The 56,505-nt window shown below is 45.0% G+C and overlaps 2 protein-coding genes across 5 annotated transcripts; one reads left to right on the top strand and one right to left on the bottom strand.

Annotated features, from left to right (window-relative positions):
• Positions 1-12,974: 12,974 nt before the first annotated feature.
• Positions 12,975-24,886, bottom strand: CT55 (cancer/testis antigen 55). Of its 3 annotated transcripts, XM_035288697.3 has the most exons (8): positions 24,772-24,886; positions 24,215-24,437; positions 22,746-22,930; positions 17,175-17,310; positions 14,951-15,063; positions 14,081-14,268; positions 13,692-13,789; positions 12,979-13,388 (listed from the first exon to the last, which is right to left on the bottom strand). In XM_035288697.3, exons 2-7 carry the CDS (start codon positions 24,306-24,308, stop codon positions 13,723-13,725), a joined length of 783 nt encoding a protein of 260 aa, XP_035144588.1. In that variant the 5' UTR covers positions 24,309-24,437; positions 24,772-24,886; the 3' UTR covers positions 12,979-13,388; positions 13,692-13,722. The 3 variants fall into 3 exon arrangements, with proteins under 3 accessions (XP_035144589.1, XP_035144588.1, XP_078218372.1); XM_035288698.3 differs by lacking the exon at positions 24,772-24,886 and having other exon boundaries at positions 12,975-13,388; positions 17,229-17,310; positions 24,215-24,538; XM_078362246.1 differs by lacking the exon at positions 24,772-24,886 and having other exon boundaries at positions 24,215-24,538.
• A 128-nt stretch (positions 24,887-25,014) lies between these two features.
• LOC144580970 (cancer/testis antigen 55-like) lies at positions 25,015-36,074 on the top strand. Of its 2 annotated transcripts, none has more exons than XM_078362247.1 (6): positions 25,015-25,338; positions 26,623-26,807; positions 32,243-32,378; positions 34,490-34,602; positions 35,285-35,472; positions 35,764-36,074. In XM_078362247.1, exons 1-6 carry the CDS (start codon positions 25,245-25,247, stop codon positions 35,828-35,830), a joined length of 783 nt encoding a protein of 260 aa, XP_078218373.1. In that variant the 5' UTR covers positions 25,015-25,244; the 3' UTR covers positions 35,831-36,074. The 2 variants fall into 2 exon arrangements, with proteins under 2 accessions (XP_078218373.1, XP_078218374.1); XM_078362248.1 differs by having other exon boundaries at positions 32,243-32,324.
• Positions 36,075-56,505: the final 20,431 nt, after the last annotated feature.

A 56,505-nucleotide genomic window follows, 5' to 3' on the forward strand; every position in this document is an offset into this window, starting at 1 on the left:
TAGCTTTGAATTTTAAGGAAGTTGGAGTTTGTTTACCCAACCAAAACACCGGGTGCTGCTAAAGGTAACCAGAATCCACTTCGTCAAAGAGCAGCCGAGTACGTCGTGTGACCGTCCCAGATTGCATTCAGGAGGCAAGGAAGAAATCGCCTTATGAACAAGATTTAAGAGCCATATGGGAGGAATAAGGAGGGGTTGTTGTTATTGTTTCAGCTTTCTGCCTTGCAAGGTTTTCTGTTTGCAAATTTGAAAGCTAGTTCTCTCGACGTGTGATTAGGTCTGAATGTATCATGCACATTAAAAACCCTATGAATTTCATACTATTTCTGTTCACATTTACAAATTGTTGATACGACATTTAGTAAATGCCCTCAATGTATGAGCTGTTCTATTGGGATGGGGATACAGTGACAAAGACGGACCTAAAGATGAGACTCAGAAACGGTCAAGGCTGGCCCACCGTCACACAGCCAGTGAGTTACAAAGCCTTGGCCATGCCCTGCCCGTCCCTGGCTTGTCCCTTGGTTCTGGTCTCTGCTCCAGTATCCCCCCCAGAGATGCCTTTCCTGACAACCCTAATATCAACCCCATTCCCTGGGCTCACTGCACACCATTACCTTGCTCGTTGTTTCTCAATGTACTTATTCCTGTTGAAATTTCACATTCTTACAGATTTCACTGGTTATTGTCAGCGTCCCCCCACCCAGAATGTAAGCTGTGATGCTCTGGGGACTTTGTCTTGGTCACTGATCTAACCCTAGCCCCCAGCAGCAGGGCTTAGCATAGGAGTGGCATTTACTGGAAGGATGGGTCCTTTGAATCTCAGCATAGACTATGGTTCCCACTGACCCAGTTCCTGGTCTCAGTTTGGCCTCGATTTTTCTGGGCTCCCATATCAATCAGTACTACTTCCGTCCTAATGTTAGTTCTACTCCCTTGTGTCTATTTGCTCATGTGTCTGGCCCACTAAACGGTAAGGAGCCCACATCTGTCTCATGTATCCAGTATGGCCCTGCATGCAGCACGGGCCCGGGAACACGGTATAAGTATAGAAAATAGGTATTGGATTAAGTGGCTGAAATAGAATGAACTTGGAGATGATTGCCAAAAATGCTAACGATGGTCAGAGCCCCCAGCAAGGCATCATCTTTTTGCTGGAGGAAGGGCTGGTCTCAATGTGGATGGCTGCTGGTTGACCAGCATGGTGGTTGCTGGAGGGTGGGGTGGCTTTGAAAATTCCTTAAGAGAAGACAACGATGACGTTTGTCACATTCACTGACTCTTCCTTTCGTGAAAGTTGTCTCTGTAGCATGCGATGCCGTTCGACAGCATTTTATCCAGAGTAAAGCTTGCTTTAATATTGGAGTCAATCCTCTCAACACCCCCATACACACCCCTGCTTTGTCAACTACATTATTGTCATATTTTAAATTCTACGTTGCCATTTTAACAACGCTCACATCTCCAGCACCAGGAGTCAATTCCATCTGAAGAGGACACTTTCTTTACTCATCCATAAGAAACAACTCATCCATTCAAGTTTTATCATGACGTTGCAGCAACTCGCTCACATCTTCAGGCTCTACTTCTAATTCCGATTCGCTTTTTATTTCCAATATATCTGCAGTAACGCCTTCGAACCAAGTCTTTAACCATCAGCGTCAGCCAGGGGGGTTGGAATCAACATCTTCCACACTCTAGTTGACATTCATATTTTGACCTCCTCCCGTGAAACATGAATGTTCCTAACAGAATCTAGAACGGTGAATCATTCCCAGAAGATTTTCAATTTACTTAGTTCATCTCCACGAGAGGAATCACACCCTGTGGCAGCTGTGGCCTTATCAAATGTATTTCTTAAATAAGAATTGGCAGTCAAAAGTACTGCTTGATCGATGGGCCGCAGAATGGATGTTGTGTTAGCAGGCGTGGACACATTCATCTTCTTGGACATTTCTGTCAGAGCTCCTGGGTGACCACCGTATTGTCGATGAGCAATCGTATTTTGAAGGGAATCTTTATTTTTTTTTCTTTCCTGAGCAGTCAGTCTCAACAGTGGGCCTAAAATACTCAGTAAACCATGTTGTAAATGGGTGCGCTGTCATCCAGGCTTTGCTGTGCCATCTACAGAGCATGGGTAGAGTTGATCTAGCCTAATGCTTCAGGGCCCTAGGATATTTGGAATGATAAATGAGTATTGGCTTCAACTGAACATCATTAGGTGAATTAGCCCCTAACACGAGAGTCAGCCTGTCCTCTGAAGGTTTGAAAGCAGGCAATTGACTTCCCCACCTTAGCTATGAAAGTCCTATAGCATCATCTTCCAGCAGAAGACAGTCTAATTCACAGTGACAACCTGTTGGTCAGTGTAGCCACCCTCATCCACTATTTTCGCTAGATCTTCTGTATAACTCACTGCAGTCTCAACTTCTGCATTTGATGCTTCACCTTGCACTTTGAAAAGATTTTCTTTTTTTCCTTTTTGAGACGGAGTTTCACTCCTGTTGCCCAGGCTAGAGTGCAATGGCTCGATCTCAGCTCACTGCAACCTCTGCTCCCCAGGTTCAAGCGATTCTCCTGTCTCAGCCTCCCAAGTAGCTGGGATTACAGGTACATGCCACCACGCCCAGCTACATTTTTGTATTTTAGCAGAGACCGGGTTTCACCAAATTGCTTGGGCTGTACTCGAACTCCTTAGCTCCAGCAATCCACCCACCCACCTCAGTCTCCCAAAGTGCCAGGATTACAGGCGTGAGCCACCACGCCCGGCGTCTTTTCTATTTTTTAGAGGCAACGTCTTGCTCTGTCACCCAGGCCGGAGTACAGTGGCATGATCGCAGCTCACTGCAGCCTCGAACTCCTGGACTCAAGCCATCCCCCACCCACCATAGCCTCCTGAGTATCTGAGACTACAGGTGTGCACCACCACCCACCCTCAGCTCACTTTTAATTTTTGGTAGCGGCAGGGTCTCACTATGTTGCCCAGGCTGGCCTCAAACTCCTGGCCTCATGTGATCTTCCCAAGTTGGCCTTACAGAATGTTGGTGGCCTGAGCCACCCTGCCTGGCTGCATATTGCACTTTTATCTTGTGGCAACGGTTGAATCTGCTGGCTTACTTCGGCAGTTTCTTTACCTCTTGCGGCCTTCGTAAAACTGAAGAGAGTCCGGCCTTGCTTGGGATTAGGCCTCGGGTCAACGGAATGTCGTGGCTGGGCTGTCCTTCTATCTGGACCACTAAAACTCCTCACACTGCTATCAGGGTGTTTTTCACTTTCTTATCAGTGGTGTCCTCACTGGAGTAGCACTTCTGGTTTCCCTCAGGAACGTTTCCCCTTTGCATTCACAACTTGGGTGACTGGTGCAAGGAACCTAGCTTTCAGCCTGGCTTGGCTTTTGACATGCCTTCTTCACTAAGCTTAATCATTTCTAGCTTTTAATTTAAAGTGAGATACTTGTGAGTCTTCCTGTCGCTTGAACACTTAGAGGCTACTGTGGGGTTATTACTCGGTCTAGTTACTATATTGTTGTGTCTCAGGGAGTAAGATATCCTGAGGACAGGGAGAGAGATGGGGAACGGCTTGTCGGTGGAGTCATCAGAACACACACAGCATTCGTTCCATTCGCTGCTGTCTTACATGGGTGTGGTTCATGGTGCGCCAAACCCAATGACGATAGTAACATCAAGGACCACCGATCACAGATCACTCCGTAACAGTTATAAGAGGAATGAAAAGGTTGGAAATAATAATTACCAAAATGTGCCACAGGAAGACAAAGTGAGCACATGCTGTTGGATAAATGGCACCAATAGACTTGCTCGAAACAGGGTTTCCACAAACCTTCAGTTTCTACGAAACACAGTAACTGCAAAGTGCAAAGAAGTGAAGCGCAGTAAGATGAGGTACGCCTGCAGGTAGAAGCCGTCAATGGCACCGTCACTCATTTTCCCTGGTAGGAGAATTCTCCCCACTGAGTCTAAAATCTAAAACCATTGAGGGAGGGGCCACACGTCTGTAATCATGACAGATTCCATGCTCGTATCTAAGTACAAGCTCCCAGAGCAGTGTTTTGTGGGCTGTGGAGGAGAGGTAAGGATGCCATGTTTCTGGGTTTCTGGCATAAAGTGTGTTACACATGCATTGGCTCAGCACTCTAACAGAAAACTTGTAGCCACTAACTTGACACTAGAATGGAGTCTACAACAGACCTTTCCAGAATTCTGTAGGACAGGCTGTGTCTGACTGATGGGGAGGCTGAGAAAGTCATAGCAATTCCCTAGACACAGCTCACTACTGCTCTTGGCCTAGCAGATCTGAAGCAGTACAGCAGGTCTGCATACGCATAAGAAGATGTGAGGGGAGCTCAGAACACCAACCCAAATCCACAACATGAGAAGACCAGCGCAGATGGCAGTCAGTCTTCCTCATTTTGTGATATCATAGTAAGCACAATGGGCTGAGAAGGCAAATGCCAATCCACAGGAACATAGGGGAGAGGACCAAAATCACACATGTGTATGTGTGTGTGTGTTCATTCTCCGGACACATTTTGAGAGTCTCACCTATTAAAATGCCTCCAGCACAGAATCTGGTCCGTCCTTGGTGCCGACTACTCTTTCAGGTTCTGTGTATCAAAAGGGCATAACTCCCCGTGAAGAAATAGTTTTGAAAAAAAGCGTTAAGAAGGGGAGAGGTGGGAGCAGATTACTCGTCGTTTCTGCTTGTGCTTCCAGGTCCCTTTTGCACAAGATCCACCTGACGGAGTTGTCTGAAAATACATCGCTTCGCCCAGGACTGGGGAATATGCGGTTGTGGGCGGCAATCGGTGACATGACATCATGGTGAGATGTTCCCAACGATTCTGTGCCCACCTCCAAGCTCAAGTTCCGAGACCAGTCTCTTCTGGACTACGGAGAAGTACAGATGTTAACTTTCTGGCGTCAATCCACGCGATGTTAATGAAAAGGAGAAGGGAGCGTGGTCTCTCTCTAGAACACCACTGCTGCACGTTGGCAAGAAGCCCCTCTTGAGGCTTGTCGTGATCTCCATAACGTGCCTCGACATGCTGCACAAACACCCTCACGCACTGCCGCATACTGCCTGCTGTGGTTGTTTGTGTCCCAGCCTGAATGCCCTGGAGAGATTTCCTCCCCTGTGAGGATGAATACCTGTTTTAATTTAGGATCTTTAAGGTGAAGATCACCCCTCCAAAGATTAGAAGGGACACAAGATGGAAATGGATATTTTATCACTTGCAGATCCTGGAGGGTACATGGCACACCTGGAGGGCACACATGTGGGGCAGGGAGCCCAGGCAGGGAGAGAGAAAGGGACCCGTGGGCCAACAATCTTATGCGCGCCCTAGGAGTTATCCAAACGGGTTGTCCGTGGGGAGTTTTAATTGGTGGGCTTAAAGCAGGCAGACGCACGTTTCAGGAGGTCACACTATGACTGAGCATTAGTCACTGTGGCCTATCTGCACAGACTGTGCAGGGTATCGGGGCCGGTGTGGCTGGCCAAGTAGGATGTATGTACATCTTCACACGTACAGACGTGAAACATCTCGTGATGTTTCTTAAAAGGAGGAGGTGGCTTACAAGGAACACAGCTGATCATAGGTTGATAATGAAGACACATAATGTGCATGTATGTATGTATGTGTGTATATGCATACATGCACATAGTAACATATATGTATGATCACACACACACACACATCAATTCTCCTGCTTCATTTATGTTTCCGGGATAAGCTCTTAGGAGTGGAATTTTCCATTCCAAGGTTTCTGATGAAGACTCAGTCCACTGAGTTATGAATCACTTTTCACATTTCTCATTTGAATACCCTAGTTCGTAGCCCATACCACTTCACAGTCAGTGAATCATCCATTCCAATCATCCATTCCAATCTCGTGGTATTTCCTCCGTATTTCCTTCCACTGAGGTCTTGTGCACCAAGCTCTTGTGTCTCTCTATAGCACTACTTGTGTCGCTCTCCTAGTGGGTGATCCATAAGATACCCTGGCCTCTCTGCTGCCCAACTCCACCCATCCTCACAGTGAAACCTCAGGCTTCCCCTCAAGTTTCGTTTCTCACCCCCAACCCTCCCTTCTCTGCTTCATCTCCCTTGCAAGCACCATCACTTGTCAAACTTCATTCGCTTTGTCATTCTCTGCTGGGAAAACCAGAGTCTAGTGAGGCCCAGCTATCCGACTATTCTCCTCCCAAACCCGAGCGGGGGAACTCTGCTGCATAAATTTTAACACCAAGTGTAGCTGTCTAGACCCATACCAAGATAGGGACACACATTTCACCCGGGCCACTCAATCCTACCTAATAATCCTACCGTATTACCCCCCAGTTAAATATGATTTCCCACAACTCGAGGTTATCTATGCCTCAAAATGTAACGCAGCTGTGTTAATTTCCCAGGGAGGCCACAACACATTCCCACACCTGGGTGACTGAAAACAACAGAAATTTATTCTCCGGCATTTCTGCAGGCTACGAGTCTGAAATCAAGGTGTCAGCGAGGTTGGCTCCTTCTGGAGAGCTCTGAGGGAGAGTCTATTCCAAGTTTCTAGCGGTTGCCAGTAGTCGTGGGTTGGCTTTCCTTGGGTCGTAGATGCACCACCCCAATCTCCTTCTCCGTCATCCCATGGTGCTCTTCTCCGTGTGCCTGTGTGTCCAATATCCCCCTTCTGATAGGGGCACCACTCACTGGAACAGGAGTGTATGACTAATCTTAATGCTTTAGGACCTCATCCTAACTTGATTTTTTTGTTGTTTCGTTTGCAAAGACCCTATTTCCAAATATATAAGGTCACATTCACAGGTACTGGGGCTCAGAACTTGAGCATATCTCTTTATGGGCAAAATTCCATCCACGCGAACTGCTCTTGCACATTTTGATGACTCCGATATTCCACGATTGTCAGTGAAAAGTTAGGACACACACATAAGCAGGCATTCCCTCTTATTTCTCTGAGAAAACAATGGCGATGAGACAGGAGCTCCTCTGTGAACCTCCTGGCACCCATCCCGGCTTTCTCTCCTGTAACAACGCAAGGACATCTCAGCCCCTGCCCAGGACTGACCCTCCGCTGAGCACATGGAACCCTTCTCTTGACACACTTCCTCTGAGGATGTTGCTTCTATTGCTATTGCCTCTCTTCCTCCTGCGCCAACAATCTTTTTTCTTTTGCTTTTTTGCCTCTCATGGAATAACATACAAGCATACTCAAGAATCACCCATCTTAAAAACTCGACAGAAAAATAACTCCCATCTTGAAAATGTGCATTGATAAATAAGCTTCCTTGACCTCATTTCCCCTTCAGTCCCATTCCTCTGCATCCTGCCCCCCCATAGCAAATGCTATTTGAAGAATCACCTCAGCTCACTTCCTGAGCTCCCATTCCCTCCTTATTCCTCTGGCATCAGGCTTTTATCCCCGTCGTGCCCCACACCTGACCTTAAGATGACAGGAAACCTTCAGGCCACCAAATCCAGTGGTCAGTATGCTAGGCTCTCATCCCTCAACATCTTAGTGTTTGGTCCAGTTGAGGACTCCCCATTTCATGACATCAGTTCTTCGGTCTTCTGTGTGACCACCCTCTCCCAGAAAGGCTTCTTCTCAGCCTCTTTTGTGAGATCTTCCTCCTATCAGGATCCCACAAGAGTGCTCCAAGGCCCAGGCCCTGAATGGCTTCTCTATCCACACGTCAGCCTCATGGCATCGAAACACAGGTAACTCACAATCCCATATATATACTGAGTTACACACATGGTTGTCCCATAGACATCTCAAGGGTAAGGTGCCCCGAATTTCACATGCCCGGAACTTCCCACAACCCCCCGCACCTCCCATCTCGAGGGTAAGGTGCCCCGAATTTCACATGTCCGGAACTTCCCCCAATCCCCGCACCTCCCATCTCAAGGGTAAGGTGCCCCGAATTTCACATGTCCGGAACTTCCACCACCCCCCGGCCATAACCCTTAGTTCTCTCCATTGTCCTTACACACTCCATCCCATCCATTTGTTAGAGGTGGTGAGACTACAGGTATATTTTCAAGGGATTGATAATTTTTCCTTTCAGTCCCTTGAAAACATACCTGTAGTCTCACCACCTCTAACAAATGACTGAAGAAACAAAAATCACTGGGTCAAATTTGTTAGTTTCCATCACGGCACAGAAGAAAGCAGAAAGAACCAAAGAGATGGCAGCCACTCAGACGCATGAAAACATGCTCAAAACCCTTCCGTGTGTCCCTGCTGGCACAAACAGAGCTAATAATGAGAGATTGCTGCTAAGAAATAGCCAAGAAATAGCCGTCTCTGGCACACTTCGCTAAGTAAGACCCAGCCTCCTCCGCAGGGGTCAAACTCTACTGGCAGAGAAGCGACACGTAGATTCCAGCACCAGGAAAGCAGGTCCCTGCTGAGAGAACACTGCAGAACAAGGGAGGGGCTCTTCTCCACCACACCCCCGAAGACATCGTGAATGAGCTCTTGTGGCAGGAGGTGCCTTCAGAGGCCAGGAACACATCAGATAAGAAATGGCTGCTGGACCTGAATGTCGGGGGATGAATTCCGCTGAGCCACAGATCAGCCGTGCGCCTTCTCTTTCCCGTTTGTGTCCCTGACTTGGCTGTAGAATGGACAGGGCGCTACTGGGGCTTCTTTCATAGGATTCTTTGTGAGCATTAAATGACGTGTGTGTCCCAAGGCCCTTAGCCCAGTGCTTGGCATATACAAGTGCTCGACACAAAGTAGGTTACCAGCAGTTCTGCACAGGGATGCCATGCGACCCGTTAATCCTTCTCACGTTTCAACTGCCTCCCATGAACAAAATGCACACATTCACAAGTATCCACGAAGCAACCAGTCAGTGCCAGACTCCAGCAAAGATACAAACACGTGATTCGCCTCCTTTGCTTCAAGTGACCTGCCTGTTTCACCCTCACTCAAGTCAGGGAGACTGACTCCGACTGAAAATATTGAAAACAATCTGTCCGTGGTCACTGCCATCAAAACCTTCCTATCACAAGCATCTGCTTACTTTTCTCTATGTCACTAACTGCTAGACGGAAATTCTTACGTATTGATGTGCTTATCAGAGTGTTGTCTGTCTCTTCCCACTTGTATGTCAGCTTCATGACTGCAGAGCTTTCGTTCGTTGTTGTTTTCTTCTGTCTGCTGGGCCCTCAGCGTCTAGAACAGTGCTGGGCACGTGGTGGGTTCTCAATAAGTACCACAGCAATTAATTGAATCAGAAAAGGGTGACATCCTGAACAGTTCCAGGCAACCCGTGAGAGGATCTGGTTTTAAGGCAGGTCACACCAAATCTGAATGTTTTGCTTTCCTACGCGCATCCGTCTAAACAGTATTTGGCCTCATTCATGATAATGCTACAGCTGACTGTAAACGTAGGAGTTGTCGGTCGGAAGACAGTAGATCCCGGCTCAACTCAGCTTCTTCCTGGCTTTACAACCTGTCCTCAGGAGTCTGACAACAGCAACAACCCGTAAGTAAAATCGGCCCATAAATTGGGTTTTCTTGCATGTCAGTGACTCAGCCTCCCTTGTGCCTGTGAGCTGCATCGTGGAGTGAAATGTTACTCTTTCAATTACAAAAGCTGCACTGGAAATCGGTATCAGACTGGCGGTCAGAAAAACATTTCTGTAAGAGTAGAGTGACAAGGCTTTAGATGGCATGTACCAAGAAGTATATTATTCATTATGATATAATGGATGGGGAAAATTCCCATCCAAGGCAATTTTGGTGTTCTCATGGGATGGGAGTTTTCCCAATCCATATCTCTGTTTTTCAAAACTCGGTGAGGGTATGGATTGCTTTTATTTGTCACAGAATGTCAATGTCAGCTCTCTGTTGTCTTAGCTTGGTCGGCTGTAGCAAAATGCCACGGACATTTATATCACACAGTTCTGGAGGCGGGCAGGCCAATAATCAGGTGCTGACTGATTCGGTTCTGGGCGAGGGCCCCCTTTCTGGCTGGAAGATGGTCACCCCCTGGCTGTTTCCTCCCGTGGAGGAGTGAGAGCAAATGCTGGCTCCACTTCTTCTTCTTCTAAGGATACTAATCCCATTATGGGGCTCCACTCTCATGACCCCCTCTAAGCCTATAGCCTCTCAAAGGCCCCACCTCCATATACGATCATATTGGGGATTAGGGCTTCAACAAATGAGTTTAAGGGAACACAGATGTCCAGTCCCCCTAACCACTGTGAGGCATGTTCTTTATGCTGTCCAAATACCTTGCACCTTTTGTTTCCTTTTTAGTTGTTGTTGAGATGGAGCCTCCCTCTGTCGCCTAGGCTGGATTGCAGTGGCGCCATCCTGGCTCACTGCAACCTCCGCCTCCTGGGTTCAAGCAAGTCTCCTGCCTCAGCCTCCCCGGGTGGCTGGGACTACAGGCGCACGCCACCAGGTCCAGCTAATTTTTTCTTTCTGTTTCTAGTAGAGACAAGGTTTCACCATGTTGGCCAGGCTGGTCTCCAACTCTTGACCTCAGGTGGTCTGCCTGCCTTGGCCTCTCAAAGTGCTGAGATTATGGGCGTGAGCCACCGCGTCCGGCCACCTTTAGTCTCCATTCAATAACACTTCAAAGATAAGATTATGCTTTCCACCCTTTGTATATACAGTAGTCCTTCAACTACCCAGAGGATCTGGGGAATGAAGTTTCTAGTCCACATCATTTAGGGTTAACTGGGACAATGCTCTCAGGAAGCGAAACCGCTGTAGGATGAGGTTGCCCCAGCAGGGTGAACTCTCTTCCTCCCCCTTATGAAACCAACATGAGTGCTAACTGATCGGAGTCCTCAGTTGTGGAAGTTTAGACCAATAGCCCTTAACCAGCCCCAACACTTCCCTCTTCTGGCCAGGCCGGCAGCTCTGGAAAGAAACTCACGAAGCACTCGACCCAGCCTGTCTTGGGCGACTATTACAATGAAGTGGCAGAGAAAAGTTAGTTCTGTGAGGAGTTCCAAAGGCAACAGAGAACCTTTTTCTCTAGCTCTCCCTTCCCTGGAGAGCAGGGCACCCAAGCTTAGGAAGGCAGACAGGGAGCCCGCCAAACAAATGGTTCCAAGGAGGCCTCCTGCAAGCCCGGGTCCGTGAGAAGAGGGAGTTAGAGTACAGATGGGAGGCTGCCCACAGTGGGAGAGCACATACGGCAGGATTGTGCAAATAAGTAAATACAGAGAGGATAATGGAAGGTAGGGTTCTCCAAAGCTGAGAAAGAAACAACACACGTGGAAAGGTGGAAACAGAGGAAAACATAGACTAAACTCCATATTCCTGGGCTGGTACTGGAGGTATACGTGCAACCTCAAGTTTACCAATAGATATAAGAGCTTCAATTCGAAACACTGTATTCTCCTCCAACACCGAGGGAACAGAGATCCTTGTACATACGGCTGATTAGGTAGAACTTGGAATTTTGACAAAACAGAGAACCGCACACTAAGCATAACGAAGAGGAGTCGGTTACATTCACGGAGCATATCCCTTTGGCAGCTGTACAGTTAAAGCTTTATGCAACCCACTAGACGAGTGAAATGACGACCAGAACCCATGAAAGCTATGAGTGGTTAGAGGATGAAGCCACGGTCACAATGAGAGACCTCAGGGTGCCTCTTTTATTAACAGTAGGCATAATCACGGTGGCAGGAAGACTAGGACCAATATATCGGGCCCTGATTAGGCTCCGGGTACCTAAATAGAACTTTCCGTTTGGAGAACCATTGCAGGCATCAGGCCAGAAGTGGCACGAGGGCCATAGTTGGCCAAACCCAGGTAAAAATCATGATCTTATTTCATTTTCTTCATAGCATGTATCCCTGAAAGAGCTGAGAGGCATCTGATATCAGCACATCTGCAACGCTTTCACAGCGTGCCAGCTGGAAGCTCCATGGCAGAACACTGGAACCCCAGAAGCTCGTGGTGACAGGTCCCTGTATTTTCCAGCTAATTCTTTCCCATGGGGAAAAAGCACATTTCCGACCGAGACCACTATTCCCGGCTCCCTGAGTCCTTCTGTCCTTGTGCCGTGAGGTCACCCATTTAAGAGACACAGGTGCGACGAGGGTGAGGTGATCGAGGACCATTCATTCTGCATTGTGGGAAAGAGCCTTGGAGTTAATAAATCCCTGAGGCAAAATATTCAAAGTGTACTGCCACTTGGTCTGCCTTACGAAAGCAAAGTGGTTCTGGGCTTTGCTATTTGAAAGAAGATAAAGGAAATTTATCTAATCCCCGCCCCCCTACCCTGCTGAACCACTGCCTCCCAGGTGATCCTCAGTCCAGTGAGGAAGTTTGCGAAACAGCAGCTGTGACTGAATCACCACCTGACTGGGCTTATCATAACGCCCTATAACTGCCAAAGAAGATTCTTCCACATCAGCCATACTGGAGAATTAAATGGCGAGGTAGTGGAAGTCATGGCCTCTCAAGTCCAACGTGGGCTGCTCTGTAATTCCACGGGGTCTGGGGCTGCTTTTGAATGACGACATTCACAGGGACCTGGTGCTGCCACAGCCCCCGCTTGCCCCTTTCTATCATAGGAGCTCTGCTGCATGGGTCGGGAAGCTGAGGACGGTGGGGGATGTGGGGGCATTAAAAGAACACGAGTTCCATTAGGGCCTGGAATTTTGTCCTTTGGGCTAAGGCTATAACTGTAGGGCCTCAACAGTGCCTGGCACGTCAAAGAGAATCAGTAGGATTTCGTGGAGTGAACCAATGAGTGAAAATGGGAACTCCACAAGATCTTCACTCTTCTTATCAAGCAGGAAACAAACCCCTGGATGATTGGGAGGTCTCACAGATCTGTAATGGAAAGTGAAAACACAACTCTGTTTATTCAAGGACCGGGGGTAATGGTGGAATTACGAATCACAGGACTCGGTGCAAGTTCACAGCCACATTCGAGCTATGCCCAAAGATCTGAATGTCTCCCTAGGTCACAGCTACCTGGCTAAATGTTCTGCTAGACGAAAGCAAGAAGTTTCATGGGGTGTACTTGTGGGATTTTATATAACCCTTCCCAGTGGGTAAGCAGCTTGTCTGCCCTTCAAGGGGCTCTGTGTTTGTATCTTTCTTCATGTCTGCGCATGAGCTGCACCCCTGCGACAAAGTGGCTCGCGGAGGCTCCTGTACGGCAGAGTCGGCTTTTCATGGTTGTCGGTGTTGTTAAAAAAAAAATCAACAGAGGACTTACTGCGTTGCTCAACAGTTTTATTCCTAAAGAACCAGTGATGAACGAACCACAGCTAAACATCGTTGTCGGTCCAATCATTCAGTCACTGAACTTAATAACATTTTATCTGCACCTTGAGTCTGCCAAGCACTCTTCTCAGTGCTTTGTGATGCCTTTAAAAAAAAAAAAAAAATCAAAAACCAAAAACCAAACCAAACAAAAATAAATAAATAAATAGATAGATAGATGGATAGATAGACAAATAAATAAATGACAGCCAAAAAAAAGCAGACCAAAAAGCATCCTGCCATTGTGGAGTTTACATTCTAGCGTGGGGAAGAAGGAACATAGGGAACAATAAACATCGCAAACGAAGTAGGTGATAGAAGACGAAAGAGGCTATGGCACGATACAGGTTAAACAGACAGCATAGGGGTGACTCAAAACTGAAGTCAAATTGTAACTTTAAATCATGCCTTTAACACGCTGTCCCTGCTGCCTTTTCAGTTAAAGGATTTGACTCTGCCATTTCCTTTCAAGCCGTCCCGGGCCTCCGTCATCAGGGGATCCGGGGCTGGTAATAGAAAACACGGAATTCAAATTTAGAGGGAGTGTTCATGTTAATTAAGAACTCCTTTCCTCCAGTGACTAGCAAGCTAATTTAGCATGCTTCTTAATTGATAAGGCACTTCCCTGAGCTGGGTTCGTGGTCCCATTGAACTAGCCAGTATCTCAACTAGATTTGCCAGAAAAGTCATCTGTAAAATCCTGTTTAGGCTTACTAAACTAAACTTTTCGGTTAAACCAGCACCTTTACTGCTCATAGGAGGAAACATAAACAGAGAATAAAAATGTTTGTCATTACGATTTTTGCGCTGGAGTGATGGAAACCGCTCTCCAGATATAGCAGAAGTGACTGCTCTCCACCATGACCACGTCGACAGTATCAAATACTTGAGGCTGGTATCCAGGAGGAAGTTTCACAGAATCCAAGGTGAAAAAGATATTATTATGTATCACCCCATTTCTTGCACGGAAGCTAGTAATGCAGACCTGCGAGTATACATAACAGAAATGATTATGAAAAAGCCCGATAATCACCGTAACCAGCTGTGCACCTCCTCACTGTGGGTCCTGCATGAGTGCAGGTCACTTCGATGCAAATCGGTGATTCCCAACCTCGGCGGCCCATTGCTAACACCAGGGGTGCTTTGTAGGAATACCCATGCCCACGCTCCACCGCAGACTAATGAAATCAGGCTCTCCCGGGATGAGGCCTGGGTCTCTAACGAGAAATCCTGCTCTACATATGACCAAAATAGGTCCATTACCCTCTATTGCCCTGAATTCAGGCTCCAATACCCAAATCATTCTCAGCATTTACTGGTAAGCTCAAGTCCCACAACACACTCCATTCATTCTTTCCCTACAGTTTTCTGGCACAAAGATTCTTTTTCTTCCACCGGTTGTTGGAAGATTCTAATAACGTTTGGGTGTCAGGTAAAATGCACAATTTATAACTTAATCATGTGTTTGCTCTACATGATTTTCTGATTATTTCCTTTGGGAAGTCCTGCCTTTTCAATAAGAAAAGTGGCTCCTCTGTTGGCAAAGAATGTATTTCTTCCTATTTTCTGGAATTCCCGTTACACCCAACAGAATCCTGGGCACGAAAATTATCACCAAAGGAAGGGTTAGCAGAAACTGATGACGGGAGCAACAGGAAAGAAATTACCTCTTCCGCGTGATCCCAACGGGTGTGCTTTGCAGAGATTGCCTTGATGTTTGAGATGCCTGGCTCATCGGAATATTCAATGTCTAACCAGTCGCCCTGATAAGGCACAAAATCTAAAACAGCCACGGAGAAATGTGAGTGTCATGATCTCTTAACTAAGTCATGTTGTAGTTCACACGTTACTTTGATCGTGTAATACTTTAAGTCAGTTCTGCTAGATTTATCTAAAGTCCATTTTGCGCATGTTTAAACAGACACAATGTAAATCTCCAAGTCCGAAAAGAAGTTTATAATCCTTAGGCATTGATTCTCCTCTACCGATAAAACAAAGTCAAGTGGAGGAAAGTGTGAACCATGCACCACAGCCAATCTAAGGGTGTGGCACGGGATCTACTGCACAACTGTTGGCGTTCACATCTCCTTCGTGAGAGGCAGTCAAACGTGTAGGTAAGAGCACAGGTTTGAACCTGGCTATGTGTGTCTGAATCTTGACGCTGCCACTCACACAGTTTGCAACCTTGGCCAAGGTGCTTAATCTCTCTGTGCCTCGTTTTCTTCAACTATAAAATGAGAAGCACGATAAATAGCCTTCATGATGCAGAGTTGAATTAATTGTGAGTGAGAATTAATCGCTACGTGTGACACACACAGAATCATCGCTGGTGCATAGTAACCACGAAATAACTGTTGAATTGTAGTAGTGGTAGCAGTACCACTAAGAAATGTTGTTACTTTCAGAATGGATCAATTGCCCTGGTGCTCTGTTCAGCTGATCAACTCTTAAGTATGTGCCTTCCATGTTACAGTTAAGACCATGGAGTTTCAAACTGAAGTTTACAGTAAGTTAAAAGTGAGTCACAGGATAACAAATGTAAATGCAAGTGAGACAGTAAATTGCCACAATGACCCCAGAAAACTAGCAGTATCAACAAAGTGAAACATTTCTTCACCTTAGGACTCATACGCAAGACACAATGTTAGAAGAGAAAGATACAGTCTCTCTCTCTCTCTCTCTCTCTCTCTCTCTCTCTCTCTCTCTCTCTCTATACATCACCTTTGTGTGGGTTTACCGTATATCTATGTTCTGATAACTACAAAATGTATATGCCTCCAGCTCTAACCAACCTCAGGTTCAGTTATCCATATGCTTACACGCATCTAACGTGTGTAAAGCTGAGTTGTTGGTATTCTCTGTATTCATCACCTCTTGTTTGCCTCAGTCGTCTACATCACAAACTGGCAACTCCACCCTCACCACTGCTCAAACCAAAAACTTGGGAGGTGCCCTGGACTCATCTTTCTTCCACACCAAAGAGCTAATCCATTACCTCCTGCGTTCTTCTCTAACTTCAAAATATATCCAGAGTCCCCTCAATCCTCAGGTCCTCCACTTCTATACTTTCATTCACATCTCCAACATCTTTCACCAGGAACGTTACAACGTTTTCCTGACCAATTTCCTGGCTCCATCCTTCCCCTCATAGTCTCGTCTCGATAGAGTCAACATCCTAAAACAAAATTCAGGCCAGAGTCCTGTTTTGCACCCAAGAAAACAAACTAGCAAGCTGCCTGGGGAAGCAGAGCTAATCACCCCTTTTATACCCAAGCTGTACGACAGCTGCAATAGACAAAAATAGAAAAATAAAGAGTATCTTTTGGTATAAGCTAAATATTAGAACATATCTGCTGATTACAAAGAAAGTTCGAACTCCACCCCACTCCCCACCACACACACACACAAACACACACACACACACACACACACACACACACAGAGCCACAAGGCGCTATCTCCAGTTCTACGTTTGAAGCGTTTGAAGTGTATTCTTTTAAAATTTGGTACTCTACCCTGTCACAGAAACTTCCCGAGTAACCAACCACAGAAATGATCCCTGCAAGTGTAGTCTTGCAAGGGTATTAAAAATAGTGTCTCTGTGTACTTGTAGGATTGTGTTCTTGATTAGAAATTAAATTCTTATGTGAATAAAAAAATATATCCAGACATACTGAGGGCCTTGAACAAACGAACACACAATAGACGGCAGCAGATAGTTTATAATCCTGTCTGTTTGCCCGGTATTGTACATAATTTCAATTGGAAGGGTCTACCTCTAATATTGAAGAGCCATTGACTGAAGCCAAGTACACTGTAAAAGTTGTTCTAGGACTAAAATCCTCTAAAAAATTAAGAATTGCATCATATATCTCAAAACGTAAACCATACCTTCAGAAACAATGTCTAGGGAGAAATAAATGTCGTCACTAATATAAACAGTACCCTCACTTATAGAAGTGATACATCCAACTAAAAGTTTGGTTCCTGCGTCTGAGGGTCCAGCACCGTGAGGCACAATGTCCACCTGTAAGATTTAGGAAAGAGTTACTTCAAAAATAATACAAATTTAAACAGGGGAACTTACATGATTAAAACACTGGTATCCAAAAATACTTTCGACAACCATCCTGAACAACACTGATGAGTATATTTCACGTGGTAAATGGACCATAGACTTGAGATGGTGGTAAAAATCATGTGTGTGCTTCATGAATTGTGAAATGTACCCCAAAACATTAATAGCATACCCAAGTTTAATGCCCCTGTACCATGAGAACACAAGATTAGAAACATACCATCCTTCGCCTGTAGGAATTCACAGTGAAATGGCGGTAAAGTGGAACGATATCTAGTCATAAGCAGGTTGCAGTGAAGGATGTAAAACTAGTTCCAAGATGGGTTTGTGAATTATCTAGAGGGAGAACATTTCAGACAGGGAGGAAGTAGGGACATTGCTTAGGGAAAGTCAGATGTGTGCTGGGTTGTGAAGGAAGACAGAGGTGTAACCTGGTAAATGGGTAGAGGAGCCGGGAGACAGACAGGAAAAGCGACACAAGTTAGGAGCCTAGGGAGCAAAACCTTAACTTCAAGTTCCAGGCCCAGGAGACAGAAGCACGAAATAAAGTTGGAACAATAACCTCAACTGGGAAAGGTTCAAAAATCCAAGACAAATTAGGATTTCAATTTATCTACAATAGAGAGGCATACAACCTTTTTCCTTATTGAAAGTGTATAAGGATCATTTTATAATCCTTAAAACTTAAAAATAATGCAAGTTCATTATACTAAAAGTAGAAAAAAAAACAGATAAGCAGACAGCAAAAGGCAACTACCCCACAATCCATATTCCATTACCAAGAGACTACCAGGAACTATATTTTGGGAGTAACATCGATCGTGATGTTTTTGTCTGTGCACGGATATATATATATATGTGTGTGTGTGTGTGTGTGTGTGTGTGGTGTGTATGTGTGCACATATATGTGCACACATACACACCACACACACACACACACACACACACACACACACATATATATATATGCCTGTTTTAAAAGCAAATTAACATTGCATTCAGTATTAAAGGATCACACTAAATGAACACAAAAGTTTTTAAGTAACAAGGGAGGACAGAAAGAGTCATAGGGAATCCCAATTAATGGATGTGCCATAATTTCCTAACCCAATTCCATGTAATTAGACATTTCTCTTGTGTTCTAACATTTGGACTACTTGCCTGACTTAACTATAGGATAAACTCCTAGGGTTGAAATCTGTTGTTGAAAGACTTCTGATGGAAACTTGAGCCACTAAGTTGTAAATAATTTTTCATGGTTCTAAAAACAGCCTAGTTTGTTGCTATTCCCATTTCTTAACCGGTGTCTTTCCAGCTGTCAATACCAATCTGATGTTTATTTTCCCCATCTTCTGCTCACTTGCTGTCATGAAGGAATGAGGCACCAGCCTCCTGTCCACGTATCAACCACCACTTCTGTCAGTATCCAAGTGGATGATCCACAGCACCCTCGGACCTCTCTGTTCCTTGACTCTATCCACACCAACTCACGGACATGCTGCAGCTAAAGCTTTGTCCAAGTTTTATGGATTCCCAACTCTGTTTCTTATGCCTTGCAAATATCACCAACACAACAGCAGGCACAGATAGATTCAAATGTGTGCGATAATGCGTTGTGTGACAGAAGTGGCATTTCAATGCAATAGGGGCAAAGTGGATTATCCAATTAATGTGGAGGGACAACTGAGTTGCCAGTAACTCGTGAAACAAGGCGTGGAGCCTTCTCTGAGTCCCGCACCCAGAAAGCAAACGCAGGCTGACGTTTGGATGTAGATAAATGAATGGCTTTCAGAAGAAAAACTAAGCTAATACTTGTGTAAATTACGTATTACAATTAGCCTACGGATACTTCCTGAACCCAGAAGCCATATGGACAAAATGGACATATTTATAGTATGTAAAAATTAGACAGATGGAGGGGCGGGGGGAGCAAGATGGAGAAACGGGACTCTCCAGAGATCGTCCTCTTGCAGAAACATCAATGTGAAAAACTATCCTTGTATGAAAACACCTTCACTCGAGAGAAGGAAACCACGTGAGAGACCACGGTACCCAGTGATAGCATGATACTAAGAAAAGATGCATTGAAGAGGGCAGTAGGGAAAGTTTTACATTACCCCTCTCACCCCTTCCCCAACCTTCAACAGCACAGCATGGAGAGAGATACCATCCACCCGGAGAAGACAGAGAGTAGCAGGCATAGGACATCGCCTAGGAACCCAATATCGGGCCTGTCACATTCAGTATTAAAGGTCACCTGACACCACACGCCGTCAATTGGCAGATGTCCATGGCCCCTGACTCCGCGCTGGTACTTGTGGACCAAGTCTCTAGACCCACCCTGGCACCAGACAGGAAGCCACAGCCACAGCAAAACAAACTCAATACCTGGCCCACATCTCTGCCGAGTGACTCCAGTGGCCTTATGCTCAGAACGGTCTACAGCAACAGGGAGTCCTCAGTGAATAGAGGCTTGGATTCCAGTCTCGCAAGGCACCAGCCTCAACAGCTAAGGGAGTGCACGCCATTGCAGCATCTGTCACTGTGTCCCTGGGATTAGGAAGCCCCCTAGTGCTTCAATAGCTGCAGTGTTCACAAGCATAAGGACCAAAAGAGATCTATATAGAGTTTTTGGATAGGCTTAGTGCTAAAGGAGGTCCCCAAAAAGCTAGACTGCAAAGACTGAAATACATACCTCCTTCTTCAATACGCAGATATAAACACATGACCGCAAAGATCAAGAACAATCGGGAAACCATGTCATCACCAAACTGACAATACAAGGCGCCAGTAACTGACCCTAGAGAGATAGGAGTGTATGAGTTGTTTAACAAATAATTCAAAATATCTATTTTCAGCATGCTCCGTGAACCTCGAAAATAATTACAGAGAAATGATTCAGAATTTAGCAGAGTAATTTGAGAGAAAGGATCGAAAGAATTTTAAAAAGCAAACAAATTCTGAGGTTGAAAAATGCAGTGAAGGAAGTACACGATAGAGAACATCAACAGGACAATTGACTGACTGAGCAAAATAAAGAATCTTGTAAACTTGGAGACAGGTTCATTGAAAATATACAGTCAGAGGAGACAAAAGTAAAAGGAAGGACATGGAATGAAAAAAGAAACGTACTGGATTTCTGGGACAATATCCAAAGAGCAATAGTATGAGTCATTCACATTCAAGAGGAAGGAGAGACTGATAAAGAGGTAGAAAGATTATTTAAAAGGCAATAATGGAGAGCCATCCAAACCCAGAGAAAGTTACACACATCTAGGTACCGGAAGACCAACGTTCTGCATCCAGATGCAATCCAAATAAGATTACCCCATGACATACTGGGGCCGGGTGTGGTGGCTCACGCCTGTAATCCCAGAACTTTGGGAGGCCGAGGTGAGCGGGTCACCTGAGGCCAGGGGTTCGAGACCAGCCTGACCAATATGGAGAAACCCCGTCTCTACTAAAAGTACAAAATTAGCCGGACGTGGTGGCACATGTTTGTAATCCCAGCTACTCGGGAGGCTGAGGCAGGAGACTCGCTTAAACCCGGGAGGCGGAGACTGCGGTGAGCCGAGATCGCGCCATTGCACTCCAGCCTGGGCAACAGGAGCAAAACTCCATCTTAAAACGAAACAAAACAAACAAACAAACAAAAGACCTATTGTAATCAAACTGTCAAAGACGAAAGAGAAAGAAAGAACCCCGAGAGCAGCAAGAGAAAAGGAGCGAATCACATATAAGGCAGTTCCAATATGCCTACCAGAAGGCTTCTCAGCAGAAGCGTAACAGGCCAGGAGAGAGTGGGATGACATATTCAAAGAGCCGAGGGGGGGAAAAAAAGTCTCTAACCAAGAATAATGTACCCGGAAGTGAAGGGGCGATAAAGACTTCTACAGAGAAATCACAGCTGAGAAACTTCCTCACCACCACAACTGTCTTACAAGAAATGCTAAGGAGAGTTCTTCTAGCTGACATAAGGGATGCTGATGAGTAATGCAAAAGCATCTGAAGGTGAAAAACTCACTAGTAAAAGTAACTACACAAATTCAGAATACTCTGATAAGGTAACGGTGGTGTCCAGATCACTTACATCTTTCATGTAACAGTTAAAGAACTGAACTGGTAAAAATAAAATAAGTACAATAATTTGTTAAGGGATGTAAAATATGAAAAAGTTGTAAAGTGTAAAATAGAAAACTCAAAATCCGGGGGTGGAGTTAAATGGTAGAGTGTTTGTGTTTTGTGACCAAAGTTATGCTATCAGTAAAATAAACTGTCGTGATTATGTTTTTGTAAGCCTCACGCTAACCACAAAGGAAAAAACCCTGTAATGGACACATGTAAAAAATCAAGAAAACAACACACACTAACAGAGAAAAATCTCTTATCCGTCAAGGAAGACAGTAAAAGAGGAAGAAAGGAAGAAATTACCGGCAAACTAAGTAGAAAACAATGATCTAAATGACAACATTCCCAACGAAAATATGCAGAGTAGCTAAATGGATTAAACAACAACAACAAAACTATGAGACCCACTTCTCCCTAAAAGACCTTGTAAACTGAAAGCGAAGGCATGAAAAAAGTTATTCTTCCATGTAAAGGGAAACCAAAAGAGAGCAGGAGCAGCTCAACTGATTTCAAATAAATAGACTTTAAACCACAACCTGTAAAAAGAGACCAAGAAGATCATTATATAATGATGAAGGGGTCGATTCATCAAGGGGATATAATGATTTCCATAAATATGCACCCAACATAGCAGCACCTAAGTATATGAAGCAAATATGAAGATCTAATTCTAATTAGGTCTAATCTAATTTGTAGATTTTTTAATAGGAAAGTTTGTTTATGGAAGCCCTTGTGGTATTTCCTCTGATACCATCTTTTTTCTTTGCTTTATGTCTTTCGTTCTTTTACAGCCTTATTGAGATGTAAGTCACATAATCTGGAAAATGTTATTGAATTGTACCCTTAAGAGAGTTTTGTGGTTTGCGAATTATACCTGCACGAAGCTCTTTTTAAAATGTTTACAAGGCACATGGTTTGACACAGCAATTCCATCGCTATGAATGCACACTACAGAAAATGCTTTTTGTCCCTGGTAAAGGAAGTTGCAGGATTATATAGAGTTCAATGATTGTTATTGTTACCCATATTGTTTAAAGACTAGAAGAATAGACAAGCAATTTTTATGTTTGAAAGCAGAAATCACTACAAATATCAGAACAGAAGATCCTACAGCTTCAGAGGAGTGGGGCTTAAATTGCCATCTACATCCACTCTACGGGTCACAGTAGAGATGTTGGATTAATACAAGGAAAGAAAGATGGAGAAAGAAAGCCCATTGGGACAAGACACATTTCCCAAACTCATGCACGTCTCACCTCGACTGCCTTCAATCCATAAAGTGCTGTATCTTCTTCCACAACCGCATTAACTCTCTGTCCAACTTTTAGAGGTTCATTGCCAGTCACAACATCACAACTGAAGTAGATCGACTCATCAATCACGCCATAATCACCACAGAAACTCGTGACAACTCCCTGCACAGTTTTCAACTTGGGCTGCCCTACAAGATAAAGAAACAAAGGTCACATTATTAGCCTCAAAGGCAAACACCTACTACAAGTAAGACTTATGCCCACCATCGGCATAAGCCTGGGCAGAGAAGGTTTTTAAACGTCTCTGACCTTGTTTTCATCTGCCAATCCACAACAATCACAATTTCACCTAATAGAGTTGTTGTAGGTTTTCTCTATGTTTTAAAAAAAATTTTTTTTTAATTTTTTAAAAGTTTAAAATTTTAATTAATTTTTAATTTTTTGAGCAGAGTCTGACTCTATCGTCCAGGCTGGAGTTCAGTGGCGCAATCTCGGCTCACGGCAACCTCTGCCTCCCGGGTTCAAGCGGATCTCATATCTCAGCCTCCCGAGTAGCTGGGAGTAACAGGTGCATGCTGCCGCGCCCAGCTAATTTTTGTACTTTCAGTAGAGACGGGGTTTCGCCATGTTGACCAAGCTGGTCTCGAACTCCTGGCCTCAAGTGATCCACCCGCCTGGGACTCCCGAAGAGCTGGGATTACAGGCGTGAGCCACCGCACCCGGCTTGTGAATATTAACTGACACATGCACATCAACTGTCGAGAGCTGTGAGTGCTTCGCACAAGACAGTGTAAATGTTACCTGAGAGTTATATGAGAGTCTGTAGGCTTCTGCTCCTATTATACCCCTTCATCGTTGTCACCAACAGGAGTAGCACCTCCTATAGATACTTAACCATCTCAGCAGACAAAGCACTAAAAGATATCTGGAGATTGAAGGCTAGTCCCAAACGGCATCCGAATGGTCTTCTTCTCCTTCTCCTTCTTTAATTAATTCTACACAAGCCTAGCTGATAAGCAATATTTAGGGATCTGACTTCTGCAGCCCGCCCACACAATGGGTTCTCTGCCCTCCAACGGGATCAGATAGGCATGAGGCGTCCACTTGGCTTCGAATTACACTCCCGTTTGGGATAGAAGCCTAGATTCACTCGCGGATTAGGGAGTTTCTCGCCTACTGGAAATATAAATAAGCATGCGCTACACGACCACGTGGGGGAAAAGCACAGGCGGTACAGCCCCCCAAGGTCTTCTCTGTCAACACCTTCCCGCTTTAGATGGACAGGAGAGTTTGGGGGCTGGTTCTCAGGGGCTTGTTGGGGACTCGGGACACCTCCCCATACACGCACAGAAGATGGAGTCGCCATCACTTGCTGTCCCCGCCCGAGTCACCACAGCCTTATTCCAGGGGTGAGGAGAACCCCTATTGGGAGGGTTCTGGGGTGGGAGACAGGGGGACACACAGAGGAATACCTTGTGGGAGACCCTGCTGCTGTGGACCCTGCCGCTCTGCGGGCTCTACCCTTCTCTGGAAGAGGGCCAAAACAAATCTCAGAAGCCTGAGCATCGTCCTCGTTGTCACCACCGGCCTGAGCACCACTTGTGACAGATGAAGCACGAGGCCTCCTCAGTGAGGGAAGCTCTCAGGGCACAGCGTCTCCTCAGGGACCCGCCTCCTGCTTCTCCTCCTCAGCCTCTGTGGGATGCGACCCAGCCGTTAGTGAGCCCCGCTCAGGAGAGACAGGAACGCCGCAGCCACCCAAGGAGCCAGCAAGTGCCCCTGTGGCTCCTGCCTCTGAGCAGGCGTTTGTCAGGGCCCGCCTCAACCACTCTCCAGCCAATGGGTGTGAAGTGGGTTGGCGGGCAGGTTTCCTGTGGCCACTAAGAGGTGGTGGGCGGGGACATCGTGGTTCCTCCCATCAAGCCTCACGCGCCACTAGGATGGCTTGGGGTTACAGGGCTCTTCCGTGGGATTCCCTGAGAGGATGGTGTTGAAACACCAGCTGTGCAACCAAAAATCCTGCTCTTACCCTTGTATTCCTGGTGCTTATCATAAGGACTGACCACTCAGTGGGTATCCCCTGAGTACACCCAGAACCCAAGCTCCCAAGCCGTTTTCCTCAGGCCATCCTAGTGGCGCGTGAGGCTTGATGGGAGGAACCACGATGTCCCCGCCCACCACCTCTTAGTGGCCACAGGAAACCTGCCCGCCAACCCACTTCACACCCATTGGCTGGAGAGTGGTTGAGGCGGGCCCTGACAAACGCCTGCTCAGAGGCAGGAGCCACAGGGGCACTTGCTGGCTCCTTGGGTGGCTGCGGCGTTCCTGTCTCTCCTGAGCGGGGCTCACTAACGGCTGGGTCGCATCCCACAGAGGCTGAGGAGGAGAAGCAGGAGGCGGGTCCCTGAGGAGACGCTGTGCCCTGAGAGCTTCCCTCACTGAGGAGGCCTCGTGCTTCATCTGTCACAAGTGGTGCTCAGGCCGGTGGTGACAACGAGGACGATGCTCAGGCTTCTGAGATTTGTTTTGGCCCTCTTCCAGAGAAGGGTAGAGCCCGCAGAGCGGCAGGGTCCACAGCAGCAGGGTCTCCCACAAGGTATTCCTCTGTGTGTCCCCCTGTCTCCCACCCCAGAACCCTCCCAATAGGGGTTCTCCTCACCCCTGGAATAAGGCTGTGGTGACTCGGGCGGGGACAGCAAGTGATGGCGACTCCATCTTCTGTGCGTGTATGGGGAGGTGTCCCGAGTCCCCAACAAGCCCCTGAGAACCAGCCCCCAAACTCTCCTGTCCATCTAAAGCGGGAAGGTGTTGACAGAGAAGACCTTGGGGGGCTGTACCGCCTGTGCTTTTCCCCCACGTGGTCGTGTAGCGCATGCTTATTTATATTTCCAGTAGGCGAGAAACTCCCTAATCCGCGAGTGAATCTAGGCTTCTATCCCAAACGGGAGTGTAATTCGAAGCCAAGTGGACGCCTCATGCCTATCTGATCCCGTTGGAGGGCAGAGAACCCATTGTGTGGGCGGGCTGCAGAAGTCAGATCCCTAAATATTGCTTATCAGCTAGGCTTGTGTAGAATTAATTAAAGAAGGAGAAGGAGAAGAAGACCATTCGGATGCCGTTTGGGACTAGCCTTCAATCTCCAGATATCTTTTAGTGCTTTGTCTGCTGAGATGGTTAAGTATCTATAGGAGGTGCTACTCCTGTTGGTGACAACGATGAAGGGGTATAATAGGAGCAGAAGCCTACAGACTCTCATATAACTCTCAGGTAACATTTACACTGTCTTGTGCGAAGCACTCACAGCTCTCGACAGTTGATGTGCATGTGTCAGTTAATATTCACAAGCCGGGTGCGGTGGCTCACGCCTGTAATCCCAGCTCTTCGGGAGTCCCAGGCGGGTGGATCACTTGAGGCCAGGAGTTCGAGACCAGCTTGGTCAACATGGCGAAACCCCGTCTCTACTGAAAGTACAAAAATTAGCTGGGCGCGGCAGCATGCACCTGTTACTCCCAGCTACTCGGGAGGCTGAGATATGAGATCCGCTTGAACCCGGGAGGCAGAGGTTGCCGTGAGCCGAGATTGCGCCACTGAACTCCAGCCTGGACGATAGAGTCAGACTCTGCTCAAAAAATTAAAAATTAATTAAAATTTTAAACTTTTAAAAAATTAAAAAAAAATTTTTTTTAAAACATAGAGAAAACCTACAACAACTCTATTAGGTGAAATTGTGATTGTTGTGGATTGGCAGATGAAAACAAGGTCAGAGACGTTTAAAAACCTTCTCTGCCCAGGCTTATGCCGATGGTGGGCATAAGTCTTACTTGTAGTAGGTGTTTGCCTTTGAGGCTAATAATGTGACCTTTGTTTCTTTATCTTGTAGGGCAGCCCAAGTTGAAAACTGTGCAGGGAGTTGTCACGAGTTTCTGTGGTGATTATGGCGTGATTGATGAGTCGATCTACTTCAGTTGTGATGTTGTGACTGGCAATGAACCTCTAAAAGTTGGACAGAGAGTTAATGCGGTTGTGGAAGAAGATACAGCACTTTATGGATTGAAGGCAGTCGAGGTGAGACGTGCATGAGTTTGGGAAATGTGTCTTGTCCCAATGGGCTTTCTTTCTCCATCTTTCTTTCCTTGTATTAATCCAACATCTCTACTGTGACCCGTAGAGTGGATGTAGATGGCAATTTAAGCCCCACTCCTCTGAAGCTGTAGGATCTTCTGTTCTGATATTTGTAGTGATTTCTGCTTTCAAACATAAAAATTGCTTGTCTATTCTTCTAGTCTTTAAACAATATGGGTAACAATAACAATCATTGAACTCTATATAATCCTGCAACTTCCTTTACCAGGGACAAAAAGCATTTTCTGTAGTGTGCATTCATAGCGATGGAATTGCTGTGTCAAACCATGTGCCTTGTAAACATTTTAAAAAGAGCTTCGTGCAGGTATAATTCGCAAACCACAAAACTCTCTTAAGGGTACAATTCAATAACATTTTCCAGATTATGTGACTTACATCTCAATAAGGCTGTAAAAGAACGAAAGACATAAAGCAAAGAAAAAAGATGGTATCAGAGGAAATACCACAAGGGCTTCCATAAACAAACTTTCCTATTAAAAAATCTACAAATTAGATTAGACCTAATTAGAATTAGATCTTCATATTTGCTTCATATACTTAGGTGCTGCTATGTTGGGTGCATATTTATGGAAATCATTATATCCCCTTGATGAATCGACCCCTTCATCATTATATAATGATCTTCTTGGTCTCTTTTTACAGGTTGTGGTTTAAAGTCTATTTATTTGAAATCAGTTGAGCTGCTCCTGCTCTCTTTTGGTTTCCCTTTACATGGAAGAATAACTTTTTTCATGCCTTCGCTTTCAGTTTACAAGGTCTTTTAGGGAGAAGTGGGTCTCATAGTTTTGTTGTTGTTGTTTAATCCATTTAGCTACTCTGCATATTTTCGTTGGGAATGTTGTCATTTAGATCATTGTTTTCTACTTAGTTTGCCGGTAATTTCTTCCTTTCTTCCTCTTTTACTGTCTTCCTTGACGGATAAGAGATTTTTCTCTGTTAGTGTGTGTTGTTTTCTTGATTTTTTACATGTGTCCATTACAGGGTTTTTTCCTTTGTGGTTAGCGTGAGGCTTACAAAAACATAATCACGACAGTTTATTTTACTGATAGCATAACTTTGGTCACAAAACACAAACACTCTACCATTTAACTCCACCCCCGGATTTTGAGTTTTCTATTTTACACTTTACAACTTTTTCATATTTTACATCCCTTAACAAATTATTGTACTTATTTTATTTTTACCAGTTCAGTTCTTTAACTGTTACATGAAAGATGTAAGTGATCTGGACACCACCGTTACCTTATCAGAGTATTCTGAATTTGTGTAGTTACTTTTACTAGTGAGTTTTTCACCTTCAGATGCTTTTGCATTACTCATCAGCATCCCTTATGTCAGCTAGAAGAACTCTCCTTAGCATTTCTTGTAAGACAGTTGTGGTGGTGAGGAAGTTTCTCAGCTGTGATTTCTCTGTAGAAGTCTTTATCGCCCCTTCACTTCCGGGTACATTATTCTTGGTTAGAGACTTTTTTTCCCCCCCTCGGCTCTTTGAATATGTCATCCCACTCTCTCCTGGCCTGTTACGCTTCTGCTGAGAAGCCTTCTGGTAGGCATATTGGAACTGCCTTATATGTGATTCGCTCCTTTTCTCTTGCTGCTCTCGGGGTTCTTTCTTTCTCTTTCGTCTTTGACAGTTTGATTACAATAGGTCTTTTGTTTGTTTGTTTGTTTTGTTTCGTTTTAAGATGGAGTTTTGCTCCTGTTGCCCAGGCTGGAGTGCAATGGCGCGATCTCGGCTCACCGCAGTCTCCGCCTCCCGGGTTTAAGCGAGTCTCCTGCCTCAGCCTCCCGAGTAGCTGGGATTACAAACATGTGCCACCACGTCCGGCTAATTTTGTACTTTTAGTAGAGACGGGGTTTCTCCATATTGGTCAGGCTGGTCTCGAACCCCTGGCCTCAGGTGACCCGCTCACCTCGGCCTCCCAAAGTTCTGGGATTACAGGCGTGAGCCACCACACCCGGCCCCAGTATGTCATGGGGTAATCTTATTTGGATTGCATCTGGATGCAGAACGTTGGTCTTCCGGTACCTAGATGTGTGTAACTTTCTCTGGGTTTGGATGGCTCTCCATTATTGCCTTTTAAATAATCTTTCTACCTCTTTATCAGTCTCTCCTTCCTCTTGAATGTGAATGACTCATACTATTGCTCTTTGGATATTGTCCCAGAAATCCAGTACGTTTCTTTTTTCATTCCATGTCCTTCCTTTTACTTTTGTCTCCTCTGACTGTATATTTTCAATGAACCTGTCTCCAAGTTTACAAGATTCTTTATTTTGCTCAGTCAGTCAATTGTCCTGTTGATGTTCTCTATCGTGTACTTCCTTCACTGCATTTTTCAACCTCAGAATTTGTTTGCTTTTTAAAATTCTTTCGATCCTTTCTCTCAAATTACTCTGCTAAATTCTGAATCATTTCTCTGTAATTATTTTCGAGGTTCACGGAGCATGCTGAAAATAGATATTTTGAATTATTTGTTAAACAACTCATACACTCCTATCTCTCTAGGGTCAGTTACTGGCGCCTTGTATTGTCAGTTTGGTGATGACATGGTTTCCCGATTGTTCTTGATCTTTGCGGTCATGTGTTTATATCTGCGTATTGAAGAAGGAGGTATGTATTTCAGTCTTTGCAGTCTAGCTTTTTGGGGACCTCCTTTAGCACTAAGCCTATCCAAAAACTCTATATAGATCTCTTTTGGTCCTTATGCTTGTGAACACTGCAGCTATTGAAGCACTAGGGGGCTTCCTAATCCCAGGGACACAGTGACAGATGCTGCAATGGCGTGCACTCCCTTAGCTGTTGAGGCTGGTGCCTTGCGAGACTGGAATCCAAGCCTCTATTCACTGAGGACTCCCTGTTGCTGTAGACCGTTCTGAGCATAAGGCCACTGGAGTCACTCGGCAGAGATGTGGGCCAGGTATTGAGTTTGTTTTGCTGTGGCTGTGGCTTCCTGTCTGGTGCCAGGGTGGGTCTAGAGACTTGGTCCACAAGTACCAGCGCGGAGTCAGGGGCCATGGACATCTGCCAATTGACGGCGTGTGGTGTCAGGTGACCTTTAATACTGAATGTGACAGGCCCGATATTGGGTTCCTAGGCGATGTCCTATGCCTGCTACTCTCTGTCTTCTCCGGGTGGATGGTATCTCTCTCCATGCTGTGCTGTTGAAGGTTGGGGAAGGGGTGAGAGGGGTAATGTAAAACTTTCCCTACTGCCCTCTTCAATGCATCTTTTCTTAGTATCATGCTATCACTGGGTACCGTGGTCTCTCACGTGGTTTCCTTCTCTCGAGTGAAGGTGTTTTCATACAAGGATAGTTTTTCACATTGATGTTTCTGCAAGAGGACGATCTCTGGAGAGTCCCGTTTCTCCATCTTGCTCCCCCCGCCCCTCCATCTGTCTAATTTTTACATACTATAAATATGTCCATTTTGTCCATATGGCTTCTGGGTTCAGGAAGTATCCGTAGGCTAATTGTAATACGTAATTTACACAAGTATTAGCTTAGTTTTTCTTCTGAAAGCCATTCATTTATCTACATCCAAACGTCAGCCTGCGTTTGCTTTCTGGGTGCGGGACTCAGAGAAGGCTCCACGCCTTGTTTCACGAGTTACTGGCAACTCAGTTGTCCCTCCACATTAATTGGATAATCCACTTTGCCCCTATTGCATTGAAATGCCACTTCTGTCACACAACGCATTATCGCACACATTTGAATCTATCTGTGCCTGCTGTTGTGTTGGTGATATTTGCAAGGCATAAGAAACAGAGTTGGGAATCCATAAAACTTGGACAAAGCTTTAGCTGCAGCATGTCCGTGAGTTGGTGTGGATAGAGTCAAGGAACAGAGAGGTCCGAGGGTGCTGTGGATCATCCACTTGGATACTGACAGAAGTGGTGGTTGATACGTGGACAGGAGGCTGGTGCCTCATTCCTTCATGACAGCAAGTGAGCAGAAGATGGGGAAAATAAACATCAGATTGGTATTGACAGCTGGAAAGACACCGGTTAAGAAATGGGAATAGCAACAAACTAGGCTGTTTTTAGAACCATGAAAAATTATTTACAACTTAGTGGCTCAAGTTTCCATCAGAAGTCTTTCAACAACAGATTTCAACCCTAGGAGTTTATCCTATAGTTAAGTCAGGCAAGTAGTCCAAATGTTAGAACACAAGAGAAATGTCTAATTACATGGAATTGGGTTAGGAAATTATGGCACATCCATTAATTGGGATTCCCTATGACTCTTTCTGTCCTCCCTTGTTACTTAAAAACTTTTGTGTTCATTTAGTGTGATCCTTTAATACTGAATGCAATGTTAATTTGCTTTTAAAACAGGCATATATATATATGTGTGTGTGTGTGTGTGTGTGTGTGTGTGTGTGGTGTGTATGTGTGCACATATATGTGCACACATACACACCACACACACACACACACACACACACACATATATATATATATCCGTGCACAGACAAAAACATCACGATCGATGTTACTCCCAAAATATAGTTCCTGGTAGTCTCTTGGTAATGGAATATGGATTGTGGGGTAGTTGCCTTTTGCTGTCTGCTTATCTGTTTTTTTTTCTACTTTTAGTATAATGAACTTGCATTATTTTTAAGTTTTAAGGATTATAAAATGATCCTTATACACTTTCAATAAGGAAAAAGGTTGTATGCCTCTCTATTGTAGATAAATTGAAATCCTAATTTGTCTTGGATTTTTGAACCTTTCCCAGTTGAGGTTATTGTTCCAACTTTATTTCGTGCTTCTGTCTCCTGGGCCTGGAACTTGAAGTTAAGGTTTTGCTCCCTAGGCTCCTAACTTGTGTCGCTTTTCCTGTCTGTCTCCCGGCTCCTCTACCCATTTACCAGGTTACACCTCTGTCTTCCTTCACAACCCAGCACACATCTGACTTTCCCTAAGCAATGTCCCTACTTCCTCCCTGTCTGAAATGTTCTCCCTCTAGATAATTCACAAACCCATCTTGGAACTAGTTTTACATCCTTCACTGCAACCTGCTTATGACTAGATATCGTTCCACTTTACCGCCATTTCACTGTGAATTCCTACAGGCGAAGGATGGTATGTTTCTAATCTTGTGTTCTCATGGTACAGGGGCATTAAACTTGGGTATGCTATTAATGTTTTGGGGTACATTTCACAATTCATGAAGCACACACATGATTTTTACCACCATCTCAAGTCTATGGTCCATTTACCACGTGAAATATACTCATCAGTGTTGTTCAGGATGGTTGTCGAAAGTATTTTTGGATACCAGTGTTTTAATCATGTAAGTTCCCCTGTTTAAATTTGTATTATTTTTGAAGTAACTCTTTCCTAAATCTTACAGGTGGACATTGTGCCTCACGGTGCTGGACCCTCAGACGCAGGAACCAAACTTTTAGTTGGATGTATCACTTCTATAAGTGAGGGTACTGTTTATATTAGTGACGACATTTATTTCTCCCTAGACATTGTTTCTGAAGGTATGGTTTACGTTTTGAGATATATGATGCAATTCTTAATTTTTTAGAGGATTTTAGTCCTAGAACAACTTTTACAGTGTACTTGGCTTCAGTCAATGGCTCTTCAATATTAGAGGTAGACCCTTCCAATTGAAATTATGTACAATACCGGGCAAACAGACAGGATTATAAACTATCTGCTGCCGTCTATTGTGTGTTCGTTTGTTCAAGGCCCTCAGTATGTCTGGATATATTTTTTTATTCACATAAGAATTTAATTTCTAATCAAGAACACAATCCTACAAGTACACAGAGACACTATTTTTAATACCCTTGCAAGACTACACTTGCAGGGATCATTTCTGTGGTTGGTTACTCGGGAAGTTTCTGTGACAGGGTAGAGTACCAAATTTTAAAAGAATACACTTCAAACGCTTCAAACGTAGAACTGGAGATAGCGCCTTGTGGCTCTGTGTGTGTGTGTGTGTGTGTGTGTGTGTGTGTTTGTGTGTGTGTGTGGTGGGGAGTGGGGTGGAGTTCGAACTTTCTTTGTAATCAGCAGATATGTTCTAATATTTAGCTTATACCAAAAGATACTCTTTATTTTTCTATTTTTGTCTATTGCAGCTGTCGTACAGCTTGGGTATAAAAGGGGTGATTAGCTCTGCTTCCCCAGGCAGCTTGCTAGTTTGTTTTCTTGGGTGCAAAACAGGACTCTGGCCTGAATTTTGTTTTAGGATGTTGACTCTATCGAGACGAGACTATGAGGGGAAGGATGGAGCCAGGAAATTGGTCAGGAAAACGTTGTAACGTTCCTGGTGAAAGATGTTGGAGATGTGAATGAAAGTATAGAAGTGGAGGACCTGAGGATTGAGGGGACTCTGGATATATTTTGAAGTTAGAGAAGAACGCAGGAGGTAATGGATTAGCTCTTTGGTGTGGAAGAAAGATGAGTCCAGGGCACCTCCCAAGTTTTTGGTTTGAGCAGTGGTGAGGGTGGAGTTGCCAGTTTGTGATGTAGACGACTGAGGCAAACAAGAGGTGATGAATACAGAGAATACCAACAACTCAGCTTTACACACGTTAGATGCGTGTAAGCATATGGATAACTGAACCTGAGGTTGGTTAGAGCTGGAGGCATATACATTTTGTAGTTATCAGAACATAGATATACGGTAAACCCACACAAAGGTGATGTATAGAGAGAGAGAGAGAGAGAGAGAGAGAGAGAGAGAGAGAGAGAGAGAGACTGTATCTTTCTCTTCTAACATTGTGTCTTGCGTATGAGTCCTAAGGTGAAGAAATGTTTCACTTTGTTGATACTGCTAGTTTTCTGGGGTCATTGTGGCAATTTACTGTCTCACTTGCATTTACATTTGTTATCCTGTGACTCACTTTTAACTTACTGTAAACTTCAGTTTGAAACTCCATGGTCTTAACTGTAACATGGAAGGCACATACTTAAGAGTTGATCAGCTGAACAGAGCACCAGGGCAATTGATCCATTCTGAAAGTAACAACATTTCTTAGTGGTACTGCTACCACTACTACAATTCAACAGTTATTTCGTGGTTACTATGCACCAGCGATGATTCTGTGTGTGTCACACGTAGCGATTAATTCTCACTCACAATTAATTCAACTCTGCATCATGAAGGCTATTTATCGTGCTTCTCATTTTATAGTTGAAGAAAACGAGGCACAGAGAGATTAAGCACCTTGGCCAAGGTTGCAAACTGTGTGAGTGGCAGCGTCAAGATTCAGACACACATAGCCAGGTTCAAACCTGTGCTCTTACCTACACGTTTGACTGCCTCTCACGAAGGAGATGTGAACGCCAACAGTTGTGCAGTAGATCCCGTGCCACACCCTTAGATTGGCTGTGGTGCATGGTTCACACTTTCCTCCACTTGACTTTGTTTTATCGGTAGAGGAGAATCAATGCCTAAGGATTATAAACTTCTTTTCGGACTTGGAGATTTACATTGTGTCTGTTTAAACATGCGCAAAATGGACTTTAGATAAATCTAGCAGAACTGACTTAAAGTATTACACGATCAAAGTAACGTGTGAACTACAACATGACTTAGTTAAGAGATCATGACACTCACATTTCTCCGTGGCTGTTTTAGATTTTGTGCCTTATCAGGGCGACTGGTTAGACATTGAATATTCCGATGAGCCAGGCATCTCAAACATCAAGGCAATCTCTGCAAAGCACACCCGTTGGGATCACGCGGAAGAGGTAATTTCTTTCCTGTTGCTCCCGTCATCAGTTTCTGCTAACCCTTCCTTTGGTGATAATTTTCGTGCCCAGGATTCTGTTGGGTGTAACGGGAATTCCAGAAAATAGGAAGAAATACATTCTTTGCCAACAGAGGAGCCACTTTTCTTATTGAAAAGGCAGGACTTCCCAAAGGAAATAATCAGAAAATCATGTAGAGCAAACACATGATTAAGTTATAAATTGTGCATTTTACCTGACACCCAAACGTTATTAGAATCTTCCAACAACCGGTGGAAGAAAAAGAATCTTTGTGCCAGAAAACTGTAGGGAAAGAATGAATGGAGTGTGTTGTGGGACTTGAGCTTACCAGTAAATGCTGAGAATGATTTGGGTATTGGAGCCTGAATTCAGGGCAATAGAGGGTAATGGACCTATTTTGGTCATATGTAGAGCAGGATTTCTCGTTAGAGACCCAGGCCTCATCCCGGGAGAGCCTGATTTCATTAGTCTGCGGTGGAGCGTGGGCATGGGTATTCCTACAAAGCACCCCTGGTGTTAGCAATGGGCCGCCGAGGTTGGGAATCACCGATTTGCATCGAAGTGACCTGCACTCATGCAGGACCCACAGTGAGGAGGTGCACAGCTGGTTACGGTGATTATCGGGCTTTTTCATAATCATTTCTGTTATGTATACTCGCAGGTCTGCATTACTAGCTTCCGTGCAAGAAATGGGGTGATACATAATAATATCTTTTTCACCTTGGATTCTGTGAAACTTCCTCCTGGATACCAGCCTCAAGTATTTGATACTGTCGACGTGGTCATGGTGGAGAGCAGTCACTTCTGCTATATCTGGAGAGCGGTTTCCATCACTCCAGCGCAAAAATCGTAATGACAAACATTTTTATTCTCTGTTTATGTTTCCTCCTATGAGCAGTAAAGGTGCTGGTTTAACCGAAAAGTTTAGTTTAGTAAGCCTAAACAGGATTTTACAGATGACTTTTCTGGCAAATCTAGTTGAGATACTGGCTAGTTCAATGGGACCACGAACCCAGCTCAGGGAAGTGCCTTATCAATTAAGAAGCATGCTAAATTAGCTTGCTAGTCACTGGAGGAAAGGAGTTCTTAATTAACATGAACACTCCCTCTAAATTTGAATTCCGTGTTTTCTATTACCAGCCCCGGATCCCCTGATGACGGAGGCCCGGGACGGCTTGAAAGGAAATGGCAGAGTCAAATCCTTTAACTGAAAAGGCAGCAGGGACAGCGTGTTAAAGGCATGATTTAAAGTTACAATTTGACTTCAGTTTTGAGTCACCCCTATGCTGTCTGTTTAACCTGTATCGTGCCATAGCCTCTTTCGTCTTCTATCACCTACTTCGTTTGCGATGTTTATTGTTCCCTATGTTCCTTCTTCCCCACGCTAGAATGTAAACTCCACAATGGCAGGATGCTTTTTGGTCTGCTTTTTTTTGGCTGTCATTTATTTATTTGTCTATCTATCCATCTATCTATCTATTTATTTATTTATTTTTGTTTGGTTTGGTTTTTGGTTTTTGATTTTTTTTTTTTTTTTTTTTTTTAAGGCATCACAAAGCACTGAGAAGAGTGCTTGGCAGACTCGAGGTGCAGATAAAATGTTATTAAGTTCAGTGACTGAATGATTGGACCGACAACGATGTTTAGCTGTGGTTCGTTCATCACTGGTTCTTTAGGAATAAAACTGTTGAGCAACGCAGTAAGTCCTCTGTTGATTTTTTTTTTAACAACACCGACAACCATGAAAAGCCGACTCTGCCGTACAGGAGCCTCCGCGAGCCACTTTGTCGCAGGGGTGCAGCTCATGCGCAGACATGAAGAAAGATACAAACACAGAGCCCCTTGAAGGGCAGACAAGCTGCTTACCCACTGGGAAGGGTTATATAAAATCCCACAAGTACACCCCATGAAACTTCTTGCTTTCGTCTAGCAGAACATTTAGCCAGGTAGCTGTGACCTAGGGAGACATTCAGATCTTTGGGCATAGCTCGAATGTGGCTGTGAACTTGCACCGAGTCCTGTGATTCGTAATTCCACCATTACCCCCGGTCCTTGAATAAACAGAGTTGTGTTTTCACTTTCCATTACAGATCTGTGAGACCTCCCAATCATCCAGGGGTTTGTTTCCTGCTTGATAAGAAGAGTGAAGATCTTGTGGAGTTCCCATTTTCACTCATTGGTTCACTCCACGAAATCCTACTGATTCTCTTTGACGTGCCAGGCACTGTTGAGGCCCTACAGTTATAGCCTTAGCCCAAAGGACAAAATTCCAGGCCCTAATGGAACTCGTGTTCTTTTAATGCCCCCACATCCCCCACCGTCCTCAGCTTCCCGACCCATGCAGCAGAGCTCCTATGATAGAAAGGGGCAAGCGGGGGCTGTGGCAGCACCAGGTCCCTGTGAATGTCGTCATTCAAAAGCAGCCCCAGACCCCGTGGAATTACAGAGCAGCCCACGTTGGACTTGAGAGGCCATGACTTCCACTACCTCGCCATTTAATTCTCCAGTATGGCTGATGTGGAAGAATCTTCTTTGGCAGTTATAGGGCGTTATGATAAGCCCAGTCAGGTGGTGATTCAGTCACAGCTGCTGTTTCGCAAACTTCCTCACTGGACTGAGGATCACCTGGGAGGCAGTGGTTCAGCAGGGTAGGGGGGCGGGGATTAGATAAATTTCCTTTATCTTCTTTCAAATAGCAAAGCCCAGAACCACTTTGCTTTCGTAAGGCAGACCAAGTGGCAGTACACTTTGAATATTTTGCCTCAGGGATTTATTAACTCCAAGGCTCTTTCCCACAATGCAGAATGAATGGTCCTCGATCACCTCACCCTCGTCGCACCTGTGTCTCTTAAATGGGTGACCTCACGGCACAAGGACAGAAGGACTCAGGGAGCCGGGAATAGTGGTCTCGGTCGGAAATGTGCTTTTTCCCCATGGGAAAGAATTAGCTGGAAAATACAGGGACCTGTCACCACGAGCTTCTGGGGTTCCAGTGTTCTGCCATGGAGCTTCCAGCTGGCACGCTGTGAAAGCGTTGCAGATGTGCTGATATCAGATGCCTCTCAGCTCTTTCAGGGATACATGCTATGAAGAAAATGAAATAAGATCATGATTTTTACCTGGGTTTGGCCAACTATGGCCCTCGTGCCACTTCTGGCCTGATGCCTGCAATGGTTCTCCAAACGGAAAGTTCTATTTAGGTACCCGGAGCCTAATCAGGGCCCGATATATTGGTCCTAGTCTTCCTGCCACCGTGATTATGCCTACTGTTAATAAAAGAGGCACCCTGAGGTCTCTCATTGTGACCGTGGCTTCATCCTCTAACCACTCATAGCTTTCATGGGTTCTGGTCGTCATTTCACTCGTCTAGTGGGTTGCATAAAGCTTTAACTGTACAGCTGCCAAAGGGATATGCTCCGTGAATGTAACCGACTCCTCTTCGTTATGCTTAGTGTGCGGTTCTCTGTTTTGTCAAAATTCCAAGTTCTACCTAATCAGCCGTATGTACAAGGATCTCTGTTCCCTCGGTGTTGGAGGAGAATACAGTGTTTCGAATTGAAGCTCTTATATCTATTGGTAAACTTGAGGTTGCACGTATACCTCCAGTACCAGCCCAGGAATATGGAGTTTAGTCTATGTTTTCCTCTGTTTCCACCTTTCCACGTGTGTTGTTTCTTTCTCAGCTTTGGAGAACCCTACCTTCCATTATCCTCTCTGTATTTACTTATTTGCACAATCCTGCCGTATGTGCTCTCCCACTGTGGGCAGCCTCCCATCTGTACTCTAACTCCCTCTTCTCACGGACCCGGGCTTGCAGGAGGCCTCCTTGGAACCATTTGTTTGGCGGGCTCCCTGTCTGCCTTCCTAAGCTTGGGTGCCCTGCTCTCCAGGGAAGGGAGAGCTAGAGAAAAAGGTTCTCTGTTGCCTTTGGAACTCCTCACAGAACTAACTTTTCTCTGCCACTTCATTGTAATAGTCGCCCAAGACAGGCTGGGTCGAGTGCTTCGTGAGTTTCTTTCCAGAGCTGCCGGCCTGGCCAGAAGAGGGAAGTGTTGGGGCTGGTTAAGGGCTATTGGTCTAAACTTCCACAACTGAGGACTCCGATCAGTTAGCACTCATGTTGGTTTCATAAGGGGGAGGAAGAGAGTTCACCCTGCTGGGGCAACCTCATCCTACAGCGGTTTCGCTTCCTGAGAGCATTGTCCCAGTTAACCCTAAATGATGTGGACTAGAAACTTCATTCCCCAGATCCTCTGGGTAGTTGAAGGACTACTGTATATACAAAGGGTGGAAAGCATAATCTTATCTTTGAAGTGTTATTGAATGGAGACTAAAGGTGGCCGGACGCGGTGGCTCACGCCCATAATCTCAGCACTTTGAGAGGCCAAGGCAGGCAGACCACCTGAGGTCAAGAGTTGGAGACCAGCCTGGCCAACATGGTGAAACCTTGTCTCTACTAGAAACAGAAAGAAAAAATTAGCTGGACCTGGTGGCGTGCGCCTGTAGTCCCAGCCACCCGGGGAGGCTGAGGCAGGAGACTTGCTTGAACCCAGGAGGCGGAGGTTGCAGTGAGCCAGGATGGCGCCACTGCAATCCAGCCTAGGCGACAGAGGGAGGCTCCATCTCAACAACAACTAAAAAGGAAACAAAAGGTGCAAGGTATTTGGACAGCATAAAGAACATGCCTCACAGTGGTTAGGGGGACTGGACATCTGTGTTCCCTTAAACTCATTTGTTGAAGCCCTAATCCCCAATATGATCGTATATGGAGGTGGGGCCTTTGAGAGGCTATAGGCTTAGAGGGGGTCATGAGAGTGGAGCCCCATAATGGGATTAGTATCCTTAGAAGAAGAAGAAGTGGAGCCAGCATTTGCTCTCACTCCTCCACGGGAGGAAACAGCCAGGGGGTGACCATCTTCCAGCCAGAAAGGGGGCCCTCGCCCAGAACCGAATCAGTCAGCACCTGATTATTGGCCTGCCCGCCTCCAGAACTGTGTGATATAAATGTCCGTGGCATTTTGCTACAGCCGACCAAGCTAAGACAACAGAGAGATGACATTGACATTCTGTGACAAATAAAAGCAATCCATACCCTCACCGAGTTTTGAAAAACAGAGATATGGATTGGGAAAACTCCCATCCCATGAGAACACCAAAATTGCCTTGGATGGGAATTTTCCCCATCCATTATATCATAATGAATAATATACTTCTTGGTACATGCCATCTAAAGCCTTGTCACTCTACTCTTACAGAAATGTTTTTCTGACCGCCAGTCTGATACCGATTTCCAGTGCAGCTTTTGTAATTGAAAGAGTAACATTTCACTCCACGATGCAGCTCACAGGCACAAGGGAGGCTGAGTCACTGACATGCAAGAAAACCCAATTTATGGGCCGATTTTACTTACGGGTTGTTGCTGTTGTCAGACTCCTGAGGACAGGTTGTAAAGCCAGGAAGAAGCTGAGTTGAGCCGGGATCTACTGTCTTCCGACCGACAACTCCTACGTTTACAGTCAGCTGTAGCATTATCATGAATGAGGCCAAATACTGTTTAGACGGATGCGCGTAGGAAAGCAAAACATTCAGATTTGGTGTGACCTGCCTTAAAACCAGATCCTCTCACGGGTTGCCTGGAACTGTTCAGGATGTCACCCTTTTCTGATTCAATTAATTGCTGTGGTACTTATTGAGAACCCACCACGTGCCCAGCACTGTTCTAGACGCTGAGGGCCCAGCAGACAGAAGAAAACAACAACGAACGAAAGCTCTGCAGTCATGAAGCTGCATGAGCCCCAGTACCTGTGAATGTGACCTTATATATTTGGAAATAGGGTCTTTGCAAACGAAACAACAAAAAATCAAGTTAGGATGAGGTCCTAAAGCATTAAGATTAGTCATACACCCCTGTTCCAGTGAGTGGTGTCCCTATCAGAAGGGGGATATTGGACACACAGACACACGGAGAAGAGCACCATGGGATGACGGAGAAGGAGATTGGAGTGGTGCATCTATGACCCAAGGAAAGCCAACCCACGACTACTGGCAACCGCTAGAAACTTGGAATAGACTCTCCCTCAGAGCTCTCCAGAAGGAGCCAACCTCGCTGACACCTTGATTTCAGACTCGTAGCCTGCAGAAATGCCGGAGAATAAATTTCTGTTGTTTTCAGTCACCCAGGTGTGGGAATGTGTTGTGGCCTCCCTGGGAAATTAACACAGCTGCGTTACATTTTGAGGCATAGATAACCTCGAGTTGTGGGAAATCATATTTAACTGGGGGGTAATACGGTAGGATTATTAGGTAGGATTGAGTGGCCCGGGTGAAATGTGTGTCCCTATCTTGGTATGGGTCTAGACAGCTACACTTGGTGTTAAAATTTATGCAGCAGAGTTCCCCCACTCGGGTTTGGGAGGAGAATAGTCGGATAGCTGGGCCTCACTAGACTCTGGTTTTCCCAGCAGAGAATGACAAAGCGAATGAAGTTTGACAAGTGATGGTGCTTGCAAGGGAGATGAAGCAGAGAAGGGAGGGTTGGGGGTGAGAAACGAAACTTGAGGGGAAGCCTGAGGTTTCACTGTGAGGATGGGTGGAGTCGGGCAGCAGAGAGGCCAGGGTATCTTATGGATCACCCACTAGGAGAGCGACACAAGTAGTGGTATAGAGAGACACAAGAGCTTGGTGCACAAGACCTCAGTGGAAGGAAATACGGAGGAAATACCACGAGATTGGAATGGATGATTGGAATGGATGATACACTGACTGTGAAGTGGTATGGGCTACGAACTAGGGTATTCAAATGAGGAACGTGAAAAGTGATTCATAACTCAGTGGACTGAGTCTTCATCAGAAACCTTGGAATGGAAAATTCCACTCCTAAGAGCTTATCCCGGAAACATAAATGAAGCAGGAGAATTGATGTGTGTGTGTGTGTGTGTGTGTGTGTGTGTGTGATCATACATATATGTTACTATGTGCATGTATGCATATACACACATACATACATACATGCACATTATGTGTCTTCATTATCAACCTATGATCAGCTGTGTTCCTTGTAAGCCACCTCCTCTTTTTAAGAAACATCACGAGATGTTTCACGTCTGTACGTGTGAAGATGTACATACATCCTACTTGGCCAGCCACACCGGCCCCGATACCCTGCACAGTCTGTGCAGATAGGCCACAGTGACTACTGCTCAGTCATAGTGTGACCTCCTGAAACGTGCGTCTGCCTGCTTTAAGCCCACCAATTAAAACTCCCCACGGGCAACCCGTTTGGATAACTCCTAGGGCGCGCATAAGATTGTTGGCCCACGGGTCCCTTTCTCTCTCCCTGCCTGGGCTCCCTGCCCCACATGTGTGCCCTCCAGGTGTGCCATGTACCCTCCAGGATCTGCAAGTGATAAAATATCCATTTCCATCTTGTGTCCCTTCTAATCTTTGGAGGGGTGATCTTCACCTTAAAGATCCTAAATTAAAACAGGTATTCATCCTCACAGGGGAGGAAATCTCTCCAGGGCATTCAGGCTGGGACACAAACAACCACAGCAGGCAGTATGCGGCAGTGCGTGAGGGTGTTTGTGCAGCATGTCGAGGCGCGTTATGGAGATCACGACAAGCCTCAAGAGGGGCTTCTTGCCAACGTGCAGCAGTGGTGGTCTAGAGAGAGACCACGCTCCCTTCTCCTTTTCATTAACTTCGCGTGGATTGACGCCAGAAAGTTAACATCTGTACTTCTCCGTAGTCCAGAAGAGACTGGTCTCGGAACTTGAGCTTGGAGGTGGGCACAGAATCGTTGGGAACATCTCACCATGATGTCATGTCACCGATTGCCGCCCACAACCGCATATTCCCCAGTCCTGGGCGAAGCGATGTATTTTCAGACAACTCCGTCAGGTGGATCTTGTGCAAAAGGGACCTGGAAGCACAAGCAGAAACGACGAGTAATCTGCTCCCACCTCTCCCCTTCTTAACGCTTTTTTTCAAAACTATTTCTTCACGGGGAGTTATGCCCTTTTGATACACAGAACCTGAAAGAGTAGTCGGCACCAAGGAGGGACCAGATTCTGTGCTGGAGGCATTTTAATAGGTGAGACTCTCAAAATGTGTCCGGAGAATGAACACACACACACATACACATGTGTGATTTTGGTCATCTCCCCTATGTTCCTGTGGATTGGCATTTGCCTTCTCAGCCCATTGTGCTTACTATGATATCACAAAATGAGGAAGACTGACTGACATCCGCGCTGGTCTTCTCATGTTGTGGATTTGGGTTGGTGTTCTGAGCTCCCCTCACATCTTCTTATGCGTATGCAGACCTGCTGTACTGCTTCAGATCTGCTAGGCCAAGAGCAGTAGTGAGCTGTGTCTAGGGAATTGCTATGACTTTCTCAGCCTCCCCATCAGTCAGACACAGCCTGTCCTACAGAATTCTGGAAAGGTCTGTTGTAGACTCCATTCTAGTGTCAAGTTAGTGGCTACAAGTTTTCTGTTAGAGTGCTGAGCCAATGCATGTGTAACACACTTTATGCCAGAAACCCAGAAACATGGCATCCTTACCTCTCCTCCACAGCCCACAGAACACTTCTCTGGGAACTTGTACTTAGATACCAGCATGGAATCTGTCATGATTACAGACGTGTGGCCCCTCCCTCAATGGTTTTAGATTTTAGACTCAGTGGGGAGAATTCTCCTACCAGGGAAAATGAGTGATGGTGCCATTGACGGCTTCTACCTGCAGGCGTACCTCATCTTACTGCGCTTCACTTCTTTGCACTTTGCAGTTACTGTGTTTCGTAGAAACTGAAGGTTTGTGGAAACCCTGTTTCGAGCAAGTCTATTGGTGCCATTTATCCAACAGCATGTGCTCACTTTGTCTTCCTGTGGCACATTTTGGTAATTATTATTTCCAACCTTTTCATTCCTCTTATAACTGTTACGGAGTGATCTGTGATCGGTGGTCCATGATGTTACTATCGTCATTGGGTTTGGCGCACCATGAACCACACCCATGTAAGACAGCAGCGAATGGAACGAATGCTGTGTGTGTTCTGATGACTCCACCGACAAGCCGTTCCCCATCTCTCTCCCTGTCCTCAGGATATCTTACTCCCTGAGACACAACAATATAGAAACTAGACCGAGTAATAACCCCACAGTAGCCTCTAAGTGTTCAAGCGACAGGAAGACTCACAAGTATCTCACTTTAAATTAAAAGCTAGAAATGATTAAGCTTAGTGAAGAAGGCATGTCAAAAGCCAAGCCAGGCTGAAAGCTAGGTTCCTTGCACCAGTCACCCAAGTTGTGAATGCAAAGGGGAAACGTTCCTGAGGGAAACCAGAAGTGCTACTCCAGTGAGGACACCACTGATAAGAAAGTGAAAAACACCCTGATAGCAGTGTGAGGAGTTTTAGTGGTCCAGATAGAAGGACAGCCCAGCCACGACATTCCGTTGACCCGAGGCCTAATCCCAAGCAAGGCCTGACTCTCTTCAGTTTTACGAAGGCCGCAAGAGGTAAAGAAACTGCCGAAGTAAGCCAGCAGATTCAACCGTTGCCACAAGATAAAAGTGCAATATGCAGCCAGGCAGGGTGGCTCAGGCCACCAACATTCTGTAAGGCCAACTTGGGAAGATCACATGAGGCCAGGAGTTTGAGGCCAGCCTGGGCAACATAGTGAGACCCTGCCGCTACCAAAAATTAAAAGTGAGCTGAGGGTGGGTGGTGGTGCACACCTGTAGTCTCAGATACTCAGGAGGCTATGGTGGGTGGGGGATGGCTTGAGTCCAGGAGTTCGAGGCTGCAGTGAGCTGCGATCATGCCACTGTACTCCGGCCTGGGTGACAGAGCAAGACGTTGCCTCTAAAAAATAGAAAAGACGCCGGGCGTGGTGGCTCACGCCTGTAATCCTGGCACTTTGGGAGACTGAGGTGGGTGGGTGGATTGCTCGAGCTAAGGAGTTCGAGTCCAGCCCAAGCAATTTGGTGAAACCCGGTCTCTGCTAAAATACAAAAATGTAGCTGGGCGTGGTGGCGTGTACCTGTAATCCCAGCTACTTGGGAGGCTGAGACAGGAGAATCGCTTGAACCTGGGGAGCAGAGGTTGCAGTGAGCTGAGATCGAGCCATTGCACTCTAGCCTGGGCAACAGGAGTGAAACTCCGTCTCAAAAAGGAAAAAAAGAAAATCTTTTCAAAGTGCAAGGTGAAGCATCAAATGCAGAAGTTGAGACTGCAGTGAGTTATACAGAAGATCTAGCGAAAATAGTGGATGAGGGTGGCTACACTGACCAACAGGTTGTCACTGTGAATTAGACTGTCTTCTGCTGGAAGATGATGCTATAGGACTTTCATAGCTAAGGTGGGGAAGTCAATTGCCTGCTTTCAAACCTTCAGAGGACAGGCTGACTCTCGTGTTAGGGGCTAATTCACCTAATGATGTTCAGTTGAAGCCAATACTCATTTATCATTCCAAATATCCTAGGGCCCTGAAGCATTAGGCTAGATCAACTCTACCCATGCTCTGTAGATGGCACAGCAAAGCCTGGATGACAGCGCACCCGTTTACAACATGGTTTGCTGAGTATTTTAGGCCCACTGTTGAGACTGACTGCTCAGGAAAGAAAAAAAAATAAAAAGATTCCCTTCAAAATACGATTGCTCATCGACAATACGGTGGTCACCCAGGAGCTCTGACAGAAATGTCCAAGAAGATGAATGTGTCCACGCCTGCTAACACAACATCCATTCTGCGGCCCATCGATCAAGCAGTACTTTTGACTGCCAATTCTTATTTAAGAAATACATTTGATAAGGCCACAGCTGCCACAGGGTGTGATTCCTCTCGTGGAGATGAACTAAGTAAATTGAAAATCTTCTGGGAATGATTCACCATTCTAGATTCTGTTAGGAACATTCATGTTTCACGGGAGGAGGTCAAAATATGAATGTCAACTAGAGTGTGGAAGATGTTGATTCCAACCCCCCTGGCTGACGCTGATGGTTAAAGACTTGCTTCGAAGGCGTTACTGCAGATATATTGGAAATAAAAAGCGAATCGGAATTAGAAGTAGAGCCTGAAGATGTGAGCGAGTTGCTGCAACGTCATGATAAAACTTGAATGGATGAGTTGTTTCTTATGGATGAGTAAAGAAAGTGTCCTCTTCAGATGGAATTGACTCCTGGTGCTGGAGATGTGAGTGTTGTTAAAATGGCAACGTAGAATTTAAAATATGACATTAATGTAGTTGACAAAGCAGGGGTGTGTATGGGGGTGTTGAGAGGATTGACTCCAATATTAAAGCAAGCTTTACTCTGGATAAAATGCTGTCGAACGGCATCGCATGCTACAGAGACAACTTTCACGAAAGGAAGAGTCAGTGAATGTGACAAACGTCATCGTTGTCTTCTCTTAAGGAATTTTCAAAGCCACCCCACCCTCCAGCAACCACCATGCTGGTCAACCAGCAGCCATCCACATTGAGACCAGCCCTTCCTCCAGCAAAAAGATGATGCCTTGCTGGGGGCTCTGACCATCGTTAGCATTTTTGGCAATCATCTCCAAGTTCATTCTATTTCAGCCACTTAATCCAATACCTATTTTCTATACTTATACCGTGTGCCCGGGCCCGTGCTGCATGCAGGGCCATACTGGATACATGAGACAGATGTGGGCTCCTTACCGTTTAGTGGGCCAGACACATGAGCAAATAGACACAAGGGAGTAGAACTAACATTAGGACGGAAGTAGTACTGATTGATATGGGAGCCCAGAAAAATCGAGGCCAAACTGAGACCAGGAACTGGGTCAGTGGGAACTATAGTCTATGCTGAGATTCAAAGGACCCATCCTTCCAGTAAATGCCACTCCAATGCTAAGCCCTGCTACTGGGGGCTAGGGTTAGATCAGTGACCAAGACAAAGTCCCCAGAGCATCACAGCTTACATTCTGGGTGGGGGGACGCTGACAATAACCAGTGAAATCTGTAAGAATGTGAAATTTCAACAGGAATAAGTACGTTGAGGAACAACGAGCAAGGTAATGGTGTGCAGTGAGCCCAGGGAATGGGGTTGATATTAGGGTTGTCAGGAAAGGCATCTCTTGGGGGGATACTGGAGCAGAGACCAGAACCAAGGGACAAGCCAGGGACGGGCAGGGCACGGCCAAGGCTTTGTAACTCACTGGCTGTGTGACGGTGGGCCAGCCTTGACCGTTTCTGAGTCTCATCTTTAGGTCCGTCTTTGTCACTGTATCCCCATCCCAATAGAACAGCTCATACATTGAGGGCATTTACTAAATGTCGTATCAACAATTTGTAAATGTGAACAGAAATAGTATGAAATTCATAGGGTTTTTAATGTGCATGATACATTCAGACCTAATCACACGTTGAGAGAACTAGCTTTCAAATTTGCAAACAGAAAACCTTGCAAGGCAGAAAGCTGAAACAATAACAACAACCCCTCCTTATTCCTCCCATATGGCTCTTAAATCTTGTTCATAAGGCGATTTCTTCCTTGCCTCCTGAATGCAATCTGGGAAGGTCACACGATGTACTCGGCTGCTCTTTGACGAAGTGGATTCTGGTTACCTTTAGCAGCACCCGGTGTTTGGGTTGGGTAAACAAACTCCAACTTCCTTAAAATTCAAAGCTACCCTCTCTTCTGGATCAGTAATGCAGAAGCTACCCATCACCCTTTTGTGGTTCCTGTTCCCATCCCAAGACGTTTTGGATATGCATTTCTGGTCATAGCAATTTACTTTTGGCCATGAAGTGGCCATTTTTCCTCTGTTATTTGCATCTCCTATTTTATCTATGGAGATGGTGATCTCACTTTTGCACAGGGATATATCTTTTTTACCTCTTTACAAAATATAGCTCCTCTATCATTGCTGTGGACTTGGAGAAGATGGAGGGTTTCCTTCCCCTATGAAAGATTACTATTCTGCTATCCAGTGAACATTTCTCCCTAGCGTAGCATATCTGAAATCAAGATGTATATTATATTCAATGACCTTTCAGATTTGATGAAATGTGATAGAGAATTGTACAATGATATTGCATATTTCTTAATATCTGGTTCACGCTATTATATATAAAAATAAATGGCCAGGGCCAGGCGCGGTGGCTCACACCTGTAATCCCAGCACTTTGGGAGGCTGAGGCGAGCGGATCACGAGGTCAGGAGTTCGAGATCAGTGTGGCCAACATGGTGAAACTCCGTCTCTTCTAAAAGTACATAAAACTTAGTCAGATGTGGTGGCACTTGCTTGTAATCTCAGCAACTCTGGAGGCTGAGGCAGGAGAATTGCTTGAACCCAGGAGGCGGAGGTTGTGGTGAGCGGAGACCATGCCATTGCACTCCAGCCTGGGTGACAGAGCGAGACTCTGTCTTAAATAAATAAATGACCAGATTTGTCACGTGCTATCTCTAATCTCTTTTGGTGCTGCCTTTTTTTAAATGCAGAGAAAATCTGGATTCTTTTGAGAAGTGTTGATCTGATGATATAAAAGTTGAATTGTTACTGGGAACTGCAGAGTCCTCTGTCCTTTGTGTTTCTTGGGAGCATGAATTTGGCCACGAGACAATTGTGCCAAAAAAGAGAATTTATTGAAGGAAAATAGCAGAGACTTTATTGAGACAATACTTCCTGGATGACGAGGCAGAGCAGGCTGCCGTCAGAGAACCAGCCAGCAGCAGTAAGAGTTCTGTGTTGACATTTCAATTTGGCCAGGTTTTTTCTGGAAGTTTCTGCCTCTGTCTTAAGCCTCTGCCTTTTTCATTGTCTAGTTTTTCCCCTTTTTCTTAAAGTCCCTGCCTTTTTCCTGCCTAGTTCCCACCCCAGAGTTGTGGGATTCTCCCTTACTGTCTGCCGACGCACATATGTGGGCCCGATGTAGGATATGAATTCTACCTAATGGCTGCATCGCTCATTACCACCACCCCAGGAATGTTGTAGAGTGGTTAAATCTGTATTTATTTGCACCAGCATATCTCTTAGGAATCTATCCTTTGCTCTCTTTCTTTCTGACTTCTTTACAAAATACAGTTCCTTTATGTGGAACTATATTTTGTAGCTAGCTACATTCTGACAGAGTAACTGCAAAGTAATTACTGGGAATCTTAAGGGCCACTTCTTTTTGCATAAGTATTTCCCCTCTTCTCTGTTCATGTCTAGCATACATGTTTTGGGTGGTCTCTGGGGTGTTAGATTTTCCAGACCTCTTTTTATTTTCAAGGGCTCTTTCTCCTGCTCATGTCATGCCCCTTCTCAGTCCCATTGACCTTCTTCCTAGAAGCTTCTAGGAAGGGAAGGAGGTCAACGGGACTGAGATCATAATCTCTTACTTCTATTCCATAAAAAGTTAGCCATAAATGATAGGTCAATGTTCAGTTTTGAACATGGGGTAATGGTGCCACAGGAAAACAATTGCCTCCATTATGGTCCTCAGCAGCAGAAACAATAGACACACACAGCCACTGCTTCTGCTTCTCGCTACCCCTCACCCTCCTGTGTGTGAACCTACCTCCTGTCCCCACCCTGAGACCCCTTGCATAAGCATTACTGGCCATAGCAACTTACTTTTGCTCACAAAGCCAAACAGGCTGTGCGTAGCTTCAGCTCCATTTTTCCTCTGTTCTTTGCATCCCCTGTTGGTCCATGGAGATGATTATCTCACATTTCCACAGGGATATATATTTTTTTTTACCTCTTTAAAAAATATAGTTCCTCTATCGTTGTTGTGGACTTGGAGAAGATGGAGGATTCTTTTTGCCCCTATGAAATGTTACTATTCCACTCTCCATTAAACATTTATCCCTAGTGTAGCATATCTGAAATCAGGTTATGTATTATATTCAATGACCTTTTAGATTTGATGAAATGTGATAGAGAATTGTACAATGATATTGCACATTTCTTAATATCTCGTTTACACTATTACAAATAAAAAGAAATGGCCGGATTTGTAACATGCTGTCTGTAATCTCTTTTGGCAGTGTCTGTTTTAAACACAGCGAAAATCAGGATTCATTTGCAAAGTACTGATCTGATGATATAAAAGTCTAATTGTTATTGGAAAGTGCAGGGTCCTCAGTCCTTTGTCTTTCTTGGGAGAGTGAATTTTCCCAAGAGACATTTGAGCCAAAGAAGAGAATTTATTGAAGGAAGATAGCAGAGAGTTATTTACAGAGACAGAACACCCTGAAAGGTGAGGCAGTGGGAGCTGCTGAAAGGGAATCAGCCAGCAGCAGTGAGAGTTCTACATTGCGGGCTTTATTATACCAGGTTTTCTTCTTGAAGTTCCTGCCTCTGTCTTAAGTTTCTGCCTTTTTGCCTAGTTTTCCTGCCCCTACCTTAAGTCTCTCATCTAGTTCACTCCCCAGGGTTGTGGGATTCTTCCTGTCAGTTGATGTACATGTGTAGGCGTGTGTGCTACATGCATTCTACCTAATGGCTGCATTGCTCATTACCACCATACCCAGAATGTTGTATAAAACTAAATCTGTACTTATTGCACATGCATATCTCTTACAAATTTCTCCTTTGCCCTTTTCCCTTCTTACCAGCATGCAACTATCTACATTCTGACAGGTTAACTGCAGAGTGAGTGATTACTGGGTGTCTTAAGGGGCATTCCTTCCTGCATAGGTATTTCTCTTCTCTGCTCATAGCTAGCCTGACAGTGTCTGATGGTCTCTGGGGTGTGAGATTTTCCAGATCTTCTTTTTATCTCAGGGTCTCCCCCTCCTACTCATGTCCAGCTATCTGCCTACTCTAACAGAATCAGTAGAGGAGTTTCAAGGACAAGAATATTTAGCTATCATAATTTCAACTATATGCAACCCTGATTTCATTTTTGTTTTTGATTTTTTTGAGATGGAATCTTGCTCTGCTGCTCAGGTTGGAGTATAGCGGCATGATCTCAGCTCGCTATAACCTCCGCCCTCTTGGTTCAAGCAATTCCCCTGCCTCAGCCTTCCGAGTAGCTGGGATTACAGGTGCACACCACCACACCCAGTTAAGTTTTTTCTATGTTTAGTAGAGTTGGAGTTTCACCATGTTGGCCAGACTGGTCTGGAACTCCTGACCTCAGGCAATCTGCCTGCCTCGGCCTCCCAAAGTGCTGGGATTACAGGTGCGAGCCACTGCGCCCAGTGCAACCATGTTTTTAGTGGGAGGAAACACTGTGTGTTGAAGTCATTTAAGTTTTATTGGTTGTGTTCTCATTACTCTCAAATATACAAAGCAGAGACTGAACAGTAACCCAGAACCGCATTTTAGGCTTATCTCAGTTGTGGGCTGAAAATGCCTCAAGTGTAAATTAGATTTTTAAAACAATTCAAAGTGCAGAACACAAAAAAGTTGGGGAAAGAACTGCAGGCAAAGGTAGTAAAAGCACTAGAGGCAGGAGTAGTGTGGAGGCAGAGAACATAAGGGCAATTCATGCTACCTTCCTAGAACTAAATGAAATGGAAACACTACAGTTATGACAGGAAACATCCTCTCCGTTTACATAAGGCCTGTACCTATTAAATGACTTTGTAACTTTACTTTATTCTCTTCATTTATGTAGGGCGCATGCCAAGTAACCAATGGAAACCTCTAGAGGGTATTTAAACCCCAGAAAATGTTGTGATCAGGCTCTTGAGCCCCTATGCTCAGGCTTACTCCCACCCTGTTGACTGTACTTTCATTTTCAATACATCTCCGCTTTTGATGCTTCATTCTTTCCTTGCTTTGTTTGTGTGTGCTGTCCAATTCTTTGTTCAAGACACCAAGAACCTGGACACCCTCAACTGATAACATATTTTGATGAGTCAGCCTGGAGGTAAGTCCAAAGTTTGGGTTTTATTTTTCACCTTTTCCTTTCTGCTCCATACAGGGGAATCTCTCCTTCTCTCTCTTTTCCTTTTCAACTCTAGACCCTTGAAGGGCAGTGCCTAAACATGGAGGGGCCTACCGGTTTCTGGCTGAGGCCACTCTAAAGGACTCTTTGCTATCTGTTTTTGTTGTGGTCTCTGATCCGTAACTGTGGAACAGCTCAGGGCAAACTCGCAGCTCAGGGGGAACTCACACATGTTTCAGGTAACCTAAATCTTCTTTCTTATGCTAAATTCTTCCCTTATGCTACTCAACTGACTTAGGACAAAAGAAGCCCACCCAGCCTCCAGTTCCTATTATTACAATTCATGCCTATCACTCTAGTGGAACAGGAAACATGGGAAAGCATGGCCTTATCAAATTATAAGGATGCTAAAAGTCAGAGATCACACACAGGAACCAAAGGACAGCTCACAGTAGGCCACTGCCAAAGCAGCACCAGTACCCACCTAAGGTCAAAGACGTCTGACACTCTAAAACTGGACTCCAAAAAGTGATGCTCCAGGGGATCTTCTGGACCTCAGCTTCTCCAAAGGGGATCCCCTGGGCAGAAGTTCTGAGGCCTAGTACTAAGCCCTCCTTAGAATTTTCTCTTACAGTTGCAATACTGTTTGGCCCCAAAATTGTTTGGAATCTGGAGTTTGCATGTATCTAGGCTTTGGTGCTGCTGTTCTAAGCAGGGTCAGGCCTAATTAGTATGTGATGTTCTCCTTTGGTGCCGTTTGACCCCAGTGTTCTTTGGAGTATGGGGAAGTTTGGCCTTTAAAAATCAAACTGCCATGGAATCTGCTTTACCCAAAATTTTGGTTCACAGCCTTCATTGGATTACCTACTGGGGCAAACAAAGTAAACTCGGTGAGCTTGTATTGCTATCTCATGGCTAGGGTTCCAAGCTAAAAGCTATTGAATGTTTGTGTGTGTATATGCATGTCTAGATACATTTATTTGTATGTACACTTATAACTATATGCTTTTTCTTCCAAATTGGCTTATAAGTAAAAGAGCGCTCATAAATTAACTAAGTCTAAGCAATTTTCAAGTTCATGTAACTGAAGTGTAACTTTATTAAACAAGCTGGTTTTTAAATTGTTGGTAAAATAAAAATAGAAATGCCTTCAGAATTGTCAGAATAAATTTTTGTTTAGATTTTTATATTTGTCTCTGCTAGATATTTTGAGGTGTGAGGGTTTGGCATAAAAGGTAATAAAACCATAAACCCAGCCAAAACAAAATGATGTTGGCTTGCATGTTCCCCTTTTTTGACAAATGAGAGCAGTTTAATGTTAGTTAAATTTTCTGAGTTATTGGCAAAAATATCTATTATTTAACTTTGAGGCTCTTACTTAGGTTTATGTGAGCACCTAAGTGATGCTCACTGTTTATTAAAAACATGGTTAACAAGGAAATAGCTAACTTTAAATGATAATGTCTAATATCTCAATTTACAGAGGTGATCTAGACAAACTGTTAAAAGTGAAAGAATTGTGTACAGAGAATGGGATAAATGTTTTAGGCAAACTTTGGCATAAATTAAAATCTTAAAATTATTTTTGATAGTCATTTAATATCTGGATCATTTCCAATAAGGAAAGGGTTGTGATATGGATAAATATGTTTCTAAAATCATGGAATTGTTCTTATCTATAAATGCTCATATCTGATAGTTCAAGGTTTCTTCTTTTTAGGGTTTCACTACAGTTTTAGGTTACTAAGGATAAGAGAGAGAGGCGTTCTGGTTTTTGGAATTTTCAGCCTTTTTGCGCTGGTTTTTCCTCATATTCTTGGATTTATCTACCTTTGGTTTTGATGTTGGTGACCTTTGGATGGGGTTTCTGTATGGACGTCCTTTTTGTTGATATTGATGCTATTCCTTCCTGTTTGTTAGTTTTCCTTCTAGCAGTCAGGCTCCTCTGCTGCAGGTCTGCTGGAGACTGCTAGAGGTCCACTCCAGGCCCTGTTTGCCTGGTATCACCAGTGGATGCTGCAGAACAGCAAAGAGAAAACCACCTACTCAAGCCTCAGTAATGGTGGATGCCCCTCCCTCCATCAAGCTGGAGTCTCCCAGGTCAACTTCAGACTGCTGTGCTGGCAACGAGAATTTCAAGCCAGTGGATCTTAGCTTGCTGAGCTGCATGTGGGTGAGATTCACTGAGCTAGAGCACTTGGCTCCCTGGCTTCAGCCCCCTTTCCAGGGAAGTGAATGGTTCTGTCTTTCTGGAATTTCAGGTGCCACTGGGGTATGCAAAAAAAAAACTCCTGCAGCTAGCTTGGTGTCTGCCCAAATGGCTGTCCAGTTTTATGTTTGAAACCCAGGGCTCTGGTGATGTAGGCACCTGAGGGAATCTCCTGGTCTGCAGGTTGGGATGACCATGGGAAAAGCATAGTATTTGGGCAGGAATGCACTGTCCCTTGTGGCACAGCTTCCCTTGGCTAGGGGAGTGAGTTCCCTGATCCCTTGTGCTTCTCTGGTGAGGTGACACCCCATCCTGCTTCGGCTTACCCTCTGTGGGCATTGAGATGAGCCGGGTACCTCGGTTGGAAATGCAGAAATCACCTGCCTTCTGTGTTGATCTCACCGGGAGCTTCAGACTGGAGCTGTTCCTATTCGGCCATCTTGCCAGCCACCAAAATCATACATTTATGGTCAACTAATCATCCCAAGTCTCACACTGAGATACCCAGAGCCTGAGGAGGGACAAGGGAAATCTTTCTTGGCATTGCATAGTTTCTCCTTCCTACTTCCTCCCTATCTCCCAGCCCTGGAGCAGAACTGCTTTTTAAACTGACCTGGCCTCCTTCCCTCCCCTCTTTTGCTGGGTTGTCCAGATCTAAGGGCTATATTGTCCCTCTGCTGCTCTCAAACATGGCTCCTATCCTCTCCCCTTATATCTCATGATTGCTGCTACTTGGCTCCCTGTCCCTTCTTCCACCCCAGTGTCCCATGTCTGAACCCACAATGGTAGGAAGGAGCAGGCAGCATGGAGGGAGAAGAGGAAGGCAAAGTAAACAAGAATGAGAATGGGATGGCTTCACTGTTGAGCAAGGAATGGACCTTTGTAAGCTGCCCTCTCCTTCAAATGAGGAACAGCTTCCTCCCCAACATGGTCATCACCATTCCCACCTACCTGCTATTTAGTGTTTTTCAAGGAATAAAGAGGAGGTAGCAAGGAGAGCCTTTAAATTACTTGACAAAAGATTAGGCCATGATTCCATTTTGTTTATTCTTTTCTCCCCAGTCCTGCCTGGCCATTCTCAGTTATTGTGCCCATTTTTCTGTGAACAGTGGGACACAGTAACACTCAATACTCTCTGTCTCTGGGCCCCTCCTCCTCTCCTTCCCTGAAAGAATGGAAGTGGCAAAGCTGCACAAGCAGGATTGGCCTGTTGCAGATGGAACAAGGCAACAAAGGAGGAAGAGCCTTCTTGGGAGTGGAGAAGGAGCTAGAAGGAACCCAACAAGGCCCATGGTAGAAGCCATGTCATTGTCTGCTGGGAGGGAAAAAGTGGAAACCTGAGTCAGGCACAGGATTGGCTTGACCCACTCACGTGTTCTTGTGTCTCAGATACAGCAAGCAATGACACTCTGCTCCCTGAGTCCCTGACTTCCAATCTCAGTCCTCACAAATGCACAGAAGTGAAAGAAGCCTGCTGTCCTTTGTTCACCCAGACATTTTCTTGTATTTCTCTGCTCAGCTCATCTTCTCTGGAAGCACAGAGACTGGAAAATGAATTCATACCCTGTCACACTTGGTTCAGATCTTCAGTTCCATCTCTGCCTGTGGGATCTAGAGTTGGAGCATTCTGTCTCTTCACTCTGTCTCATGAATAAATAATCTGTCCATTTCTCCAGTTCCTGAGCTTTTTTATGCTGTCTTTCTCTTGTGTCCTCAGAAAGGCAATGGAACTCATGTCTTTTAGCCATGTACTGAGGAGGTGGTGGGCAGAGATGCAAAAGAATGATATCTCTTCCCTTTATCTCATTTTGCCATTTATTTCCTTACTGCCCATGTCTTCATGGACATACATTTCTTTTTCTGAGTTGGCAAGTGATGACATGAGTAGTCAGGATGCATGGGTAATGTGGCCCTAGGAGACTGTGTCAGAGGGGTGAAAGGGCAGACTGGGCACTAATGAGTCAGCCAGGAGCACTGATTTCTAGATCCTGTTCCACAACCTCAGGGATGAGAATGTGCTTTTTCCTGGAGCCCTTGTATTCAAATGATGGTGGAGTATCTGAACTTGGAATAACAAATCTCAATTTTCTGTTTCTGCTCAGACACATCTAAACGCAATCACTTCCTGCCACTTGCCTTAAAGAATTGATCTCTAAAATAGAACCCATATTTCCTGCTCTCAAACCCTGCTAGTAACGATGCCAGCGTAGTTGAAGACATGTACGATAAGCTTTGAAGCTAACAGGTTTTATAACAGGGGTAAGCAGCTTTGGGAAAATAGCGTGTTCTTTTGTTGACTTGTTTTGGGGAACTTGATGATTCTTGTGTGTACAATAACTGCTGGGTCAATTGATCTAGTACAGCCATGATTTTTTTAGTTAACCTCCCTTCTTTCTAAAAGCTACATGAATAAATTTATTTTTGAATGGTGGTATGATAGAGCTATCCAGGATGCTAGCAAACATGGATTCACACAAAGAGAATGGAGACCTCTGCATGAAGTTGAATTTCCCCTTTTAGTTTCAAGGGCCCAATCTCAGATCATTCTGGTGGGGCAATGATGGGACAGTCATAGTCGCCACACCTTTGGGAATATAATGAAATCCTTTCCTCCCAGGTTACTTCTTACTTTTGGCTCAGCACTTTCATTCATTTTAGTGGCCATTCTATGTAGTCACCTCTTTCCTCTTTCATTTCTACTTCATTGGCTTGAGGATGTACCTAATAGCATAAATACTGTCCACAAAAGTTCCATCCCTAGCCACCACCTCCCCTCCATTTTCAGGAATCTCAAGTTTGTGGTTTCTAGTATATTTCAGTT

This window comes from Callithrix jacchus, chromosome X (genome assembly GCF_049354715.1).
Source record: "Callithrix jacchus isolate 240 chromosome X, calJac240_pri, whole genome shotgun sequence".
Lineage (NCBI taxonomy): Eukaryota > Metazoa > Chordata > Mammalia > Primates > Cebidae > Callithrix > Callithrix jacchus.

Bases quoted from the DNA above. Each gene is read 5' to 3' on its own strand.
- CT55 (XM_035288697.3), bottom strand. From the start codon at position 24,308: ATGCTCAGGCTTCTGAGATTTGTTTTGGCCCTCTTCCAGAGAAGGGTA. The intron at 15,064-17,174 runs GTATGGTTTACG...TGGCTGTTTTAG, and splicing joins CCTAGACATTGTTTCTGAAG to ATTTTGTGCCTTATCAGGGC. The intron at 13,790-14,080 runs GTAATGACAAAC...TTCTATTACCAG, and splicing joins ATCACTCCAGCGCAAAAATC to CCCCGGATCCCCTGATGACG.
- LOC144580970 (XM_078362247.1), top strand. From the start codon at position 25,245: ATGCTCAGGCTTCTGAGATTTGTTTTGGCCCTCTTCCAGAGAAGGGTA. The intron at 25,339-26,622 runs GTATTCCTCTGT...TTTATCTTGTAG, and splicing joins GCAGCAGGGTCTCCCACAAG to GGCAGCCCAAGTTGAAAACT. The intron at 26,808-32,242 runs GTGAGACGTGCA...TAAATCTTACAG, and splicing joins ATGGATTGAAGGCAGTCGAG to GTGGACATTGTGCCTCACGG.